General features: G+C 39.7%; 1 protein-coding gene and 1 long non-coding RNA gene across 2 annotated transcripts in view; both read right to left on the bottom strand.

Moving 5' to 3' along the window:
• Window positions 1-11413: 11413 nt before the first annotated feature.
• Window positions 11414-34222, bottom strand: LOC134807441 (uncharacterized). The gene is made up of 3 exons (XR_010147911.1): window positions 34088-34222; window positions 11754-11809; window positions 11414-11654 (listed from the first exon to the last, which is right to left on the bottom strand). It is a non-coding gene; the product is annotated as an uncharacterized LOC134807441 (long non-coding RNA).
• Window positions 34223-44748: 10526 nt separating this feature from the next.
• Window positions 44749-60948, bottom strand: part of LOC104001743 (uncharacterized) — a 26684-nt gene continuing 10484 nt past the window's right edge. Inside the window, exons 3-10 of the mRNA XM_054664111.2 lie at window positions 58100-58297; window positions 53440-53547; window positions 50278-50553; window positions 49542-49720; window positions 47161-47511; window positions 46380-46533; window positions 45430-45584; window positions 44749-44790 (exon numbers count right to left, since the gene is read on the bottom strand). Of these exons, the coding sequence (XP_054520086.2) occupies window positions 50515-50553; window positions 53440-53547; window positions 58100-58297 (345 nt within the window). The 3' untranslated portion in view covers window positions 44749-44790; window positions 45430-45584; window positions 46380-46533; ... (1 more) ...; window positions 49542-49720; window positions 50278-50514. The remainder of the gene's footprint in view (window positions 44791-45429; window positions 45585-46379; window positions 46534-47160; window positions 47512-49541; window positions 49721-50277; window positions 50554-53439; window positions 53548-58099; window positions 58298-60948) is intronic.

The following is a 60948-nucleotide window of genomic DNA, read 5'->3' as shown; positions in this document are numbered from 1 at the left end:
ATATAAGCAGTTACACACTTGTAGATTACACACTTACATGCCCTTTTCTTGGGGAAATAACAGAGTTATTATGCCTCAAAGATGGCTGCTTTGGGATTTGAGATGAGTTTGATAAAAAAACTAGACGTGTGCTAACCACTATTTGCCTCCTTCTGCCCAGCCTTCCCTTCCTGGCTCTTTAATCTTCACCTGCTTCTATATTTGGTTTTCTCCATGTTAACTTTGTGGTTTTGAGGAATGAATTAATGGTGCTTTATCTTTGTAATTCCAGAAACACATGCATGATACCTGCACGTCATAAGTATTCGATAAATATTTGAGGAGTAAATAACACTAGTGTTTCATACCACTTTAATATGTAGATGTTTGTCACAGGGTACAAAGTTTCAGTAAGAATGAATAGTGAGGAAATCAGCATTTTTGGTTTTAAACATTCTGGGTATGGTCCTTCGGTAAAAATTCTCACTCTTATTTTATAGTGAGATGGAATATACCACACCTGGGGAGAGATGTTTGGGCACTCTTGGCTAGTATCAGTGCAAAGGCTTGAATAGTTAATTACTTCTTTTGCACTCACTATTTTTCCAAAAAAAAATGCATGTTTAACTTAAATAACCCCTGTTATCCTTCATTTTGCCATCCACCATTGCTAAATGTGTCTTGAGCATCTTGAATGATTTCAATGGACATATAGAAGAAAGGAAAATTACTACTTTCAGAGCCAAACCGTGTGTGTGTCTGTGTGTGTCTGTGTGTGTCTGTGTGTGTCTGTGTGTGTGTGTGTGTAAGAAATATATCCAGTTTTATAGACAAATTATCAGTCTGAGTATTGGCATTTTTATCTTTCCAGATGTCTGATCAATACATTGCTCACCAAATAACTCTACACTAGTTAAGGCATCCCCAATAATGGTTTCTTTACAAGAAAATAATGAATATTGCAAACCATTTGTTCTGACAAATAAGTTCTTCCGTGCGTCATATTTGATTGCCAATTTTATGCAAATATGTATTTATATGGTCAGTCTACAGCACTTCACATTACTGAGAAGCATGCAACAATTATTTATGATATAATAATTTTCATTTTTCAAGAACTGAATGATACATGAAAGAGAATGCACAATTACATTGAATGTTGTTTGCCATTAATACACTCTGAAATCCTTCAGTAGAGAATGATACTCAAATTTAAGCAAGGCAGCTCATACACACTACAAAGCTATTTTCAGAAAGATTAAAAAGATTTGCACTTCCATCAACAAAGAAAGATATAAAACAAGATAAGTGCATATTGAAGGATTCTTCTAATATTCTCCCATGAAAAAACACGAGAATATCAGAAGAATCATAAATAGCCAATTTCATTAACTTATTCATTTCAGACATTAAAAACGTTTTTAAAAGAATGGGGTTTATAAGTGGTATAACTAAGTAGCTATAAACATTTTTTCTTTTCACACAGACTTCCAGAATGTGCCTGCAGGCAATCAGATTTTTAGCAGGTAATTGATGATAGTCAGTTATATTCAGATTCTGTCCAAATTGATATTCTTGAAAAAAAACAAAATGTACAAATATTACAACGGAAAGAAATCATCACAAGCTGCAAGATTTCATAGGATGAAAGTTTAGGCATTGATTATGGAATTGGGTGCAATTTTATGTTATGTAAGGAGCAAGTACTTTTTGTCTTTGAGCATTTATGATAGTAACAGTTTCCATTTATTAAATAGATGTGATATATTAAGAACACTACTCAGATATTTTACACCTAATGTATAATCTTTGCAACAAGTGTATGAGATAACTTTATTCCTATTATAATAATGTGGAAACTGAGCTTCAAAGAGACTGCCACTTGCCCCTGGTTATGCAGGAGGCCCTTAAAAGACCTGAATTTTGGCAGGGCACGGTGGCTCACGCCTGTAATCCCAGCACTTCGGGAGGCCGAGGAGGGCAGATCACGAGGTCAGGAGATCGAGACCATCCTGGCTAACACGGTGAAACCCCGTCTGTACTAAAACACACACACACACACACACACACACACACACACAAATTAGCTGGGTGTGGTGGCGGGCGCCTGTAGTCTGAGCTACTCGGGAGGCCGAGGCAGGAGAATGGCATCAACTGGGGAGGCAGAGCTTGCAGTGAGCTGAAATTGCACCACTGCACTCCAGCCGAGGCGACAGAGCGACACTCCGTCTCAAAAAAAGGGAAAAAAAAGACCTGAATTTTTACTTGGGTCTCATTTAATCTGAAACAATTTTCCTCTTAATATGTCCATCTGGCTAGCTGTCTTCAGGTCCCTGTTGAACTATCACTTTATTAAAGAAGACATTTAATAAAAAAACATGTTAAGGAATTTGCGACTGTTTCCAGCCCCTTGACACATACCTTATCTGACCCAGGGGGTATGTATGGATCTTTATGTTTGCTGTCTGTGTCATGCACTTAATTATCAGCTCCACAGGGTGTGAGGCTTTGTTTTGTTCACTTCTCAGTCCCCAGCATGCAGAAGAGAACATGGACTATGCTTTCTAATCATGCATGAGCAATGAAAAGATGAGTGAATGAAGGCATTCAAGATATTGTGCTCTTAAATCCTTTGCGAAATTGTCTGCAGGTCTCCGCAAGTTCTCTAACTATTAGCTGAAAAACTGTACAATGGGTCACGATGACCCTCGTCAAAAAACCTCCCCCCACCTCAGTTTCCTTATGTGTAAAATAAAGATCTACCTTATAAAAGTTGTTATAGGGCTTAAAGATAATTTAGTAGATGTCAGCAATTTGTTAAATATAAAGCATCATGGAAATTCTAGTGAGTTTACTATTCTTGTTCACTTTTCAAATAAGATGATCATTCCTGGTTCTGATTCAAAACCAAACAAAAATGGTAAATCACTGTCACAGACAAGTATATACTGGCCAGTTCTTAACAAGAGTAATGAGGCTGTCCTGCAGTATTTGTTTTATTTATCCTCATTGATTGCATGCAAGGTACAGCTGAACTTCCGGTAATTGTCCTCTTTGCTAGATACCTTCTGTTTGCTTCCCTCTTCTACTCTCCATCCTGCCCTGTTCTTTAGAATACAACAAGGAAGCTGACCTCTTTGGACGCTGAGCTTCCTTGTTTGAGGCCTTTTAGTTGTGTTCAGCCAATGGGAGAATTTTGGAGCTCAGAAGCAAGAGAAGTCAAAGTATTTTATTCTCTCCACTTCCTCCCTGCCAGGTCACAGCTTGGAGGTGTCTGCCTTCCTCTGCCAAGGCCACAGCCCCCAGTGAGGTTCTTATTGTGTTCTGGGAACACAATAAAGCTTCTTCCTCTTGCCCTTTCAGTTTTGAGCAGTAACTCCTTCCCTCGCTTGGTAGTTCTTGCGTGTTTCATCATATCTTGTTGCTTCCCCTGATTCTGCCAATGCCTGTTTAAGGAGTTCTTGCACATTAAAAATTCTGCTTCCCCACTTGAGTGTGACCCACAGTCCCTTTCAAGATCCTTACAGATACATTGTATGTATGACAATTAAGCTGGCACTTGCATATTGCTTACTTCATACCACAGAGGTGTAGATGTTTAGGTACTTTGGAAAAGTTATGGATTTTGTAGATGAGGACACTAAGGCCCATGGATGATAGTTTGTCTAAAGTCACACAGCACATAGGTAGCATATCTGGGATATGACCTGAGACAATCTGGCTTCAATAGTAGCAGTTTGCTACTTTTAAAATCTTAAATGAGGGCCGCTCAGGCTAGTGACTTTTCCAATTACAAAGCCAGTGGTGTTTATTACATGATTTACTGTTCATTAATCACCATTCACTGTGAGAAGTGCTTATTTGAAGTCATTAACTGAGCTCTCCAGTCACCCAGTGATCCTTAATTCAACAGAAAAATTTGTTTTTTTGTGCCCCAGCTAATTTGTGTTTGTTAATATATAATTAGTGTGCAGTATCTTACTCTATTATAGAAACAATGCAAAACCAGGAAGAAGCAGGGATAATTTACACATAATCAAAGACGATTACACATCTTTTTTTCAAATTAATGGTGTAATAAGTTTTCACAGCCATTTTTACACCTAAGTTTTCTTACATTTCAACATAAAGGCAGCAGAAATAAAGGTTAGTCAGTGTGGTATACTGAAAGCCAACTCATATCAGCTTATCAGAGTCAGTTAACAAGAATTTTATGAGCGTGCTGTTAAGTACAACCTCTATTTAAAAATGTAAAACCAAATAATGCTCCAATTCCTGCAACCGTTCCCCAAAAAAGTGCTCTTACAATGAACAGTGCTGAAGTTGAAAAGAGTTTCAGTGTAATGAATACAAGTTATATGAATGTTAAAAATAGTGTAAAAGTACATCACTTATCCTATTTAATGACAATAAATGTAATGGGAAGAATGAACTTGAGATAAAATCCCATTAGAAAAGAAACCCTTTTTGGGGGATGGGAAGAGGGAGAGAATCAGGAAAAATAACTAATAGGTACTAGGTTTAATACCTGAGTGATGACGAATCCATGGTTCCTTATTTTGGTCGTCACTGGTGCAGTTTACTCAGGGAAAGCCCGTTCTGTTTGGCTATAAGTTTTGGTGTGGTGCCATATGTCTGGGCTACATTTGCTGGTTTCAGCCGTATCAGGGTAAAAACCCAAATACTAAACATTAGGGATATGGTGTTGTTGAGTCACTTGTCCGTCAGCTTAGTGAGGCACTTACAGAGGCACATCCTGGACAATACCATTTTGTATTCGATAACTTTTTCACCAGTATTGTACTTCTTGATAAGCTCAGTTCAATGGGAAATCGGGCAACAGGTACAGTGAGAAAGGATCACATTGAGAAAGCTCCACTGAAATTAGATGTAGCTCTAAAGAAAAAAGAAAGGCACATTCCATTATCGAATTGATGGCAAAGGCAGTCTTGTCTGCAGATGGAATGATAACAGTGTTGTCACTGTTGCCTCTTCTGGTGCTGGAATCCATCCCCCGTGTCTTGTCCATCGTTATTCCCAGAATAACGAATAACTGAAAAAGAAGACCCAAGTTCAGCAGCCAAACATGATCAAAGTGTATAACCAGTGCATAGGGAGCATAGACAGCACTGATGAAAACATTGATAAGTATCGGGCATCTATCCGTGGAAAGGAATGGCATTCAAGCCCTCTTCTGTTCTGTTTTGAATTGGTCTTACAAAATGCTTGGCAATTGTATAAAACATATGATGAGAAGCCAGTGGATTTTCTGGAGTTTGGTTGATGCCATTATCTGGAGACCCATGGTCACCCTCCAGAACCTGGCCGAAAACAAATTCATACATCTCTCATTGCGTTTGCTTATGAGAGGTTGCAACTTGGAAAACTTGTCCATTGGATCCAAATTTGCATTGTCAGCAACATGCAACTTAGAAAATATAGTGTCAAAGTGGTCACATCTCATGGCAGCACAAACCAGTATATTATGTGCATCTGTTCTTTTTTCCCAAAACGTATGCCTTCTATGAACTGAGATGTAATCATTCAGAAAAATAATTCCTAGGAAACATTTGAATTCAGAGCTAGTTAAGCCACGCTGTACACCCTTACTTCGAGCATGTAAATTGGAGTACCTGACAATGAGTTCAACGACCTTGTCATCAAGAAAACGTTCAAGAATTTCTGTGGGAGTTTCATTTCGGTGAAGAAATCATTTGGTGGTTCTGTAACTCTAGCTGCTATGAGTTGCGCAGTTAGGTCAGCTTTTTTTTCCATTTGCAAACAATTTTTGTCACTTTCCTCCTCCTTGATGGTGGAGGTTGCTGCACAGTAGAGGTAGATGCAACTTCATCGGGAGAGTCATCTTTAGGTGTGTATGAGGGATCATCTGAGTCAGGCTCAGCATCAGAGCCATCTTGAATAAGATATGCAACTGTGTGCAACAAAGAACCTGGCAGATTATTTATCATTCCCCCTTCTTCATCTCCTGAGTCCTCAACAGAAACAGGTGCTGCAGCAGTTTCAGGTTGTTGTATCACTACAGCACTTGAGTCTATGCTGTCATCTGTCTCTAAAAGGTTAGTTATTTCATGCAAACTTAGAGTTCAAGGCATCTTGGGACTAACACAGAAAAAAAAGTTATTATTAGTCCTAGTGGCAGTGGTTTTGCCTAGTGTTCTAAAAATGGAACATGAAAAATGCCAAACCCATAACTAATGCAACTATAATAATTTCTGTATTTTCTTTTTAAAGCATAATAGTATAACTAGTAGAGAAGTAATAGAATAAATTACTAGTATAGGATGTAATTCAGTGAAGTTATATGTACCTGTCTTTGCATACTTCCTCAAAAATGTTTCCCAAACTAACTTCACTTTTTGACAAGCTCCCAGCACACCAGTATCTGCAGCAGTGACTAAGGCTGTGCACCGTGTGATAACATGTACCCTCAGGAGGCAGACGTGTGAAAAATAAAACCTTGGTGATGACCTTGAGGAGTAGGATATAAATAACTCCCACATGCTTAGCGCTCCAATAATGGAACAACAGGTATAAATTAAGTAAGGTACAATTCAAAAGTCAGCAATTTTCCCAATATTTTTCTATGGTAACTCATTGAAAAAGTGGTCCTTTTGCATGGCTCTGCAGTTTTGGTTTTGTCATAAATAAAGTAACTGCTGGCTGATTTAGCCCTCTCTGTACCTCCCTGTCCTTCCACCTTATTAATTTTATACAAAAGTAACTTTGTTATTTGTGGCCTTTCACAAAAGTTTTAGGATCAGCTTGTCATTTGATCCTTTGCCAAGAATTTAGAATCATCATTTTGTCAATTTCCAACATACACAGTCACACACAACCTTTCACATCTTTATTAGAATAGAACTGAATCTATATATCACATGGGAAGAACTGACATTTTTATGATGTTGAGCCATCCAATTTATAAGCATGATATACTTTCTGTTTATTTAGGTCTTCTATTGTTTCTCTAATAAAGTCGTGGTAAAGCTTTCTGTGTAGACCTGTCCCAAAGCTTTACTTCAAAGATTTATTCCTAAGTATTTGATGCATTTTCATCTTTGTTTTCTTTAATTTTCCAAGTGTTTGTTGTTAAAATATAGAAATTTAATTCCTTTTTCATATATGAATATTAACCAAAAGTCTTGCATATGGTTTTTTGTGTTATTTTTATTATTATTACCTTTTTTTTTGAGACAGAGTCTCGCTCTGTTGCCCAGGCTGGAGTGTAGTAGCACCATCTCGGCTCACTGCAACCTCCACCTCCTAGGCTGGAGCACTTCTCCTGCCTCAGCCACCTGAGTAGCTGAGACTACACGTGGGCACCACCAAGACTGGCTAATTTTTATATTTTTAGTAGAGACAGGGTTTCACCATGTTGGGCAGGCAGGTCTCGAACTCCTGGCCTCAAATGATCTGCCTGCCTCGGCCTCCCAAAGTGCTGGGATTCCAGGCCTGAGCCACTGTGCCCCGTCTTGCCTATGTTTTTAATATTTTATCTGTATATACGTCTGCTAATAATGACAATATAATGTTTAAATTTTCATTTCTGATAACTTTTATTTGGTTGGTGAGTGTTTCCAATATTTAAATGAAGCAGTAATAAATATCACACTTGTAATAGCTCCAACCTTAAAAGAATAATTTTCTACATTTCATTATTCAAAGTGTGATGCTTGGTTAGGCTTTTTTAAAAACATTTTCTCTAATAAATACATTTTTCTAATTATCAGAATATCTTATGAGTGTATTTTTAAGTGTCAAATCATTTCTTTGAATTTTTTTTTCTAATATTTTGGGTTCAAGGCCTTTTCTTGTGGTCCTCAGGGAAAAAAGTAGTGACTATACTCTAGAATTAACTAGCATTATATTCCTGAAAGTACTGTCTCTTATGATTTTTTTTTTTTTTTGAGATGGAGTCTCACTCTGTTGCCCAGGCTGGAGTACAGTCGCATGATTTTGGCTCACTGTAACCTCCGCCTCCTGGGCTCAAATGATTCTCCTGCCTCAGCCTCCCAAATAGCTGGGATTGCAGGTGCCCACCACCACGCCTGGCTAGTTTTTGTATTTTTAGTAGAGACGGGGTTTCACTATGTTGCCCAGGCTGGTCTTGAACTCCTGACCTCAAGTGATCCACCTGCCTCAGTCTTTCAAAGTTCTGAGATTACAGGTGTGAGCCACCACGCCCAGCTTATGATCTTTTATTTTGCATTTCTTGGTTAAAAATTGCCTTAATTAATGTTTTTTTCTTCATAAAATGTTTACATTTTGTGTAGAGCACCAACTAAAATTTAGTTAATAGGACTTCTCAGATGGCAACATGAGGAGTTCCATGGAGGAAGAAAGAGCACTACAGGTGAAAACTATTTACAAAGCAGCTGTGGAGAGTCTCTGGCAATTGTCTCAACAGCGTACAGCAAAGGAAGAAACATTTGTTGTAGAAAGCCTACCAAATACCAAGAGTCTGAGGCACTCAAGACATAATCCACCTCCTTTCCCTGAGTTCAGCAGATGGAACCTCAACTCCAGAGATATGCAGGAAAAAAGACAGAGCTCTCCCTTTCCTCAGCTCCCAACCGAGGAATATTATCTCACTGGGAGGTACAGGCCACCAATATTTCATGTCTCCTCTCATTTCAAGTTGAGTCTAAATTGCTAGTAAGTACAATTGAGAGGTCAGAGGATCACTTCCTCAGCCTGGCCTTCCCTCTTAAGATAAAAGCTTTACCCCAGGCATTTCAGGCTGTCTTGAAGGGCATGCCCTAGACGACCTGAAGGATTCTGGCTGGGAGAGACAAGTCTAGAAAACCATAGGCTGTACCCAGTACTTGTAGTGGTAGCTCAGAGACTGTGCCAAGGGAGAATGGAAGTGTGTAAGAACAGAGAGCCCTGACTCTTTCCCAAAAAGAACTGAGTGTATTTGAAAAAGAGTGTGGGGAAGTTCAGATCTAAGGGCTTGAAAACAATGGAAATGTTGGTGGTATACAAATAATAAACTGGTAATTCCTCATAACTAAGAAGAACATGCTAAAACATAAACTAATTAGTTTACTTATGAGAACCAGATAATGTGACTGCTATGAATAATCCATATGTTTGAGGTCAAAGAAAACCTCAAACAATGGCCTCAGAAACCACAGTTTGCCCAGATGTAATTGCATCAGACTGTGGGGCAATATATAATCCAGGACATTCTAGAAAACAACAGCATAATCAGCCAGCAATTAGTGGAGCCTAATAATTAGATGTGAACCAAATGAGGCAGGCAGGTTAACAGAGAGATCAAGGAAAGAAACATTCAAAGAAAACCTTGTTTAAACAACAGTAATCCAATGCTTACCCTGTCCATGTCCAAGGCTGTGCCCTCTGAGGAATGAGCACAAAAGCCTTCACTGTGGGAAGTAGACTTTACAAAATAGGTTAGGCAATACTTAAATAGGCAAACAATTAGCAAAACAAATCCCGGAGAGGGGAGAGGAAAATCTGTATCAAGATTGACTACATATATTCTTTAAAGTGTCCAATTTTTTACAACTAAGACAAATGATGTGACATCTGCAACAAGAAAGTGTGATTCATACATAGGGGGAAAGGTAGGCAACAAAAACTTCCTGTGAAAGGATCCAGATGTCAAATTTAACAGACAGATTTAAATATATTCAAACCATTAGGGGTTTGTCCTAATGCATGCAGGACTTAAAACCTAGATGACGGGTCGATAGGTGCAGCAAACCACCATGGCACATGTATACCTATGTAACAAACCTGCACGTTCAGCACATGTATCCCAGAACTTAAAAAAAAAATTAAAAAGGAAAATGAAAATAAAACCAAAAGCAAACACACACAAACAAATAAACAATGATAACAATGCCACATGATTTCAAAAAAAGATAAAAGTTATAAAAAAGAACCAAATGAAAATTCTGGATTTGAAAAGAATAATCATTAAAATGAAAAATTCACTAGAGAGGCTCAACAGTAGATATGAACTGGAAGAAGAAAGAATCTGTGAACTTGATAATAGATCAACCAAAGTTATATAACCTGAATAACAAAAGAAAAAAGAATGAATAAAAATAACTAGAATCTAAAAGACATGCGAGATGCTATTGGACACCAGCATATGCGCAATGGGTGTGCTAGAAACAGAGAGTGATAAAGAAAAACAAACAAATATGTACTTGAAGAAATAATGGTGGAAAATCTCCCCAATTTGCTGAAAAACATTAGTCTACCCACCAAAGGAGCTCAACAAACAAAAAATAAATACAGAGATATCTACAGCTAGCAACATCATGGCAAAAACACTAAAAGCTTAAGACAATAAGACAATCTTGAAGGTAAAATGAGAACAAGTTGTTGCATACAGGTAACCCCAATAAGATTAGTGAATGATGTCTCACAAAAAGCAATGGAAGCTAGAAGGTAATGACGTATTTTAAATGTAAAAACAAACGAACAAACACTGTTGACAAAAAAAACTTATATCCAACAGAACTATTTTTCAAAAATCAAACAAGGTAAAGGTATTACAAAACAACTGAAAAACTCAGATAATTTATTGCTGGCTACAGAAAGTAATCCATTTTCCCATGAACAAACTAACAGCACTGGTTAAGATGATTATGTCATTATAAAAGATAGCATGAAAGGATATTTATTCTCCTTTTGTCTCTTAACTAATTTAAAGGATAATTGTATACAAAATAAATTGTATACAACACTGTGTGTGTATATCCATTCATCCATCATGTAATCTAGCTATTCATCTATCTAATCTCTTTTATCTATTGATCTATCTAACCATCTATTCGTCTATCTTTTCACTTATCTCTCATCCATCCTCCATCTATTTAATCTATCTACTTATCTATTAATCTATCTACCATCCATACATCTATTGTTACATATAGTTAGGCCAATAATATATACAATATCTGGAAAAGGAATACATTTGCAAATGTCAGCACAAAGGTGTTGGGTGACCAAACTCACACTTTCCATTTACAAACTTACTGCAAAGCTGAAGTAGTCAAAGCAGTGTGATCTTGACACAAAAATAGACATATAGACCAAGAGGACAGAACTGAGATGTGAGAAATAAACACATGCATATATAGCCGATTGAGCTTTGAGCAGCAAATAGACAACCACAGTGACTTTTAAACTAAATTAATTGTCAACATTTAAGGCCAAGGTGCGCGGATCACCTGAGGTCAGGAGTTCAAGATCAGCCTGGCCAACATGGTGAAACCCCATCTCTACTAAAAACACAAAAATTGGTCTGGCGTGGTGGTGCACGCCTGTAATCCCAGCTACTCAGGAGGCTGAGACAGGAGAATCGCTTGAACCCAGGAGGCGGAGGTTGCAGTGAGCCAAGGTCATGGCACTTCACTCCAGCCTGGGTGACAGAGCAAGACTCTGTCATTAATAAATTAATTAATTAAAAAATAAAATTTGTCTGGTTTCCCTAAAAATTTGGAAAATTCATAAACACCAGGCCACATTCCTGCATACAAAGACTTGGCTGGGGGTGAATGATGGTTCTATCCACTGAAATTGGGCCACCCTCACTCAGTTCACCACAGTCCCCAACTGACCTGCTACATTTGCATCTTCTCTGTGGTTCGTTTTGGTGTTTTTGGTGATGGCCCCTGGAAAAAATAATTGCACCAATGATTATTTAACTACACGTGTTATGAGTCCTTAAATAGGAATTCTGAGAGCAGTTTATTGTAACCGGAATCTCTTACCTAGTTTCAGGACTCCATTCCCGGGGAATTCCTCTAAGCGTTTTTGTCTGAGTTAACTGACAGAAAGAGACAGTTAACACTTACTCTTTCTTAGCATGCTTTAAAATTGAAATAATATTCAATAACAATTCACTTTTGCCTCATGATGTGTATGTTATGAGTAATATGTCAAAAGAATTGTGGAAAAAGGAGCTGTGCAAGTTGTCACTATTTTGGGAGTTAAAAAGCTGTTGAAAAGTATATCTATGGCTAACAAGGATGTAAATTCTGGTATCCTGACTTTAAGCAAGATACTGACACATAATATTCAGTTACTAAAATGCTGTAAGGCAAATGTTTCCAGGCCACATATATTCATCCACTTGGCATTCAGAAAATCATGTTGTGTGTTTGGAAGAATGGCATGTGTTTGAAAGAGCCAGAAATTATATCTACCAGCCTGCACACTGGCTGGCCCTGGGAACCTTTTGTAATGCAACAAGGTGGACACATTTAAATGTCTTAAAAACAGAAAATACACACAGTTCTCAGGATATTAGGAGAAGTACTTTAAGGCCAGAAAAGTCCACATATGGAAGAGTATGTCTTTTTTTTTTTTTTTTCACTTTTAGTAGATGAAATTAGGCCATCACCAAAATTACTTCAATTTCCTTATTGTAATCCCACCCAAGCAACTTCAACATACCTGGCTTTGTATTGTCTACTTTGCACGTATTACGTTATTTTCTTTTCCATATTATAGGTAAAAAAAAAAACAGCAAGCATCTACTGCATACTTACCACATGCCATGCTAAGCCATTAGTAGTCTACCTAAAATACTTAATTTAACCCTAACAATGGCCTTATGCAGTGGTTATTATTACATTCCAGTTTTATGGATGGAGAAACAAAGGCTATAAGCAGTTAATATGGCCTGAATCAAAGAGCTAATAAATGCATAATAGTAAGTGTGGATCAAGGTATAAATCTGTCTCTCTGGTACCATAGTTGTTTTATCTGTAATGAAAACCCAGACTTTTCCCTAATGCACATTTCCATGCCATATACATGTGTGTTTGCATTTTACTCTTGCCTCACATTGGACGTGTCTGCAAATGGTCATCATGCTAGTAATATATATATATTACAAACTTGATATAAAATGATAAGCTTAGTAAAAAACAAAAAGGTTTGTTAAAATTGTTAAAATACACTGTCTATTTGCAACTATATAAACATATAGATACATAATAAGTATTGGTAATAATATAAAAGGCAAGATTCCTTTGAAAACAAGCCAGTACTGTCTTCTCTAAGTCTTTTAGCTTTCTGAAGTGGTTATTACCGTACCTCCTCATTTCTTATGATCTTGTTACTAGGATGAAATAAAGAGACAAACTCAGTTTACTAAGGTTGTAGAAGAGCCTTAGGTCCAATTTTTGTCTTCCCCTTGTGAGTGTACTGATAACTTGATTTAATTGCTCAGCCCCTGTGAGGAAGCTTCCAGTAGAATTTCTCACTCTCTGCAAGTCAGGCATTGCAAACAACATTGAGACTGATACAACTGTACTTGCATCTCTGCGTTTCCCTTCTTTCCTGAATCTTGGCCTTTCATGTTCTAATTACCTTAGTAACCCTGCATTCCACTTTTATTTTTTCAGCCTCCTGGGACTATCTAAAACCCTGTCTACTGCATGTTTTCTGTGACGATTTCTGTTTGACTTCTCAACCTGTTATTCCATGCTGCTTATAACCAGCAAATTCTTGAAGGAAAAAAGGGAAAATGTCAGTTTCACCCTGATAAGTTTCTGATCCCTCTGGCATCCTGCTCCTCATATACTGGATGTCTCAGTAGCTCCCCAATGCCATCAGGTTTTTAAAAAAATGTTTCCAATTTTCTTAGTTTTTCCCAGTGGTAGATTTGCTCTGCACCAAACGAACCCATCAAACCCCAAAGTGGAATGTCTCTCATCTACTCTCCTTTTATTCCACCCTCTCTGAATTTTACGTCCTTCTACACTTTTTGGCTTAGTTAGAAACTTGAATCCCTCTTATAGCCTCTCAAAAGTTATTTCTGGGGCAGAGAGCTCAATACGTCTCAGGCAGCACAACTAAAAAGGAAGACTTTTTCTCCCATTCACCTGAATCCAGCCATGAAAAGAGCCTTAAATGGAACAAAGCAATAATCTCTGCCCTGGTCTTTCCCTAATCTATACTAAATTAGCATCAGTTTAGTGTTTGAGGCAGAGAAATACACATAACTTTATATTAGGTCGTAAATAATATTTTTAGTAATACCGTCAAGAGCCATCTAATTGGCATCCACTTTAGCCTTTAACTTAGAAAATCTTGGAGAATAGTGAAGGAAAAATCTACAGTAATTAGATTTCTCAGAGAACAATAAATACCCCCGGGACTAATGCCACTTTATTTACCAAGGATTTGCTTCTGTAACATGGCGTAAGAGCAGCAAGAAACAAAATCAAATAACCTCATTTGCTTTTTACGTGGGAGGCAAGGGCCGTTTCGTTGAATGTCTGCACACGAGTCTACTTTTTAACAGAGATGATGATGTATGTGTTTCTCTAAAGAGAGAGTGCTTCCCTGTGAGAGTTGCTGCTGAAAAGACAGAGCCCTTGGTGTGTGCCAATTGCACCAGACACTGGCTTTTCCTGCTCCATGTCACTGTTTGCAAACCGGAGTTTCACATTTAAGTCTATTCAGAATGTTTCAGATGTATGGCTTGAATTGGGTGCTTATTTATCTGTGTCTCCTAAAACGATACAGCTAGTATACTCTCTTTTTTCTTTTTCTTTTTTTTTCTTTTTTGAGACGGAGTCTGGCTCTGTCGCCCAGGCTGGAGTGCAGTGGTGCGATCTCGGCTCACTGCAAGCTCCGCCTCCCGGGTTCACGCCATTCTCCTGCCTCAGCCTCCCGAGTAGCTGGGACTACAGGCGGCCGCCACCACGCCCGGCTAATTTTTTTGTATTTTTTTTTAGTAGAGACGAGGTTTCACCGTGTCAGCCAGGATGGTCTCCATCTGCTGACCTCGTGATCCGCCCACCTCGGCCTCCCAAAGTGCTGGGATTACAGGAGTGAGCCACTGCGCCCGGCCTGATTCTATTTTTTTAAAAACTATTATAACAAGATTCTTGAACTGGGTCTGAACTGAGATTCAGTCTCAGAAAACATTGCTCTCCACTTTAGGGATTTCTAGAATGTAAAAGTCGAGGTAAAATTTGAGGTCGTGCCAGATGGCGCATGGTGGTTGTAAGCACAGGGTCTATAAACATCCCCAAACATAGCCATACCACAAACGCATGGGACTGCAGGAGACTGCAGGCTACCCCTCTATACCTCTTCAGGGATGCTGGGACATCTATGAAAAGAAAACCAGAACATATTTTCTTTCTTTCTCATTAAGTGCATCGTGTCTCCAAGCATTAAGATTTGGCTTTCTTTGTAGGTGTGGCACATTTGCTTACCAGCTAGAAAAGCCCAAAATATGCATGAGATGACATGCTGATTTGGCTCTCAGTTTGAATGTTGTTGATGTATAGAAATGCTACTCGTTTTTGGACCTGGATTTTGTGTCCTTTACTGAAGCTGTTTATCAGTTCTATGAGCTTTTTGAAAGAGTCTTCAGAATTTCTAGGTTTTATATCCTCAGTGAAGAGACATAATCTGACTTCTTTTTCCCCTATCTGGATGGCTTTGTTTATTTCTTAGCATGGACTTCCAGTACCATGTTGAATTGGGGTGGTAAGAGTGGGCATCCTTGTCGTCTTGTTCCAGGTCTCAAGGGGAATGATTTCAGCTTTTGGTTTCCCAGTATGATGTTGGCTGTGCATTTGTCATCGCTTTCTCATAGTATTCTGAGGTATGTTCCTCTGATGCCTATCAACAGTGGATTGGATTTTAAAAATGTGATTCAAATACCCCGTACAATACTACACAGTCATGAAAAAACAAAATCATGTCCATGGCAGCAACACGGAGGCAACTGGAGGCCATTATCCTAAGCAAATTAACACAGAAACAGACAACGAAATATTGCATGTTCTCTCTTATAAATGGGAGCTAAACATTGAGTACACATTGACATAAAGATGGGAACAATAGACCCTGTGGACTATTAGAAAGGGGAGAGAGGAAGGGGTTGAAGGTTGAAAAACTACCTATTGGGTACTGTGCTGACTACCTGGGTGACAGGATCATCCATACCCCAAACCTTAGCATATTCCCATGTAACAAGCCTGCACATGTACGCCCAAACCTAAAACAAAAGTTGAAATTTAAAAAGAAAGAAAGAAAATTCTGTGAAACATCACTGAAAATATATTTTTGACCCCTTCATTAATATTAGAAATATTTAATTCATATAAAACACAAATTGATTACTTAAAGAAACCAGCCTGCACATGTACCCCAAACCTAAAAGTTGAAATTTAAAAAGAAAGAAAATTCTGTGAAACATTACTGAAAATATATTTTTGACCCCTTCATTAATATTAGAAATATTTAATTCATATAAAACCAAAATTGATTATTTAAAGAAAAAGTATATTCACTTACATAACTTAAAAATCTTGGAATATCTGGCACCAGGCATGGGTGGATCCAGATACCCAATTAATATTTTCAGACTCTCTCTTGCATTATGTTTATTATTTTGTTTTGTTTATTTTGTTTTATCTTATTTTACTTTTCTGAATCAGGGTCTTACTCTGTCACCTAACGTGGAGTGCAGTGGTGTGATCCTGGCTCACCGTAGCCTCGACCTCCTGGGCTCAAGCTATCCTTATACCTTAGTCTCCTGAGTAGCTGAGACCACAGGCATGTGCCACCATGCCTGGGTAATACTTTGCAGTTTTTGGTTTTGGGGTTTTTTTTTTTTTTTTGTATTTTTTGTAGAGACGGTTTCATCATGTTGCCCAGGCTGATCTGGATCTCCTGGTCTCAAGCTATCTGCCTGCCTTGGCCTCCCAAAGTGTTGGGATTACAGATGTGCGCCACTGTGCCTGGCCTCTCTTGCATCATCGTTTAATTCCAACAATATTGATTGAACAGTCACTGTGCACATGATACATTTCTGAATATAGAAATAGGGCAGTGACCAAAGTAGATGCAGTTGCTGTTGCTGCAGAGCTGACATGCTGGGGGGCTTGGGGTGTGTCTTACACGCTGGTCACATGTTCTCACTTCTCGAATGTCCCTTGAGGTGTTTTAAACTTTAGCAGGGCTGTTTGCAATGGTTGGAACTCAGCTGTTTAGCTTTGATATCTCTCCAGTAAAATGTACAGTAAAACTAAACTAAACAAACAAGAAAAATCTTGTATTTTTCATGACACTCTGCAAATGATTTTAGACTTCAGTGACACAGAGTAATATTCAGTTATATTCTTATGCCCGAACCAACCAGGGGAACTGCAGAAATGAAATGTGCTATTGTCACCGGATGCGGTGACTCATGCCTGTAATCCTAGCATTGTGGGAGGCCGAGGCCGGTGGATCAACTGAGGTTGGGAGTTCGAGACCAGCCTGACCAACGTGGAGAAACCCCGTCTCTACTAAAAATACAAAATTAGCCAGGTGTGGTGGCGCATGCCTGTAATCCCAGCTACTCGGGAGGCTTAGGCAGGAGAATCACTTGAATCCGGGAGGGAGAGGTTGCAGTGAGTCGTGATCGTGCCGTTGCACTCCAGTCTGGGCAACAAGAGCAAAACTCCGTCTCAACAACAACAAAGAAAGGAAATGTGTTGATTGTCGTAGGCCTGGAACCCAGGTGAACTGGGACTTGGGTCAACCCTACTAAACACATAGACTGAGAGTGAGAAAGGGTCCCCAAAGGAGATTTGGGGTCTCAGTATCAGAAGAAGAGGATGTTTCCTAAAAAGGAAAATATAACCAGCACCTACATCTTCAACAATATTTTCTCGGGATATATGCTCCAAAGTGAAACTGTAGATTCAACAGATAAATTTGAAGTGTGTTGATACATTTTGTTAAGTGTCTTTCAAAAGACTGTCAATTTATTGTAATTCCAACCTTGCATAACTTCTTTACATAGCGAATAAATTTGTTAAAACAATACAAACTGTGATTGAAATGTAAAATGCCTTTATATATTCTGGGATAATTTTCCAATGATTAAAGGCTCTCCAATATGTGTATTAATCTGGAACTTTCCATTAGTTCGAGTTTCAATGATTTCTAAAATGATACCTTATCATGGTTGTTACAATGCAGAAAAAAAGCAAGACAAACATATCTTCTTTGGAGAAAATGTAACTTTTTCATGCTGCCTTCTCAGATAGATAATTTTTCAATTACCTTACTTTGGAATTTTGAAAGTAGAATAATTTCTTCCTAAAAATGACCACAGTTCTCCTTTTCACTGGCAGAAGATCAGCATACTTTTTTTTTTTAAAGTGCTTTCCCAAGAACATTAAGTCAAGTAGAAGGAAACAAAATAGAAAGCGGAAAATTCTAAACTTATAGATTTAATATAAAGTTTCCCCAAATAGAAATGACATAAGTGTTCTGTTACCAGATGATTAAACTCTCCAGATCTGCCTGCATTTTCTCACTGCCAGAGCTACTGTGCTTTGAAATATCCCTGTTTATTGAGAGTGTGGTTGGTTGTGGTGTACTGAAGGCAGCTCTTTCACTTTTGTGCCCATTTTGAATGAATAAGAAGAGAGTAGTATCTTCCAAGCCTTCACCCCGAGAATCCACTTTGCAGTCAGAAAGTCAGAAATGTCTGCTGCACTTGAGAAGCCTCTTGCTTCACCTTCTTTCAATACAATAAGAAAAATACCCGACGTCAACATAGCTCTGCTTGCCCAGTGTAGTCTGCACTGGGCTCATCTGCTGTTTGCCCCATGTTTCTTCTTGACCTTGACTCTGTGCAATTACCCATTGGCAGGTGGACATCACCTGGTTACTACGGCAACCAGTCCAGACCATCACAGCAAGAACAAGTGATGGAGACACTGCATGGCCTCTTAGAGAATTGATTGCTTCCTTTCTTTCTTAGAGAAAGAATCATACAGAAGTCTTGTCTGGTGGCCACAGAGAAACTAGTCCAGCAGTTGAGGGTCCAGCCCACACTCTCTCCAGACCTAGGAGTAACTACGAAGTGTTACACAATTCTTTTTATGAATTGAGGCAGTAGATACATGATTGATAAGTAATGTCTGTATTGTACAATATTGATGTAAGTATTGTAAAAGGATTAATGAACACTGAAATGCACAAAGTAGGAAAAAAGATGCTGTCCATCTCCACTGCTAGTCTACTCCCCTGAGTTAGTTTGCTCGTAATCTATCCTTCTAGGCTAAATGCAAATCCAAGACGCTAAACACTTGGATAGTCCGTCTCAGCATTTCCTTAAGGAATTCAAGCACATGGCCTCTGCCGATAGATGCACTCACATCCACTGTTGGTTTAGATTTCTTCTACATATTTTCTGTTGTGTTGTTTTTCTTTTTTGAGACAGTCTTGGTCTGTCACCCAGGCTGGAGTGCAGTGGCACCATCTTGGCTCACTGCAGCCTCCACCTCCCGGGTTCCAGCTATTCTCCTGCCTCAGTCTCCCGGGTAGCTGGGATGACAGGCATGTGCCACCAAGCCTGGCTAATTTTTGTATTTTTAGTAGAGATGGTGTTTCACCATGTAGGCCAGGCTGATTTTGAACTCCTGACCTCAGGTGATCCACCTGCCACGGTCTCCCAAAGTGCTGGGATTACAGGTGTGAGCCACTAGGCCCGGCCTCTTCTAGATATTTTTCTCTTCATGACAGAGGTCTTTGATAATACCCTAGAGAAAATGACAGCCCCCAGTGTAGTGTCGTCTCTGTTTTCACCCTGCTTCATTTCCCTCCAGACCATCCACCAATACATCTGTATTGGCATTATTTATTTCACTGTCTTTCTTTCTTCATTTGACTATAAGCTCCATGAGTACAGCAACTTCATGCCTTTTGACCAATGGTATAAGCCATGCTCAGAAAACCGCCAGCCACAAAGTGGGCCTTCAATGCAAATTTGTTGAAGGAATGGGTGATGTAATGAAGAAATGGATGCAAATACATAATATAGGTATGTCCACATTCTTAATTTATGCCTGTGCCTGTCATTGTTAATCACTCACAGCCCTTTTTTCCCACTCAATCTGCATCTCAGAGATTGCCTTTACATTATTGACGGTAAACAGAGCTTTATTCAGTGTGAAAACTGTTTTCTATCTCTCCTCTATGAGATAAAGTCTATTATCTTGAAAACTACAGAATTTTGGAATCAGATGATCTTATTCTAGTAAAATTAATAATTCCTTTTCCTAAAAGTTACTTCACATTTATTCTTTAGAAGTAATGAAACTTACTCAGGGACAGGGACTGGATTGTTTTAAAGAGGACAGATGCTCTCCCTGCATTTGAATCCTGGCCAACATGCTAGCTGCTGGATTTGGGGAAAGATATTTTCCACTCTGTGTTTCAGGTGTCTTATCGGCAAAATTAAAAAATATACATACCTACCTTACAGAGTTATTACTATGTAAAAATAAAATATGTAAAATACTTCAAACATGGCCCAGAAAACATAATTTTAATTTCTAAATAAATGTATGATGAAATGTATTTCACTATAAATGTTTACTGCATAAAATATAACACTGTTGTTGTTTAATTATCATTTTCATGATGATCACTAAAAAGCTGTGCCCTTTCCGAATCAACACCAAAAATAAATGGCTTTCCTCTGATTTCAGTGTCAACTAGGTATTTCAAGGTATGGGCTAGAGGAATAGAAGTTTTTTTTTTTTAATCACAGCCCATATTTGTATGGGGTGTGTAAAAAAATACACAGTCTATGCACACACACACATACACAGATAATGGAAACACAATTTTACAAATCTATGCTTTTTTGTTAAGTGCAATGAACTTAAATACTTTCTTCTCTTTTCTGTTCTGTTCCATTTTGCATTGTCCTGTCACAGTCTGCTCTACCTCATCTGAAAATGTTGCTTCGACTCATTTATTTGATGCTAGTAATCACTGTAACATAAATGAGAGTCATGAAGGAGTTATGTCCAACAAATAGGTACAAAAACTCAGACTTTCATTTAAAAAATACACATAGAATATAATAATATTTTTAATGAGCTGCCAAGCTATGAAAAGACATAGAGAAACCTTAACACAGCTTGCTAAGGGAAAGAAGCCAATCTGAAAAGGCCACATACTGTAACATTTCCACTATATGGCGTAATGGAAAACAAGCTATAAAGACAATAAAAGGATCTGAGATTGCCAAGGGCAGGGGATGGGGGAATGGATGGTTGGAGCACGGGGCATTTTTAGGGCAACGAAAGCATTTTTCTAGGATACTATAATGGTGGATATGGGACAGTATGCATCTGTCGAATTCTATCCTTCTAGAGTAAATGCAAATCCAAGACTCTAAACGCTTGGATAGTCTGTGTCAGCTTTTCCTTAAGGAATTCAAGCACATGGCTTCTGCCGATAGATATGCTCACACCCTCTGTTGGTTTAGGTTTCTTCTAGATATTTTGTTTTTGTTTTGGTTTTTGTTTTTTGAGACAGTCTTGCTCTGTTGCCCAGGCTGGAGGGCAGTGGCACAATCATGCCACTGCACTCCGGGTTAGGTGACAGAGTAAGACCCTGACTCAAATAAAATAAACAATAAAATAAAATAAAATAATAAACATAATGCAAGAGAGAGTCTGAATATATTAATTGGGTATCTGGAGTTAGCATATCTATGCATATATACATCTGAGTGGTATAAATGCACAATACAGACAGTGATCCCTAACATAAACTAGAAAATTTAGTTGGTAATAATGTATCACTATTGGCTCATCAATTGTAATAAATGTGCCATTCTAATGCAAAATGTTAGTAAGAGAAGGATCTGTATGTGGGGTTGGGGTTGGGAGAGGATCCATGAGAATTCTATACTTTATGCACAATTTTTCTGTAAACCTAAAACTGTTTTTTAAAAAATAGTGCTTATTAAAAAAATGTAGACTCAAATGGAGAGTAAATGTAGCATTTCCTGTGACATTTATGAAAACACAAACACTGTGTGCAGGAGAGGAAAAGCCCATCTTTCCTATTGGTGGCATTTTAATATGCTTCTTTCCCAGCCCTCACTGTGCCAAGAGGCTGACTGTTTTATCTTGACCAGGATGCCATGCTAGGCATAGTTTCATGTGACATTTTTATGCACTGCACAGAGAGATTAAAAAATCATTAATGGCTCTAAACTCATTCTCCAATTTTCGGTGTGTCTATGTTTCTTTCTGATCCTTTATCTGCTCGTGCCTCGATGCCTTGTTTGGGACAAAATTAAGAACATGAGGTGAATTAGTCTAAGATAGACTCACATTCATCCTCTCAGCTCCTCCTAACTTGCTGACTGAGAAACCAATTTAGATTGCCAGGGTTTCATTGCCTCTTCCAACAGCACGGGTCTGTTAGACAGATTGGTAAACAAGAGTGAGCAGCAAAGTGCCGTGTGTTTCTATGAGGAGCAAGAGTCCGGGTAGAACAGGGGTTAAAGAGGGCAGAGAGAGCAGACAGTGCAAAGCAGGCAGGGTGATAGGAAAATGCCCTGAAGGAGAAAGCTGTGCTGAGTCTTTGGTAGAAAACAACAAAAACTGATTTGGGTCATCAAAATGTGGGGACATACTTAACGAAGGATGTGAGGTTTGTCACTGGTATCAGAATTAAATAGAAAAAGTAAGCCTTGGAAAAAACAGAAACCGAAACAACAGTTCCAGGGATATGACACACAGGAAAAACTTGGTCAATACCCACCCCTGCTCCACCCTGTGTTTCTGGAAACTCAAGATTCTTGTTCCTGATTGGCCCAGGTTGGTTCAGACTCTCTCCCCTACGCCCTCCCGCTCTACCTTGACTATGGGAAGGTTGAGAGTCACGATGGACAGCCACTCCCTGCTAATTCTATCACATAGGAGTAGGAATGTTCCCCCAGAGCAATCAAGAGGCCAACAGCAGAAGATGGGGGTAGGGAGAGATGCTGAATCATACATCAGTAGAATATCCTGCAAAGTAATGAAGATAATCACTTACTCAAAGAAGACAGGGGACAAGAAACCTAGACAGAAGGAACGGTGTATTCAAAGGAATGCATATAAATTACTAACGGGAGAGCTGGAAAATGGAACTCAAGCAATGTGAATGAATGGGTTGTGAAGTACACTTGATTCTCACGATTCAAGGTAGTTATATTCTATGAAATCACCTGCAACACTGAGCAATTAGCAAATACTGAATACTGCTTCTAAGGTAAATATGGAGCTAAATTCCTGTGAATGTTGGGTTATGTTTTGGCAACAAATCAATACATAACCTTGTTTTGTGTGTTTCTTATTTAATACATATGGTTTCATTAACATTGAGCTCATGGTCAATAGCACAATAGTTCATGATATTTCCCTGGAAAATCAGGGGAAAAAATCTAGAAGAGAATGTTTTCTCAGTTAAGAACTGGTAGTCCGGCTAGGCACAGTGGCTCACGCCTGTAATCTCAGCACTTTGGGAGGCCGAGGCAGGTGGATCACGAGGTCAGGAGTTCAAGACCATCCTGGCCAAGATGGTGAAACCTCGTCTCTACTAAAAATACAAAAAAAAAATAGCCAGGCGTGGGAGCAGACACCTGTAATCCCAGCTACTAGGGAGACTGAGGCAGAGAATTGCTTGAACCCAGGTGGTGGGGGTTGCAGTGAGCCAAGATCATGCCACTGCACTCTAGCCTGGGAGACTGAGGGAGACTCTGTCTCCAAAAAAAAAAAAACAAAAACAAAAACAAAAACTGGTAGTCCATAATCACAAAAATAATGGGTTTTAAGAAAACTAATGTTTCAAAATAAATCAGGTATATTTTAAAATAAAAATGAGTATACATATACAGAAAGTTGATTGTACAAATTGCCTCATTGCCATACTCAACTCAATCATTGTAGTAGGCAGGGGGAAAAGCGTTCTGGGTTCATAGCATTGGCGCCAGCAGTTAAATTTTCCACAAGTCCAGCGGCCGAGACTGCCTATTGTGACTTGAAACCAGTTTTATCTAACAGCTACTGAAACAAACTGCTGCGACTCTTAAGACTAGTTTTACCCTAGACCATCACCTACCAGTCAGAGACTGCCAGCTTTCCAAAACTTTACAGTGTCAGTGAACTTTCCTTCAATACAATACATAAAGGTTTTCCTTCTATAAGACCTCCGACCGTCTCTTTGTTCCTCAGAGACACCAGAGACCACCCAGTTTGTGTTGTAGCCCCAAATTTCAATTCTTTCTTCCAAAATAAAATCTTTTAAATGAGATTTATCTCTATGTTTTATATGACTTGGAATATATATATATATATATATATATGTATATATAGAGAGAGAGAGAGAGTCAGTTTTTGCAATCAAAATAATTGCAATTACTTTTAATTGCAAAAACCACAATTACTTTTGCACCAACCTAATCTGTGTGTGTGTGTGTGTGTGTTTATGCACACAATGGACAATGGCATGAGCATTTTCCCTTTTCTTTTAGGAAAAAAGAAGGTCAATCCTGCTCTAATTCCTGCCAGCCCAGCCTTGTTGCAGGCTGGCCAACGTCTTTTCTCAGCAAGATGGCCAGAGAGAAGAGAGAGAAATCACAGGGTCAGGGAAACCCTAAGTATTTCTGTTGCTGTATAGTTCCTCATATGAGCAAGATGTTAATCATCTCTAACTAACTGATAAAAGGCTATGAAGTTTTAACTTACAAATAACTTGATATTCACAAATTATCTAACACAAATGTTTTTTCCAGGGAGTACCCAAGCAACATGCATTCCAGGAGCCCTCAACCAGGGCCACTTGGACTTGTGTTCCAATTTTCTCTAAAGCTTCAATTTCTAGGTAATCAATTAATCTTTTTAACTACCATGAGGAGCTTTGCGCAAAAGGCAGTTTTTTAGCTGGGCATGGTGGCTCACACCTGTGATCCCATCAATTTTAGAGGCTGAGGCAGGGGGATGATTTGAGCCCAGGGTTTTGAGACCAGCCTGAGAAACACAGTGAGACTGTCTCTCTCAAAAAAAGAAAACAAATTAATTGGGCATGGTGGCACATGCCGGTAGTCCCAGCTTGGGAAGCTGAGGTGGGAGAGTCATTTGAGCCTGGGAGGTTGAGGCTACAATAAGCAGTGATCACACCACTGCATTCCAGCCTGGATGACAGAGTGAAACTCTGTCTCAAAAAACCAAAAAGGCAGTTTCTTTGTTTGTTTTGTTGTTGTTGTTTGTTTGACTCTTTTTTTTAATTTTTTTTTTTTTTTTTTTTTTTTACATTGAGTCTCGCTCTGCCACCCAGACTGGAGTGCAGTGGCACAACCTTGGCTCACTTGCAACCTCCGCCTCCCAGGTTCAAGTGATTCCCCTGCCTCAGCCTCCCAGGTAGCTGGAACTACAGGGCACATGCCACCACGCCTGACTAATTTTTGTATTTTTTTTAGTATAGACAAGGTTTCACCATGTTGGCCAGGCTGGTCTCAAACTCCTGACCTCAGGTGATCCACCCGCCTCCACCTCAGCCTCCCAAAGTGCTGGAATTACAGGCTTGCGTGAGCCACTGCACTCAGCCAGAAGAGGCAGTTTCTTATATAAAGGTATTTCTTAAACTCTGCTAAGGTTTGGACAGCTTCAATCGAACAGCAGGAGAAGCGGTTCTTCTGCAGGACACACCAGGCTTGTCTCACCAGGTAAAACAAATGTAATTAGTGAAGCAGGAAATATAAGAAAAATAAGTAAACAGAAAAACAGGTTTTCCTATACTTGGCTGACTCACTCCAAGGCCAGCAATAGGCAGGGCCCTAGCGGGCCTTGATAGCACTATCTGAAAAGCCAGAGCCCAAAGGAATGAGCTCCAGAGACTCTCCCAACACACCCGCCCCCTAGAACAAGGATAAGAAAAGCAAGTTCTTCTTATGAGTTGCCCCCTTTGAAATTCTTTCCCTATACCATTATCCTGTGATCTGCTCTCACAACTACTTTTGTAACTATTTCTGCAAATTTGCAAGGATTTTGTAAGTTCCTGCTTCCAGCTGTGCAGTATGGCGAAGGTCACAAGACATGCCTGAGTTGTAAAACCTGTCACTGTTTGATAAACTGTCTTTGTTCTACCTGCTTTCACGCCACTGCGTTTGGCACCACAGATGCACGTATAAAAGTCAAAGCCCTGTCCAGGGCTCAGCTTTTTGGATGCGAATCTGCTGAGCCAGTGCACCTAAATAAAAATCCTCCTGTCTCACCCACTGGTCTCTCCAGTCTCCTGATTCTCACAACATTAGCACCGTCCATCCATCCTCATAAGAGCTCTACTGGGTAGGTATGAGCATCATCATCTTTTTAAAGTCAAATTTGTGCTATGACATAATTGTAGATTCACATTCAGTGCTAAGTAATAGTATGGAAGGATTTTACCCACTCTTAACTCAGGTTGTCCCAGCGGTAACAGCTTCCAAAACTACAGTGAACAATCATCACCAGGAAATTGACACAGAAATGATCTGATCTTATTCGGAGTTCCCATGTTTATAGCTGTATGTCTATGTGTGTGCGTTTAGTTCTATGTAACATCATTACATGTGTGGTTTGTCTCTCCACTGCCACAGTCCCGACACAGCTCAGCTCCATCATCACAAGAATCCCTTGGGCTGCCCCTTTATGAACACACATCCCTCCTGACACCGCTACTCCCAGCCCTGGCAACCGCTAATCCATTCTCCCTCTCTATCATTTTGTCTTTTAAAGAATGATTTATAAATAGAATTGGATAGTATATTATCTTTTTACAGACAAATAAATAAGACATAAGCAAGTTAGTTATATAACTGGAAGTTCCAGTGGAAGCCACAGGATAGCTGAGGATTTTACCACTGCAAATCTTTGCTCCCAATCCCTACAGCACACCCTCTCAGACTTGTTCTGAAATGTGCTTTATTTTAATCATTTTCAAAATTTCACTTTCATCTTTGTGGACAAGAACAGAAACTTTAACTCAATATGATTTCACTGATTTTGAAACATTCTGTTTAAGATAAAAGAGAAAAGCCTTTTAATGTAAAAGGAGGGAAAAAATGCAGCCCTCTTTTCTCTCCAGACCCCATGTTACCAACCCACATTCATTCAGGCAAATGCAGTCTGGAAGCATGTGCTGTTGGACATGCATCATATTAAACACATTCCTTTCATCATTTTCTGCCATGTAGAATTCCGGTGATGTAACATAGTATCCATCTTTCTGCATTTTATTAAAACATTGGATGTTTTGGAAACACTGGCCCTATCTTTCCATTTGAACAGCAGGTGATCACAAGCCTTTGGTGGGTGTGAGTCCCAGCTGGCTGTGGTCTTCACCTGGTCTGACATTGGGAAAGACGTGCTGGGATTTGGCAGCCCCTGATTCAGCAGCTGCTTCTTCTGCTTCTTACTGTGCCAGAAGTGTTGAAGCTGCTTCCAGCCAGCCAGCTGTCCAGTTAGGGGATGGTCCACTCCCTGGGCCATGCAACAAGAGGCCTGCAACACTGCCCTCCATGGGGTGGTGAAAACTCTCTGAACAGTATGCATGAAATCTTTCATATAGACCTACCCTCGCTGTTAGAGCAGCACTTGAGAAACCTCATTACAATGCAGTTTCCCCAAACAATATATGTCGTGGATGGAACAACTTGTGTGCGGGTACTGTAATAAGCAATGTTTTAAAATTATTTCATTTCTTCCTTACAACACTACACTTTGAAATAGGTGCTATTATATATTTAAACATATAAGGGAAAAGATAGCTCATAGCACAGGAAAAAACAAAACTTCAAGTTAATAGATGTAATTTTTTTTACACAGTCATGCACTGTATAGCTACATTTTGGTAAATGACAAACCACATATATAATGGTGGTCCCACAGGATGATCATACTGTTTCTATTGTACTTTCTCTATGTTCAGATATGCTTAGATACATAAATACCCTTATGTTACAATTGCCTGCAATATTTAGGATAGTAACATGCTATCCAGGTTTGTAGGCTAGAAGCAATGGGCTGTCCTCTAGCCTAGGTGTGTAGCAGGCTATGCCAGCTAGCATGGAGTGTGTGAGTACACTCAGTGATGTTCGCACAATGACAAAATCGCCTAATGATGCATTTCTCAGACAGTGTCCCCATCATTAAGTGACACATGACTGTGTATTATTTCTTAAATGTTGTCCACATCAGAATTCAGTGTTTATTGGTTTCCACCTTAACAGAGAACACTAACTTGGATGTAGTTTGCTAATATAATTTCATTTTTCTGCATAGAGAACTGTGGTTTTTTGAAGCTCTTCCACTTGAACAGGTTTTGTGATCCAATGATGGAATTTGGTTAACATTTTTCTTAAAAATGACCATGCGGAAAAATAAACACTAGGAAATGGAGCCCATACCTTTGACTAGATGGTGAGAGGAAAACAAATTCTCCCTGGTCATAGGAATCCCATGATTCACTTCATATGAAAGTGGGCTCTGAGAGTATCACACTGGAAACAAAGGAGCTCCTCTTTCATGGTTTCTATTCTAGACAGTGTGGCATGAGGTGATGTAATGAATTCACCACAGAATATCAACCAAGCTTGTGTATGTCAGGCGCAGAGGGAGACACCTGGTAGCCCAGCATGTGGGAAGGTGTGCAGCATGCAGGGAAGAAGAGTTTAACACAATAGACTTGAAAGACTTCTCTGAATGTAGCCCCTAATCCCTCATGAGCCCTCAGGCAGTCTCTTAGATCAAGAAGACATGGCCTCCCATCATTTTCCCAAGGCGATGTTTAATGTAGAAGTAAAAGAGTCTATCTAATTTCTTTTTAAAAACTGACTCTTGTTCCCCAAGGACTCCCTCTGTGCCAGGCAGTGCACTCAGCAGTTAATGAGTTTAGTAATTCTCCCAGTAGGCTCATGAAGAAGGGAGTAGTAGTATGGCAGGAAAATAAAAAGCCTGCCCTTCTGCATGTGAAAGCACGCTATCTACTTTCTATATGTTATCTTCTGTGACCGTATTATAGCTCTTGCATTTAGGCAGTGCAAATATTCTAATCCCATGTTTATCTACCATCTCCACATTTTCAGAGGCAGGAAATCAGGCTGAGGGCAGATACATGCCCTGCCACTGATCCTCCAAGACGTTTGCTCCCATTTACGTGTCCTTTCCACCCTCTATCCCAGCACATGGTACCTCAGCCATGGTCTTGGTGATGGCAGGAGTTTCCCATCATGCACCAGTACTGCTCCAGGTGAGATGATGCTTTCTTATCCTCTTACCCAGGCCTGGAAACATGTGCTAGGCTTCATCCTTCACAGACACTTCCTCTGGGAGAGATTGTTAGTTAGCCCTGATATTCATTCCTCTTCAGTAATGGAACTTCCGATTTTTACTTGATAACTATGTATTAACTATAGTAACATTAAAAAGCATATTATCCAACCTCCATTACAACTACATTTTTCCTGGTGACCAGGTTTCAGACAGTGGAATATAAGCAGTAGAGTCACATGGCAGCTTCCAAGACAAAGCAGCACATGTCACTGACCCACGTGTGTGCCTTGTCTCTTCCTCCTTCTTGTATTCTGTGCTTCAAGATGATTGATGGAGCTGGTACCACCACCTGTGAGGAAGCCTTGGAAATGAGGGCCCCACACAGCTGAGTACAAGCTGAAAAGGACCTGGATTCCTGAGGACTTCAGCCCTAGGCTTCTCACCTTTGGACTTTGACATGGGAGAAAAATAAAATTATCTCTTGTTTAAGCAAAATTACATTGAGTCCTTTACTTGTGATTTGAATAAAAAGATGACCAAGTCAGGGTCATTGCACTCCAGCAAGACACAATACCTCAATGAGGGTACATGGTTTGATGATGCTTTTAAATCCTCTTGTCAATCCTTGTTACGATACTAATGTTTATTGGAAAGCGATGACTAACTTCACTGGTTAGTGTTTGAAACCAATTGAATGTTTTTAAAAAATAAGGTTAAATACTTATCAAAAATATTAACTTCATAGCTGCTAATGCTAGGTTGGTTGTATCAGAGATAAAATTGGTTTCTTAATAGAGTTGACCCTTGAACAATATAGGTTGGAACTGCTAAAGTCTACTTATGTGCAGATTTTTTTTCAGCCAAGCATGGATAGAAAACACAGTATTTGTGGGATCTGAAATCCATGTACATGGAGAGCTGATTTTTCACATATGCATGTTCTGCAGGGCCAACTGCGGGCCTTGAGTATGCACGGATTTTGGTTTACATGGGGGTCCTGGAACCAATCCCTCTGCATATACTGAGGGATGACTGGACTTCGTACTGCAAGTCGAGACCCGTGGACTCATGCATGCAGAGGACAAAGGCTGCCTGCTCCCAGCCAGGCGCAGAGAGCTCAGGAGACTCAATGGTGAGTTTTCCTCTGACAAACCAGTTCTCATATATATATATATATATATATATATATATATATATATATATATATTTTTTTTTTTTTTTTTTTTTTTTTTGAGACAGAGTCTCTTTCTGTGGCCCAGTCTGGAGGGCAATGGTGCTATCTCAGCTCATTGCAACCTCTGCCTCCCGGGGTCAAGCGATTCTCCCTGCCTCAGCCTCTAGAGTAGCTGGGATTACAGGCGCCTGCCGCCACGCCCAGCTAATTTTAATTTTTTTTTCTTTTTTGTTTTTCTGGAGACGTAGTCTCTCTCTGTCGCCGAGACTGGAGTGCAACGGCGCAATCTTGGCTCATTGCAACCTCCGCCTCCTGGGTTCAAGCGATTCTCCTGCCTCAGCCTCCTGAGTAGCTGGGATTACAGGCACCCACCACTACACCTGGCTAATTTTTGTATTTTTAGTAGAGATGGGGTTTCACCATGTTAGTCAGGCTGGTCTTGAACTCCTGAGGTGATCCGCCCGCCTCAGCCTCCCAAAGGCATTTCACATATTAACTGCACTCAATAGAGAGGTGACCAAAAGGATATCAGCATCCTGCCATCTCCCTAATGGGACACACCCTTTGCCCTTCCACAAGGATGTACAAGTATCTGTGCATGTGTGTGGTGCGGGGCGTCCTAACATTCCTGAGGGCTGGAAGCTTCTATTTCATGGTCCAGCAGGAAAACGTGGAGAGACAAAGAAAAGTTCCCCCTGTCCTTTGGGAGATGCTGCTTAAGACAAAATAGAGACCAGAGGTAATTTTGTTGGTAAAAATGAGCCACATGAGGGATATATGAATTGAATTTGGCACAACAGAGCAAAAAACCTGGTGATTCCAAGTGCCTGTAAGTTATTTCTTGGACAGAACTCTCCTCACACCATATTTCTGTAAAGGATATGACACATGATTGCCTATTCCTTACATTTTCACATTTTGTTGTTTTGGTTTTGGTTGGGGAAACTTTAATTTATTTATTATAAGGATGGCTGCCATCCAAACAATGAATCCAATGCAGATTTTACCCTCATGGTCTTAGCTTCCTGCCTCTCTTTGTACGTGGTGTAAAAACCCCCTTGTGGTATAATTGTGTGTGTGGACCTTGTCATCAGGACTATTCCAAGCCCAGTTCTCTTCCTTGGTCTACTCCCTCAAGCATCTTTCTTTTGATAAGGCTGCCTCTGACTCAAAGACAGAGTTCTCTTTTATCAGAGAAACAAATGAGCCTGGCTAATGACGGGGATGAAAATTGGACCTATAATGAGCTGCTCTATCATAAGTGCGTGTAAATTACATATTCGGTGCTAGTTAAAGTTTTAACATGACACAATACCTTGTAATTACATAGATTTAATTAGTACATGCAGACAATTTTTCATTAAGAATGCCTCACTAGGGCCAAAAATTCCTTCAAAAATCTCTCTTATGCATGGGGGTTTGAACTAGCCATGAAGGGGTTCCCAGCTGCACATTCAAAAGCAACGCTGAAAACGAAATGTTGGCACGCTCCTGAGGAAGAGACATTAAAAGGTTTAAAGACTACACACACTTCCTGTATAGTTGTGACACCAATAAATTGGGCGCCAAATATAATCATTGTCAGGTCACTGTTCTTATCTGAAGGGAAAATAAATTCTTGGAAACAAAATTTGGCCTGAAGATTTTTGCAAGATTGGAAAATCCTTTCTAATTTGTTTGTGGTTGTCCATATGACCCACAGATATTTAATGGGTATCTCTCTTAAAAAAGTATTTTTTAGAAACCAAAATATTACTTTACAGATATAGTAATAATAATACTACATCAACTATGCAGTAAGCATTCAAATTCTCCAGTGATGGAAGCCTGTTTTATTTTATTTTATTTATTTTATTTTATTTTATTTTATTTTTGAGATGGAGTCGGCCTCTGTCACCCAGGCTGGAGCACAGTGGCACTATCTCAGCTTATTGCAACCTCCGCCTTTCAGGTTCAAGTGATTCTTGTGCCTCAGCCTCCCGAGTAGCTGGGACTACAGATGCGCACCACCATACCTAGCTAATTTTTTCTTTTTTTTTTTTTTTTCTTTTTTTTGTATTTTTAATAGAGACAGGGTTTCACCACGTTGGCTGGTCTCAAACTCCTGACTTCAAGTGATCCGCCCACCTCCGCCTCCCAAAGTTCTGGGATTACAGGCTTGAGCCACCGCGCCTGTCGGGAAGCCTGTTTCAAAGCCATTAACATATCGTGTGCGGATTTAATTTTTCTTATAAATTAGCACGCCAGCATTTCATTCTTTGTTCTCGCTGTACTCAGCAAATGCTAGTACTAGGTACATCTTTGCCTGAGTTTCTGCAGCTGCCTTTTCTGGCAGAGCTTGTTTTGTTGCAAGACACATGTTATACAGTTCAATTGTCCAGATAAAAACCAGGCTTAGCTTGGTTTAAAAGGCAAACATATTAGCAGCTTGGTGGAAAAATAGAGGCATTTGACTGGAAGAAATGAAATCAGCTTTTGAAAGAATGAAAATATGCATGAACAGTAAAAAAGGTGAGAACCACCATCACTAGGGAAAGAACAAGGGTATTAATATCGTCTTAATTTATAGAATTGCTTGGATAATGCTGGGGTTGATTTTCATCTGATTATCGCAGATACAAATAGGAAAAAGAAAAACAGGCTTATAAGTGACTCATACCTATCATGAGTGACTAATTCCAGTTCTGTTCTGTTCTGACTAACAAAGCAAATAGTTTGTGTGTAGGTTGTTTTTGGAAGGAAAATGATTTGAAACAAGGGTCTAAGCTGTTTCAGCAAAGTATATTAAGCCATCGGTAGTTTAGAATAATATTTCTATATTCCTATGAAAATAACGATAAGGCTTGTTAGAGAAGAAATATAAGCAAACTGATATATCCCTATTATCTGAGCATATGCTTTGGTTTTTCTCAATATTATCAATAAATAGCTTTTTGATAATTGGCCAGGTAGTAAGTAATCATTACGGTCAAGCTATTGACACTATTGAAGCCTGTCTTTCATTTTTGAATCAGTCCATGCCCATCCCATCTTAGGACCTTTGAACTTGCTGCTGCTTCTGCCTGAACCCTCTGCATATGGCTGGGTTCTTTTTTTATCCTTTTCCTTTAGAAGAAGGATCCCTTATGTCACCTCCTAGGAAAAGCCTTCTCTGTTCACCCTAATAAGATAGCCCAACCACCCCCATTCTAGTCTCTCTCCATCAGATTGGCTTCTTTTCACCCTTCCATCCCAGCATTATCACAGTCTAACAATAGTCTGTTTCCTTGTTTTATTGACTGAATCCCTGCATTAGGCTGTAAGCTGCATGAGACCAGGATCCTAAGCTGTCACTTTCAACACTCTTTCCCCAGGCACTAGGAAGGGGCGCAGCTCACAGTAGGCATCATGAGGAATGAAGGAAGGAAGGAAGGAAGGAAGGGAGGGAGGGAGGGAGGGAGAGGGGAAGGAGGGAGGGAGGAAGTGGGGGAGGAGGGAGGAAGTGGGGAAGGAGGGAGGGAGGAGGGAGGGAGGGAGGAAGGAAGGACCCACAGATAGAGCTCAAGGGCAATTCACCTCTTACTGAATTCCTCTCTGGAAAACCCAGCATCATAAGGCAGTTGTGGCTTAATTATCTTTAAAAAAACAATTTGGGGAGGGAAATAATAGGAGAAAAAGGCTAGGGAAACTTTTATTTGTTGATTTCCAAATAAGGCACTTAAAACATAGCAGAAGTTTTCAAAGTAAGCCAGAGAAAGTTTAATATCTTGTTGACAGAAGGACCGAGTTTTGTGAAATGTGAAGACATGCAGTCTGCTCTTACCTTCAAATTGCTGTCGGTCACTTGTGCCCTCTGCTTTGACAGTAAGAATACAAAGACACAAAATACCTCCTTGTACCTCATCAAAATTCTCTCTCACCACAGCAAGAGGAATGCAGACCCTGAATCTTGGTAATGTGTCACTATAATTTAAATATAGATCATGACAAAGACACCATACATTATGTCTAGTTTAAGTAGCTCAAGTGGAAGGAGGAGTGTGAGCGTGGGAGGGTGTGCTTGTTGAGGAGTGAGTAAATATAAGGAGAATATGGTACAAAGCATCACCTTTATAAAAAGAATAGCCCACAGCCCTACACTTTCTATGTGGCTGTGCCTTGTCTTCCCAGCCAAGGCTGCAAACTTTTCGAACGGTAGCAAGTATCTTTTTATTTTTTCTCGGAAACCAACACACTAACCTAGACTTGGGTGCACAGTGGATGCCGTATAGTCTATGCTACGTTCACCTGCCTGTGTCACCATGGATGCCTCAGGCACTTGAGCTGCAACTAAAGGTCACTCCACCACAGTGCTGGTGTAAATAGAGTCCACGTGTATATTCTGTGCTTCTGCCGACCCACCGTCACATAGTATTAATTCTTTAACTTCATGTCCAGGCCCAGTGAAACTTCGCTTGCTTTGCCTTTCTTCACAAGGGTGCTGTGGGGTTAATTCATTCCTGGGCACTGGGTTGAGGGCACTGGGAGCTGGACAATTTCTTACATATCCGCAGGGGCTCTTTGCATTTTTTGGCTGGTGGCAAAGCTGTACCAGAAAATATGCCTTTCCATATATAATTCCATGCTTTCCTCTAATAATAATAATACTCCATTTATAATAACCATGGGCCAGGCGCGGTGGCTCATGCCTGTAATCCCAGCACTTTGGGAGGCCGAGGCAGGCAGATCAGGAGGTCAGGAGATCGAGACCATCCTGGCTAACAGGGCGAAACCCCGTCTCTACTAAAAATATTAAAAAATTAGCCTGGCGTGGTGGTGGGCGCCTGTAGTCCCAGCTACTGGGGAGGCTGATGCAGGAGAATGGCGTGAACCCGGGAGGCGGAGCTTGCAGTGAGCCGAGATCGTGCCACTGCACTCCAGCCTGGGAGACAGAGCAAGACTTGGTCTCAAAAAAAAAAAAAAACCATGATTTCTATATAGGAAAGCTGCTATATAGTCACTTTAATAACTGATTAAAAGGTAAGAATGACAGCCTAGAAACTACAGACCCAAGATCCAAGCCTGGAATCATGCCGTACATCTCGAAAAGGGGAAATGCAATTTAAAATCCCGCAGCAGGCAGTTCAGCCATGGAGGAAGGAACACATTGTGGTCTTGAAATTTGCTTTCAGCTTCCCCAGCACTTATAATCCGATTTTCGCCAGCGGAGATGAATAATGACCCTCCTCAGCCTATTTAAGGCGGATGGAGAAGAATGATGATCACACATATTGATATTCCTCCCCCTCTTTCTTGTTGCAAGAGACATGAGGAAAGATGATCTCCTTTATCTTGAGCCCTGCTGTGCTGGGGATGAGGTGAATAAGCATTTCCAAGGAAAAAGAGGAGGGGCCCCTAAGGTCCCAAATCAATGAATGCGTTTGTGGGAGGGTTTCCAGCTCTGGGTCGCTGGGGAAGCTTAAGAATTTTCAACAAACAAAATGATGTTTAAAAGAAACGTCTCATACATGTTCTGAAAACTGGATAAAACGCATAGAAAATATGTTTTGTGTGGCCTGGAGCTTGTTTAATCTACTATTAGACAAGAAAAGATCCTCTATGTGTTTTCTCCACGGCTTGTTTTTAGTCAACTTTAGTGAGTGTAATTATACAATGAAAGGCACCCACGTTACGTGCGCAGGTGGGAGAGTTCTGACCGGAGCCTGGGATTGTCTGTTGCCACCTCCTCTGTGCAGGCTTTTGTCTCTCCAGGGTGCCCCTCCTGGGTCACAGAGCCCCCCACGCCTCTGGAACCCTTTTCTCCTCCCCTTCTCCTCTTCCTCATCTCACTGTGGATTGCAAACTGCCACACTTCTGAGCCCCTCTTCTGAAGGTCGTCATGCAGAGAAGGGGGTTGGGGGGCCGGCTGCCATTTTCCCAATTTCTCAGCCCAGGGCCTCACCTGAGTTGATACCTGGCAAATATCTGTGGGATCAATGTGTGGCCAAAAGACTGTGGCTTCCAGGGAGGGGCAGGGAGGGCAATTTAAGAGGAAGGGGGTCGGTTGAGGTGGCTCATATCTGTAATCCCAGCACTTTTGGGGGCCAAGATAGGAGGATTGCTTGTGACCAGGAGTTCGAGACCAGACTGGGCAACATAGCAAGATCTCATCTCTACCAAAATATATATTTATAGTTGGATGTGGTGACATGGGCCTGTGGTCCTAGCTACTCAGAAGACTGAGGCAGGAGGATCGCTTGAGCCCAGCAGATTGGGGCTGCAGTGAGCTATGATTGCGCCACTGCACTCCAGCCTGGGCAACAGACGGAGACCCTGTCTCAAAAATAAATAAGTAAATAAATAAGAGGAAAGGGTCCTAGGTAAGATCCTTGCTGGGAGAATTGCAATTCCCACTTCAAGTGTCAGAGCTCCAGGGTGTAGATGCCAAGGTTTGATGTTTCTCACTATCTTGTACAGAGATCTCACTTACAGTGAGTAAGGAACCAGCAGGTGCGGGAGGAGGGAGAGCCTAAGGGGCTGGAGTGGAGTCTGTCCTGTGTGCGGAGATGCTAGGCCACTGGAACAGATTTCTGCTGGACTGAGGGATCATGGCTTGAGCCCCACCACACTTCAGAACCCAGGGAAGGGGCAGGACAGAGCCACAACCCCTTTCTGTTCCTTAACACACACATCTTGTCCTTCTCCCTCCTTCATCCTACCGCACCACATCCCCAGCAAGCTGAGCCCTGCCTGGCTGCCAGGTCTTTGGGCAGAGCTTAGAGGCCCCTGTGTGTCTGGGAGGCCAGAAACCTTCCCTGGCCAGGAAAGAAGCTGGGGTGGCCTGAAGGTCCGACTACTCTGCCACTGCGGAAAGGGAGGTCACCCTGAGTCTCCAAGTCCAGGGCAATTCTATGCTAATATGTGCATTTATTGCTATAATTTTCCTTTCAAATATGGCTTAATATGGCTTTAGTTGCCTTTTTTTTTTTTTTTTTTTTTTGAGATGGAGTGTCTCGCTGTCACCCAAGCTGGAGTGCAGTGGCACAATCTTGGCTCACTGCAACCTCAGCCTCCTCGGTTCAAGTGATTCTCCAGCCTCAGCCTCCCTAGTAGCTGGGATTACAGGTGTGCGCCACTATTCCCAGCTAATTTTTGTATTTTTAGTAGGGACAGTGTTTCACCATGTTGACCAGGCTGGTCTCAAACTCCTGACCTCAAGTGATCTGCCCGCCTAAGCCTCCCAAAGTGCTGGGATTACAAGTGTAAGCCACCGTGCCTGGCCTAGCTGTCTTTGATATATAGTATTTTCATAATTACTCAGATGAAAGTATTTCATAATTTACAGCATGACTCTTTGACATGCTCTATTTAGAAGACGATTTCTTTAAGTCTGTCCATTTAGGGGTGATGCAGTTGCCATCATCATCATCCTAGTTTTATTCCACAGCGAGAAGAGAAGATACGCTACGATTTCAATTATTTGAATGGCTTACAATTGGCTGGGTGGTAAAGCTTGTGGACAATTTGGGGACATATTCCATGTTCTGTGATTGTTAGCTTCTGCGTTCTAATACGCCATTTGGATCAAGCCTGTATTTCTGCAGTGCAAAACTCCTATATTCCTAAACATTTTATGCCAGAGCTCTATCAGTTAAGAGAGGTTTGTGAAAATCTCCCACTGTGATTGTCTATTTCTTATATTTCTTCCTTTGGTTCTGTCAAATTTTTGCTTTCCACTTGTATGTGCTGTTTAGACTTGCTTTCTCGTCACATCATCGTATACTTTGAAGCACGTTTTGCCATAAAATCTGTTAAAAGAACACCAGCCTACTTTTGTTTCTTGTCTGAATAATGCTTCCCTGGGCTTTTACTTTTATTCTTCCATATTTTAAATATGAAGAAATGTCTTCATATTTAAGATCCCTATAGTGTAAGCATTATGTGGCTGAGTTGTACATTTTATCTTGTTTGACAAAGCTTAAATTTTTATTGGATGTTGGTTAATTTACGTGTGATGATTTTAGTGATATGTTTGTGTTCAGATTTGGTTCCGTTTGCTGCATTCATTTCTCCCTCCTGTTGAATCCTTGCACTAACAGATTATTTTTATTTAGCATCCTCCATTAGCATGTTATTATTCAGTTCCCCTGGAGACTATGATGTTCATCTTTGATTCATAATTCATAATAATTAAATATAAATTAATGCTTTCATCATAACCTTAAAAATGTTAACAATTTAAGACATTTTAATTCAATCCATTTCTTCTGTCTTTTGATTTGTTGGATTCACGTTTTTAAATTCTACATACATTTTGAAACTCACAAGGTATTATTGTTATTATGATTGATTTATGCAGTTTAGATTTATCACAGATTTTTTAAAAATTTGTATTCATTATACCTTTCATTTCTATTTATCTGTCTGAAATGATTTTCCTATCCCTGAAACTAACTGACATGGTTTGGATACTTGTCCCTTTAAGTCTCATGTTGAAATGTAATCCCCAGTGTTGGAGGTGGGCCTAGTGGGCGGGGTTGGGATCATGGGAATGAATCCCTCATGAGTGGCCTAGCACCATCTCCTTGGTGATGAGTGAAGCAGTTGTTTAGAAGTGTGTGGTGCCTCCCCCCTTTTCTCTTTGTCCTGCTCTTGCCATGTGATGTGCTGGCTCCCTGTTGCCTTCTGCCACGATTGGAAGCTCCCTGAGGCCTCACCAGAAGCAGATGTCAGCACCATGCTTCCTGTAAAGTCTGCAGAACCATAAGCCAATTAAACCTCTTTTCTTTATAAATGACCCCAACCTTAGATATTTCTTTATAGCAATGCAAGAACAACCTAACACACTAACAAATTGTATGGTTTTTAGTGTACATTTGGTGGCACTGAATTCTCTCAGTCTTTCTTTTATGTAAATTTTCATTTCCTTCATTTTAAACTTTTTTGGTATGTTATTTCTAGATAGAGAATTCAAAGATGACAGGCGTTTTCTTTCAGCTATCTCTTTTACTTAATTTGTATAAATTTAAGGGTACAAATGCTATTTTTTATTAAATGGTTGTTTTGCCTAGTGGTGAAGTCTGGGCTTTTAGTGTGTCCATCATCTGAATAATGCACATTGTACCCATTAAATAATTTCTCATCATCCACCCCCCTCTCCCCACTCCCTGACCCTTCCAAGTCTCCAATGTGTATCATTCCACTCTCTATGTAATTTGATTTGGTTGTCTTCAGACTTAATTTTGGTTTTGTGGTGTGTGTGTGTGTGTGTGTGTGTGTGTGTGTGTGTGTGTGTGTTGTTTTTGACAGGGTCTTGCTGTGTCTCTCAGGCTGGAGAGCTGTGGTGCAATCACTGCTTACTACAGCCTCTACCTCCCAGGCTCAAGTGATCCTCACACCTTAGCCTTCTGAGTAGCTGGGACTACAGGCATGTGCTCCACACCCAGCTAATGTTTGTTTAATTCTTTTGTAGAGACAGGGTCTTACAATGTTGCCCAGGCTGACCTAGAACTCATGGTCTTAAGAGATCCTCCTGTCTCAGCCTCCCAAAGTGCTGGCATTATAGGTATGAGCCATCCACTGTGCCTGGCCAATTTTGTATGCTGAGAAATTAGCTAAAATTCTTATTATTGCCTCTTTGAATAGAATGTGTGTTTTTCCCTTTGTTTTTGCTTTTCACTGGTTTGCACTGGTGTGTCTAAGTGTTTTATTTTCCTTGTATTCCTCTTGCATTGGGTTAGTAGAAATTCTTAAATCTATGCCTACATTTCCATGATCAAGTTTAGATATTTCTTATCCGCGATTTTTTTCAAATATTTTTTCTACCCTATTCTCTCTTCCTCTAAGAGTCTAGATACAAATTTGATAGGCTTTTTAAAAAAGAAATAAAACAAAGTAGTTTTAGATCTATAAAATTATAAATTTATATAATAGGGAGAGTTCCCACATACCCCACACTGAGTTTCATTTTGTGTTAACATCTTACATTAATACGAAACATTTGTCACAACTAATGAATCAACATTAATACATTATAATTGATATGGTTTAACTGTGTCCCCATCTAAATTTCATCTTGAATTGTAGGTCTCATAATGCCCATGTGTCATGGGAGGGACTAGGTGGAGATAATTGAATCATGGGGGCGGTTTTCTCCATCCTGTTCTCATGATAGTGAGTGATTTCTCTTGAGATCTGATGATTTTAATAAGGGGCTTCACACTGCACTTCTCCTTCCTGCTGCCATGTGAAGAAGGACATGTTTACTTCCCCTTCTACCGTGACTGTAAGTTTCCTGAGGCCTCTGCAGCCATGCTGAACTATGAGTCAATTTAACCTCTTTCCTGTATAAATTACCCAGTCTTGGGTGTGTCTTTATTAGCAGAATGAGAATGGACTAATACAATCATTAATTAAAATCCATACTTATTTCAGGTTAATTTTGGTTTCTTAGTTTTTCTTTAATGTCCTTTTTCTATTTCAGGATCTCATTCAGAATACCTTATTCCATCTAGTAGCCATATCTTCTTAGGCTTCTTTATGCTATGACAGTTCCTCAAAATGTCCTTGTTTTTTCATGACTCATACAACATGTAGCCATTTCAGATTGGTCATTTTCAGTAGCAATATACATTTAAGATTCATTCACATTTTCATGTTTCTGAACAGCTCAGTCCTTTACATTGGCGTACAATATACCATTGTATGGATGTACCAGGTTTGTTTAATCATTTATAAAACTATATCTCCATTACTTCCAGTGTCTGTTGAATATAAATAAATCTATTAAAATATTCATATGTGAATTTGGTGTGAACATACTTTTTTTTTTGAGACAGGGTCTTGCTCTTTGCTCAGGCTGGAGTGCAGTGGCATGATCTCAGCTCACTGCAAACTCAGCCTCTAAAGCACAAGCAATTCTCCCACTTCGGCCTCCCAAGTAGCTAGGACTACAGGCGTGCACCACCGTGTCCAGTTAATTTTTGTATTTTTTGTAGAGATGGGGTTTTGCCATGCTGCCCAGGTTGGTCTTGAATTCCTGAACTCAGGCGATCCACCTGCCTCAGCCTCCCAAAGTGCTGAGTCATGAGCCATGGAGTCTGGCCAAAAATACATTTTTAAGTCAGTTGGTTAAATACTTAGGAACATGGTAGCTAGATTGTAATGATAAGACTATGTTACACTTTGTTGAGAATCGGCCAAATTTTCCTCAAAATTGGCAGTACCATTTTGTCATCCCACCAGCAATACAATACCATACTAATAGTTGTACAATTGCATTGCGTCATTATTTTCATTTTCATTTCCTTAATGGTGAATGATGTTGAACATCTTTTCATATACTATTTGCCACCAAAACACTGTATTTTCTTTGGTAAAGTGTCTCTTCAGGGCTTTTGCCATTGTTTGATTGGGCAGTTTGGGGATTATATATTTTTTTCTTACTTTGGAGTTGCATTGTTTTTAATAATTTTAACTTCCATTTTAGATTTGGGGTTACATGTATACATTTGTTACATGGGCATATTGTGTGACACTTAGACTTGGTTTATGAATGATCTTGTCACCCAGCTAGTGAGCATAGTGCCCAGCAGGTAGTTTTTCACCCCTTTCTCTCATTCCCCTTTCCACTTCTAGTAGTCCCCAGTTTCTATTGTCGCCATCTTTATGTCCATGATTACCTAATATTTAGCTCCCAGTTATAAGTGAGAACATGTAGTATTTGGTTTTCTCTCACCGCACTAATTCACTTAGGATGATGGCTTCAAGTTGCACCCATGTTACTGCAAAGGACATGATTTTTTCTTTTTTTATGGCTGGGTAGTATTCCATGGTGTGTCTATACCACTTTATTTTTTAATCCAATCTACCACTGATGTGCACCTACGTTGATTCCATATCCTTGCTATTGTGAACAGTGCTGTGATGAACATATATTCATGCTGCTAATGCCACAGAATTTTGTAGAATTATTTATTTTCCCTTGAGTATATACCCAATAATGAGATTGCTGGGTCAAATGGTAGTTCTGTTTTTAATTCTTTAAGAAATCTCCAAATTGCCTTCCACAGTGACTGGACTAATTTACATTCCAACAAACAGTGTACAGCCTCACCAGCGTCTATTTTTTTTTGTCTTTTTAATAATCACCATTCTGACTGGTATGAGATGGTATCTCATTGTGGTTTTGATTTGCATTTTGCTGATGATTAGCAATATTGAGCAATAGGTTTTGTGACCACTTATATGTCTTCTTTTGAGAAGTGTCTGTTCATGTCCTTTGCTCACTTTTTAATGGGGTTATTTGTTTTTTGCTTGTTGACTTAAGTTTCTTATAGATTCTGGATATTAGACTTTCACTGGATTAATAGTTTGTGAATATTTTCTTTCATTCTGTGGATTGTCTGTTTACTCTATTGATAGTTTCTTTTGCTGCACAGAAACTCTTTAGTTTAATTAGGTCCCACTTATCAATTTTTGTTTCTATTGCAATTGCTTTTGAGGACTTAGTCATAAATTCTTTGTCAGTGCTGATGTCCAGAATGGTATTTCCTAGGTTTTCTTCCGGGATTTTTAAAGTTTGAGGTCTTACATTTAAGTTTTTAATACATCTTGAATTATTTTTGTACATGGTGAGAAGTAGGGGTCCAGTGTTACTCTTTGGCATATGAGTAGCCAGTTATCACAGCACTATTTAATAAACAGGGAGTCCTGTCTCCATTGTTTATTTTTGTCATCTTTGTCAAAGATCAGATGGTTGTAGGCATATGGCTTTATTTCTGGGTTCTGTATTTTGTTCTACTGGTCTATGTGTGTTTTTGTACCTGTACCATGCTGTTTTGTTTATTGTAGACTTGTGGTATAGTTTGAAGTTGGGTAATGTAATGCCTCTGACTTTCTTCTCAAGTTTATATTTTTTGTGGCTTCTACTCCACATAAAAAGATCTCACTTGTGCTGTCTTTCTGGATTTGCTTGTCCCTTTAGATTTGGGGATGTCAGTTTGGTCTGTGATCTCAATTATCTGATGAGTCCAAGAGAAGTTATGGACTTTCTGTATATTCCATTTATTTATTTATTTATTTATTTATTTATTTATTTATTTGTAAGGCTATGAATAATGACTTCTGAACTCTTTATAGGTAGAATCTGAAACTGGAAATCCTTGATGGACTTTTTTTTCCATGTCAATGGTGGATAAAAATGCCTGCACATTCTCTGTTACTCCTTTCCTTGAAATGTGAAGTTTATTTGATCCTCCCTTGAATTATAGTTAACATTATTAAGGCTCCGATGATAGAATATAGCAGAAATCATGTTCTGATAGCCCCTAAAAGATACTGCAAGGACACTGTCATCTTCTAATACTTCTTTGTTGAAATACATACTCTTGAAATGCTCCTATTTGGAGTTGAGTCACTGAAAAATTCCACAGAAGAATTATCTGCTGGAGAGAGAGCTCATTTGGAGGAACACAAGGCATCAGACATATAAAATACTCAACCTTTGATATTTCTGCATCTAGTAGTTTGTGTCATCCTAGATGACACCCCAGACATCATGGAGCTTCAGTGAGTTGGCTCTACAGTGCCTTTGTCCAAATTACTCATTCATGATAACTATTTAATAATAATATGGTTTTATTATATCACTAAGTTTGGGAGACGTTTGTGACATAGACATAACCACAACACACCCCTACATGCCTCTTCAGCTTCTGTGTGTCTTCCCTTCTTTTTATTTTTTATTCTTAAATCTGAATATTTACTACCAATGTATTTTTGAAATCACCAGAACTCTCTTTACCTGTGTCTAACGTGCTCTTAAATATAATCACTATGTTTTTAATTCAATTATATTTTTCAGTTCTAGAATTTTTTTATATATACTTTAAGTCCTAGGATGCATGTGCAGAACATGCAGGTTTGTTACATAGGTATATATGTGACATGGTAGTTTGCTTCACCCATCAATCTGTCATCTACATTAGGTGTTTCTCCTAATGCTATCCTTCCCCTAGCCCACCACCCACCGACAGGCCCTGGGGTGTGATGTTCCCCTTGCTGTGTCCATGTTTTCTTATTGTTCAACTCCCACTTATGAGTGAGAACATGCGGTGTTTGGCTTTCTGTCCTGTGTTAGTCTGCTGAGAATAATGGTTTCCAGCTTCCTCCATGTCCTTGCAAAGGGCATGAACTCATATATAGACCAATGGAACAGAACAGAGCCTCAGAAATAATGCCACACATCTACAACCATCTGATCTTTGACAAACCTGACAAAAACGAGCAATGGGGAAAGGATTCCATATTTAATAAAAGGTGTTGAGAAAACTGGCTAGCCATATGCAGAAAACTGAAACTTATACCTTATACAAAAATTAACTCAAGGTGGATTAAAGACTTAAACATAAGACCTAAAACCATAAAAACCCAGTTCTAGAATTTTTATCTGAACTTTTATAAGTGAAATTTACTTGTGGACATTCTCCTTCTTCTCATCTTTTTCGCTGAACTGCCTCCACTTCTGTATCCTGTTCCTTTTTGTGTCTGGTGTTGGAATAATAAAATAAAAATTATAGCATCTGGATAAATCTGAATAGAAGATACTTTATATTAATAGAAGATAGTTTGTGTAGGAGATTATCAATTTTATCTAATCTGGAATATGGATGGATGTGAGGCTGGGTTTCAGTCTTTATACATCTGAGATATTGCTAGCTTTCTCATCCCTATAGGGTAAAGTCCTTCAGAGTTCCCAATCTAACTCTGAGTTGCTCAATAGGATCCTTCTTTTAGGTGAATCCTACACTTCAGTTTCGCACCCCAGCACTGTAAGACTTGTGAAAACTCTAAAATTTAAGTTTTTAGCTACTGCTTTGTGCTTAGTTTTGCTGCCCTCACATATGACCTTGGTGACACATCAGTAAATTTGTTGAGAGGAAAATTAGCTCCAAACATTGGGCTTATTTACCCGATCTCCCTTCTCCATGTTATGCTGGCCCCTCAATTCATTCCTACCATGGCAACCATAACCTCAATTTTTTTTCGCCATCACTGTGAGATGACTAAAATCTCTGCTCACCTACTCTACATTTTACACTTTCTATTCAGCCTCTCTGGCCTGCACCACTTAAAAATCTAATAAATATCTTAGAACGAAAAAACAACATAAAATTCTAGGCTCACCTTAATGAAGTTGCATTCTCTCCTTCTTGATCTTTCCAACTCTGGAAGCCTTGAGAGTTCCTTGAAGTCTTTTAAAATGTCACTCTTTGGTGTTTTTGGTCAGATATTTTTGCTGTTCTCAATAGTACAGATAGTTTGGTGTGAACTGGTGCATTCTAGACAGAAATGGAAGAGCCTGAATGTCACTGTTTTTAAAAGCTTTTAAAAGAACAGGTAGTGTTTTTGCTTGTTAATATAAATTGGCCTGAAGCCATCTCCCTCGTTTTGTTTTCCTAGTGTTCATTTTTTCCTTTAATTTATTTAACCAATTTAATATCAAAATCTAACTTAAAACAAAATTATGCAGGACAAGAGATGAAATAATGAAGAAAGACTGTCACTCTCAGAATATTTTTATTCTGGCTTAGGATATAAAGCTATATCACATAAAACACACATCAGCTAATTTAAAACAATTGTATTTAATTAGGAGACAGTTACACTAAGTGTAGGAAAATGTGTGTAAAATAGTAAGTACCACATAGACCTTATCACTCTATGGCACTTGTCTTAACATTGTAATTCAGTATTTTAAAGTTTGTCTTTTTACAAATTCTGTAGATTTAGCATGGTTGGCTCCTGGTATGGTCTCTTTGACCCAGTATTACAATCCAGATTACCGTCTTTCACAATCTTTTAAGCAAATTCTGACATTATTGGAAACGGTTTTCAAGGCTGCAATTGGAAAAAAATTCCAAGATAAACAAGGAAAGAAAAAACACCAGTCTTTGTAGGATGAAGATAGTTCTTTATAATGACTGAGCATCCAAATTAACTCTGAAGAACTTTAAAAAACAACTCATTCCTATGGAATTCTGATGTAGTGGGTTGAAATTGCAGGTATCTAATAAGATCACTGATGTGTGGGAGTCATAGGATGGACGATAATGACATCATTGGCCAGCACTTACCCTGTTATTGAACATCGGAATGGTTGCTTCATTCACAAAGATTTGACCAAGGGTCTTCTCTGTAAAACTACCAGGTCCTTGACCCATCGCCATAGCTGACTGAGTTAGCGGTGAAGGCATTTTGTCCAAGCAAGGTCCATCAAGTTCTCTTCTCCTGACAATTGAAGAAGATTATATTGAAGACATCTAGGGGATTGAGGCCAAGCCCCACAGTGGATGTGCTTGGAGAAAAAGTGCATGAAATCCAGACATTGGGGTATCCCAGTTCTTCCCTTCCTGAATCTTGTTCAACATTCACTTCTCTCAATTATCTGAGCCAAAGCCTTCTAAGATGTCTCATTTTAGTGTTAATTATCCAGAACTGTAACCAAAGAACCTAACTAAAAACTCACTGCTGAAAATTACTTTCAGAGATGCAAATACCTGATAGTCAGTCAACCCCAGACACTGAGGATTCAACAACCAAGACTGAAATAGGGTTATCAACTCACATATGGGCACCCCTGAGCTGACAGAAACCTAGACCCTAATGAGTAGCAGATGGTGCTTCTGAATAAAATGGTCAATTAGCTGTTTTGAAAACAGTTAGCATTCTAATGATAATAACCCCTTTTGAGAATAGGGATTCCTCACATGATAAGGACATTATTTCCCACTAACTCAGCAACCTAAATCTAAATGATACCAATAGTTGTAAGAATTAACATTTATCAAGCACTTACTTAAATGTGTGCCAAGCTTTCATGCCCGTAGCTTTAGACATATAATTACATTTACTCACCACTGCCATCTTATGGAAAATATCTTCTCATTTTCTGGTTTTGGAAGTGAAAAATAGACAACAAACAAAAACCCTGAGACCTAAAAAGTCCACAGTCCATGGTCTCTTGGGTAGCAAGCAGCAGAGCTGGGATCTGAATCCATATCTATCTGACTTCGGAATCCACATGGGCAACCTCTACTCTTCACTGCTCCCCTGTGGAAAGAGGGCCTTTCGGGCTATAACAACGTGTAGTATCATCTTCTTAGCATGTGGGGTTGTCCTTTCCAAAGGAATAAAGTTGTTTTTATTCATGTCTCAGCATCCCATAAAGTTTCTTTTAGAAATCTGTGCTGATTACTCAGAGTCAATCTGTAAATGTGATACTAAAATCAATATGTATTATAGATTATGAAATGCAAACATTGTCTCAGTAAATATTTATGACATAATGCCCTAAATTGCATTCAATATTATATTTTGATTATCATTTTTAAAATTATAAATCATATAACAAAAGTCTAAACAGGCAACTAATCAATAGCACTTGAAAAAAGTAGGATTCTACCTTAGAAGCTTGGGGGTAAATAAGATATGCATGGGTTGCAGAAGGGGTGCACTGAAACTCCTTACAAAAGAGTCACTTACGAAACCCAGTTTGCAACACTGGATAAAATCAAATCAGGAATAATTTTTCAGGGACCAGATATTTGTATTCAAAATTTGCTCTAAAAAAAAACCCAGCAACAACAACACATACACCCATTTAATTAATATTCCAAAATAAATTGTTACTCATTATAGTCAACCTGAATGAATGCAGCCTTTCTCTGGCATCTTTGTGGGATTGGACACACTGTGAGTTCCCTCACGAAATACTTCATAGGATGGTAAAATTCAACAGAAAATCTTGTCTAGACACAATCCCTGCTTGGTCACCCTGGAATGCATCACAGAGCCACACGCTACTCTAGTGGGTAGAGGTCGAGATGCTGTCAATAATTCTACAGTGTACAGGATGGCCTCCCAGGATGATGAGTCATCTGATGCAAAATGTCAATCATATCAAGGTGGATGGTCTGGTTTGGCTTTGTGTCCCCACCTAAATCTCACCTTGAATTGTAATAATCCCCACTTGTCAATGGCGGGACCAGGTGGAGATAATTGGATAATTGGGGTGCTTTTCCCACGATAGTGAGTGAGTCTCAGGAGATCTGATAGTTTTATAAGCATCTGGCATTTCCTCTGCTTGCACTCATTCTCTCTCCGGACACCCTATAAATAGGTGCTTTACGCCATAATTGTAAGTTTCCTGAGGCCTCCCTAGCCATGCAGAACTGTGAGTCAATTAAACCTCTTTTCTTTATAAATTACTCAATCTCAGGGAGTTCTTCATAGCGGTGTGGGAACAGACTAATACAGTGGAGAAAGCCTGTTTTGAAGGTCCACTTCCCTACCTAATATATTTATTATTAATTATTTAAAAAAATATTAAACACAGAACTGTAGTCCAGGCTGTTCTCAGAACTAAGGCTTCAGCAATGACAAGGCAGAGTCCCTGCCCTGAGATTACCTCCTAACTAGTAACGTGACCTTTGGCAAGATAAGTAAACTCCTGAAGGTTGGTCCCTTACCTGTAGAATAGGAGTACATAATAATATCTAAAGTGCACATTTTTATTAAGGATTAAAGAAGTTTATAGACAAGTTCTCTTTTGTACCTGTCCTCAAATCCCATGTCCCCTTCCCACCACCCCTTGGGAATGATTTGTAACATCTTATCTAAGGGACTCCTTTGGTTTTAGATACCTTCAATCATCAGTAGGTTCTTGATCATGTTTGATGAAAACATACATTTTAATGTTAGTCCCATCTTGTAATATTCCTTATTTTTTGCTTTTTCACATTTGCCATGGGAGTTGCTGGTGCAAACAACAGGTGGAAAAGTTCAAGGGCAAAAGGAACACTTGCTAAATATAAGTTTCTCTGCCATCAAAAGCCATCTGTTGGTCAACAACACTGGCAGAGTGGCCATAGTATAGCAGACACTGAAGCAGCCTCTGGGAAGTGCATGACCATTATATAGACAGATGAGACAGATGGCCCCATGGAGATAGAAATCCACAGCAACTCTGAAGCCATGTACAACTCTCAACCTAAGTTCCAAAAAATCTTCCACGGTGTTTCAATTTGCAAAAGAGAAGTATAAGCAGATCCATAGAAATTAAAAACAAATAATCTCCAAATCTCTAAACTTTGTTCAGTGATGTAAAAGGATCTCTAAACTTTGTTCAGTGAAATAAAAGTACTTAATCTGCTATAAGGTCTAGGCAAGTCCAGAAAACTTGCCCCTTGGTATGGCAGTGGGACAGCATCAAATCCTCCCAGCTGTTCAGTGCTTACAGTAAGCCTGGTGGCATGTCTCAATCCTTACAAGAGCCAAGAGAGGTGGATGCTGTAGAGATGAGAATGGTGTGGCTCAGCAAGGCTGAGGAGTGGGTGCAGCCTCTGTGGTGTAGACCTCCTTAGACCTTCTTCAGCACCAAGCATAGTGCCTTCAATTATTCAATCTGTAATGTTTTCTAAAAACAAAGATATGCATAAAGACCTATTTTCACAGAGTCAGGAGTCAAGAGAGATAGTCTATTACTTTAGGTGTGTCCATTTTTAGATTACTTCATCTATTGCTTACAAAAAGACCGCTGCATTTCTAACATAAATGTGGTCTAGGCATATGTGTCCCCATTTCCCTGATGGATTTTTCCTGAGCCAATGTACAAGCTTCTCAGACTGAAAGAAATAACAGTTTTGCTGACCCTGTGTTGAGAGTAATTACTCAACATTTGATAAGAAGGCATAATAGGTTGCCCCAATTCAGGTAACAAAAGAGGTCAGGGTATCAGAAGGGGTTCAGAGACCTGTTTGTGGGTGCACAGTTTTCTATCCCTCGTATCTCTGTGTAAGAATATCAAAGTGTAAAAATGTGATTCTGTCTTGAACTTCTTCTACTCACATGGGTGAGATGAAATTTTAAATATTAATGGTTAAAGCAGCCGAGAAATGATCAACTAACTATATATAATATGAAAAGACAGTTCACTTGAAATCTGAGAAGAGAATGTAAAAATGCAGTACTTACGTTTGAGGTGTTTTTCTTACTTTCAGATTCTAAAGGTTGAGAACGTTGGGTGTGATGTGACAATTCATTTTGCACCAGCCCTGCTGTCAAGGCCTTCACCCAGATGTCTGTGTTGAGGTCCCAGACTTCAGAAAAATGAGAGAACACGTCGACCAGGATGACAGAGAGAAATCCCAAAGCCATATGTGAAAGTTGATTTCTCCACTGGCCAGGCAGCAGGAGTCTGAGAGCCTCGATTTAACAGCTTGAATTCGAATTGAATAAAGCCTCAACCAGCTGCAACAAAAAGTGAAAGATTTCTGAAAAGTAACACTGATAATTGCGGATAAATTCATTGTACTAATTAATCTTACTCTAACAGTAAAGTAATTCGATTCAAGTATCTTCCACTGAATAGGCCAACATAATGGACAGTGAAATATACACCTTCCATTGGTAAAGATTATAAATTAAAATTTTGATTTGTGTTTCCTTTGCTTTCAACTTTTAGTATAACCCATGGAGATTAAATTGGTCATTAGAAGGCATACTACATACAGTTTGGTACCTGAATACAACGACAAACAGACATACATTATTTTTAAAAATTTTTCAGTATTCCACTGCCTAATTTCTTTTTCTCTGCAAGAAAATTGTAGTTTTCAAAGCATTTGATTTTGCAATGACTTATAACTAAATAATACGCCAATCTTAGAATGTGTCTTTTAGTGAACGTATGTTCTCATTCATGTTGGCAAATATGTAAGGATGAAATGTTGGTTGTCAGGTATACATATATTCAGCTTTAGTAGGTACTGCCTAATAATTTTCCAAAGTATTTTAACAATGTTAATTAATATCTTGTAATGTTAATGTTATAAAGAATGTTTTCTCCTTTTCTGCTGATTATTTGGGCTAACATATTGCCTTCTATGTTATTTTTTCTTGGAAATGTGGCCTCTGTGAAATGAATGTAGATGCTTTTATCCTACTGATCATTGAACTCTGTTCCTAAAGGGAGTTGATACCCTCTGTGGCACTCTCATCTGGCGACAGACATCCTGAGTTTTATCTATTTCCTTCTCTTATGAGTAAGATAGTTAAACTCTCTGTGTTTCAGTTTTGTCACCTGCAAAATTGGGATAATAACAGTTCCGACCTGATGGTGATGTAGTGTGAAATAAATAACATTATATATAAAGTGCTTAGAAAAGTACTAGACACAATGTAAGGGCCTGAATTATGGGTTAACGCAATAATTATAACTGCAATAAACTGATCAGTGGAATACCATTTTATTTGCCATTTTTCTCTTGGCTGTCTTGCCAAAAAGTAATAAAATAAGGTGTGCTAGCTACTTCTGGGAAATAGTTGTCTCTCTTTAAAAAGAGAGAGATGGCTGGTCATGGGGGCTCCTGTCTGTAATCTCAGCGCTTCAGGAGGCTGAGCGGAAGGATCGCTTGAGATCAGGAGTTCAATACTATTCTGGGCAACATAGCAAGACCCCTGACTCGACAGAAAAAATACCAAAATAGTTAAGTTGGCATGGTGGTGCATGCCTGTAGTCCCAGCTATTTGGGAAATTAAGGCAGGAAGTCTCCTTGAGCCCTGGAGTTTGTGTAATGATGCAATCATAGCCATGAGCTATGATTGCATCATTACACACTCCATCCTGGGTAGGAGAGCGAGATCCTGTCCAGAAAAAAAAAAAAAAATAGAGAGAGAGCGAGAGAGCTGCATAAGGAAAATATTTTTGCTCTGCTCTCACTACAGATTGGAAGTTGTCAGGTGTGGGAATGATATCTGGAATTTCAGCAGCCACGTTTGACCATGAAGAGACAAGAGTGAATAGAAAGCCAGAATCCCAAAATACCCCTATTGGAAAGGAAAGTCCGGTTTCCTGAAGACACCAGAGATCTGTGGACACAACTTGCATTGACCTGCCTTTGCATTTACTGTTAAGTACCCAGTAACCGTAACTATCATTAACCTGTTTGTTAGGTGCGCCATGTCTTGCAGGCAATGTATCCTAAGTGATATAATTCAAAAGCCAGAAGGGGTAAAGACATCCCAAGGTATGTAGGAAAGAGTTTTCAGATGTGCCATCACTCCCCCTCCTCACTCCTGAAGAGAGGCCTCAGGAGCAAGCCAATCGTAGCATTCAATACAAATGTACAAGATTGCAGTCAACATCTCCTTCATTCTTCCTTCCCTCTTTCTTCCTTTGCTGGCCTCTTTTCTGCTCCTCAAGCACACCAAGCATCCTCCTTCCTTAGGACCTTTTCACTTGCTATTCGCTCTGCAGAAAGTTATTTTCCCCAGATGACCCACGCCTTTCTCACTCATGTTCTTCAGGTGTTCAAACATCACCTGCGGGACAGGCACCTTATGTGTGTAAACTAAATCAAGTGCAAGCACTTCCCCTCACTCTCTATTGTCCTTGCCTTGTTTTATATACATCGGCACACTCATCACAACCTGATAATCCATTAATCGTTTATAGCCCCTTCCATCATATTATCAACTCTCAGGAACTTTGTTGTTTATTTTTTGCTGTATCTCCAACATGGATAAGAGTGCCTAGTACATAGAGGGTGAACAAGAAAAATTTGTTGAATAAACTTCTTCAACAGACATGTATTAAACACCTACTACATACCAGACACATAAAATAATTAATTAGATCTGATGAGCTATCAGTTTGATAGTTAATTTGAAAAGTAAAGATATCTTAAGGGAAGCTTAAAAGTCATATTCTAGACATAGAATAAAATGCATTATACAACTTTAAAATGCATTTGCCCTTTGAAATAAAAATATAAATAGCAAAGAATTCGTGTTGATTAATGACAGTTGGTGATTTATAAGAGCTCCCTATCACTGCAAATTCAATGCTTCAACAGCTTCTGAATTCTCAGACAGATATAAATTAATTTCTATTGACAGAAATAGCAAAGTCTTTATTCCTGGGTCTGAAAAAGGAGTTTATTTTAGACTAAGATGTTTCTGCATATGATTCATTTCCTAAAGCCCTGAATATTAAGACATTCTATGGTGTGCTCATAAAAACTCTGCTTTGGAATCTCACTTTGGCATTGTCTGATATCTGTTTTCAGGGCCTGTACCTTTCTGGGCTTTTGACCCCAAACCTGACTATAAGATGCTGAAGAGCTGACACTATACCTTTGCATTTCTTGCAGGCCCACAATGCAGCCTCAAAGTGAACACGTGCAGAAAGTCGGCACCAGGGATGTGCTGAATCGGGAGGAGGCACTGCTCAGCGGATGAGACCTAGGCATGGAAATCAAACAACTCAAGGCGAGATTTCTTATCTGCCTCTTACTATCTGTGTGACTTTAAGCAAGCCTTGTCTCTTTAAGCCTCAAGGTCTAAATGGACAGAACGCATGTAAAAAAATCAATATTGTTCTCCTTAATTCAATCAAATTAATAGAAAAAATAAATAGATAAATATTGTCTAAAACAAATAATACCAGTCTCTAATTCCGATTTTCTCCAAATGACTATTTCATCTTCAGTTACACCCTCTGACTTCCAGAGCATGGATTTTTGTTCCAGAAAAATTTCCCTTTAAAGCCTGCCTCATATCACTTCTAATAGCATTCTTCTGTTTTGCGTTTTCTGAGTATTCTCTTAATCTAAGGTTCTCTATCAAGTTTTGTCTTCTAATTTCTACTCTTTAGAACATTCTGCACTCATCCAGTGGACATCCCTATAAGGACAATTTAGAGAACTGGCTATCCATGAATTTTTTTTTCCAGGAAGCCACAGATCTATACTGAGGAAGTATGATAGTGCCTCAAAAATACACAATTCTGCACACATTCTCATCAAGCCTTGACATTTGGGTATCTGTTAGAAATACATATGTTTTCTACTAATACTTTTTAAACTATCCAAGTAGATAACAACACACCCAGAACACATACAGCAAAATGTTTGCAAGAGAATTCATGTGAAATGCCAGGAACACTTATGCATATCTTTTTTGGTTTGCAGGCTTCTCTCTGAAAAAGAGTCTAAATGGCTCACGTGCCAAGGAGAAGAAATCTCTACAAGTTGCAGCATGAATTAATGTGACATGGACCTTCCTATAGAGAAGTCAATTCTTAAAATTAGAAATCAGTTTCTGACCCAGGAAAATGAGTTGGAACCAGGTAGTAACCAAATATCTCTATGGAATATTCTTTCTAAGACAGGTGGGTGAGGTTTGTAAATCTTTCAGGCTAATTTAACCAGCTAATTTAATGCAAAACACAGCTTTTTGTTTTAAGATTTGTTTTTCCATTGAGAATCTTTTAGCAGTTGGTGATTGTCTCTGAGATTTTAACATCTTTCTACTTTTATCTGCTTTATTTACAATACTTATATACTCCCTAATATTGCTCTTTTGGGGGCAGATAAAGGGGCAGGTGAATGGCGGGGCTCGTAAGCACAAAAATGACATCCATTCTATATCTACATTTATGTCTCTTCTATACATTCACATCTCTATATCTATCTATCTATCTATCTATCATCTATCTACCTATCTATCATCTATCATCTATCAATTTACCTGCCTATCTATCCTGTGTCTGTCTTCTACATCTACATGCATACCTTTTCTGTATTTATACCTTCATTCATATTTGTGTTTGTGTATTCTACAGCTATATCTACTTTATATATTCTACATCTGTATCTAAATCTATATTTCTCCATCTATGTAAGTTTTGTGGTTCTCCACTTCATAAATCCTGTTACGGCCCCAGTGGTGGACAGAGCCAAAAAAGGATTTTGGAGCCAAAAACACATCCTTTCAAATGTGGTTTGGTTGTAAATATAGAAATAGTGCAGTTTCACCACTTCAAAAATTACCTGCTGGCCATTTTTTTCACCTCTGAGGATGGAGTTTAACTGGCAGTGAAATTGACGGCTAAAGAATTTAAAATGTTTCTCATAATTCTTCTTGAGTAGAGATCTCACCTTAAATCCTGCTGAGCTGATCAGTGCATTTACATCATCGGGATATTAGAGTTGAAAGTCACATCGATTGCAGCAGCTCCCTGTCATGAACTTCCTCAGAAGGGAAGTAGAAGCTGAGCTTAAAAAGAAATTCCATCACCTTGAAGTAAGGCCACATTCAAGGTGTCTTTCAATGCTACTGATGCATGAAGCCACTTGTCTATTTTACCTCTAGCTAGAGAAAGACAGATAGGTATCTATATTCACAAATCTATCTATATCTATCCCTCCATCCCTCCATCCATCTGTCCATCCTTCTGTGCATCCATCTACCTAACTGCCTACCTATAGACATCTATCTATCTATCTATCTATCTATCATCTATCTATCTATCTCTATATGTATCTATATATCTATATATCTGTCTATACATCTATCTACTTACCTACCTATACATCTCTCTCTCTTTCTACCTGCCTACCTATACCTATACACCTCTCTATGTATCTATGTATCTATCTATCTACCTTCCTACGTATTCATCTCTCTATCTACCTATCTACCTACATATACATCTATCTGTCTGCCTGTCTTTCTGTCTGTCTGTCTGTCTGTCTGTCTACCTACCAACCTACCCATCTATACATCTATATATCTATCGACTATGTAGTTGAGAAACTGGGCAGGCAAAGTGGCTCATTTAAAGCATAAATTCAGTCATGTTGTTCTTGTGCTTAGAAGCAAAATGACTTCCCATTTGGCTTAGAATGAAATGCAAACTCTCCACCACGATGGGCCAGGCCTGTGTGACAGCTCCTGCTTCTGCTGTCCACTTTGTGTCCTTCTCCTTCACCCATCCTTACAGCCACAATAGGCTTCTCTCTGCACACCCAGTAACAGAGAACTTTTAGTCGGCATCAGACCTCTTTGACAAGGTGACAGTTTAGTCAAAGGAATCCTGCAAGAAGAGAATCTGGCCCTGCAGCAACAGGGCAAAGGTTATTTAGCCTTCGAAAGCAGCCAGTGGAAAGGTCCTGAGGGGTAAGGAGCCCAGCAGGCATTGCAATGCCCGTTGCAAACTCAGATCATTCTGCTTAGTGTTCTCCAAACACTCATCGCTATCTGAAATCGTCTGGATCATTTGTTTGTTGTCCATCCCACTCATGTAAGTTCCATGGAGGAGGAGACTCTGTTTGTCTTATCTGTATCATTGCCCAGGACCCTAAACCTAAAAGCCTGCATATGACACACTAAGTGCTCAGTGAATGTCTGGGGAATAAGGGAGCTGCATGATTCTTTCTTTCTTTCTTTCTTTCTTTCTTTCTTTCTTTCTTTCTTTCTTTCTTTCTTCCTTCCTTCCTTCCTTCCTTCCTTCCTTCCTTTCTTCCTTCCTTCCTTCCTTCCTTCCTTCTATCTTCTTTCTTTTTCCTTCCTTCCTTCTTTCCTTCCCTACCTCCCTCCCTCTCTCCCTTCTTTCTTTCCCTTTTTCTCCCGAGACTGGGTCTCACTCTGTTGCTCAGGCTAGAGTACAGTGGCATAATCATGGCTCACTGCAACCTCCACCTCCTGGGCTCAAGCAATTCTTCCACCTCACCCTCCCAAGTAGCTGGGACCACAGGTGCATGCCACCTTGCCCAGCTAATTTTTGTAGTTTTTGTAGATATGGGGTCTCACCATGTTGCCCAGGCTGGTCTCAAACTCCTGGGCTCAAGTGATCCGCCTGCCTCGGCCTCCCAAAGTGCTGCAATTACAGGTGTGAGCCACCATGCCCAGTGGGACCTGCATCTTTCTATGCACAGACTTTCCAAATTCAACCTAGGTAAACTCGTGGCTGCTCTCCATCCCTGTGTTCCCAACCTATTGCTGGTTTCTTTGCAGAGTCCCTTCTCTTGTTGCCTCTTGTCTCTACCCTGGAGAACCAGGTTCACGTCTTAGCTATTACACAGCCTCACCTCACTTCCAGAAGTAACTATAACCCTTTGAACACCTGGTTGGCATCTCTATTAGCCGCATTTGCTTATACAACTTACTTGTCTGGGTTAGAATTCTTGTTTTTTCACTTTCTGCATAACTTTGGGCAAGGTGCTCACCTTTCTGTAGTACAGTTTTCTCACCTGCACAAATAGAGAGCATAATAGTACTTACCCCATAATGTTCTTAGGAGGATTACATGAGCTAATACATAGTCTAACCACAGAACTGCAGGCGGATGTCATGGTGGCCCACGAGCAGGTCCAAAAAGGACCCCTGAAGCTTAAAAGCATTGCAGAGCTCAGCATAACCAAGCAGAATAAGAAAAAGAAAGACCAAGACAAGGTGAAACTCAAGGAAGTGATGGAATGAGCAAAAAGATTAAGGAGCAGAAGCAGTGTGGCCAGGACAAGTGGACCCCAGCCCAGGTGGCCTTCAAGAATCTCCAGGAGAACAAATGGAGAGGATCCTGAAGAAAGCATCCAAAACTTACAGGCAGAGTGTGGAGGACTTCAGCAGACACCTGCTGCACACAATCAAGGAGCATGATGAGGTTCTCGCAGCCAGCTGGACGATGTGGCCTCCGCCCTGAAGATGGAGCAGCAGTGCAGGGAAGCGGGAGTCCACACTGGAGTTGTGTCTGTTTCCTTTGGCATTTTCTAGAAACATTGCTTTGCATGCACCCTCGAATCTCCTGTTGCGACAGTGCTTTTCAGAGCTGTGCCCCCTCATTGGGGAACTTGATTAAAGTGAAACACCTTTTACTCACTTTAGGTTTCTTGGTGGCACATAGAAAGTACACCTTTACGTGTAAATGGGAAGTTTTAAAAGCTTATCCAGAGGTAAAGGCCACTTTTGTGTCCATGCCCTGTAAAAATGTTTTTACCCTCGAGTTGCGTCTCACCCTCTGAGGCCAGCCAGCTATCTTCACCTGGATGAGATGAACTCCAGAGGATGAGGGGCTAACGCCAGTGTGACCTGCAGGTGCAGACTCCTGTGAGACCTGGGGTGGGTGCCCATCCAAGTGTCCTCCACCTGTTCCCTGCAGGCCACAAGAAAGCCACTTGCAGCTTTGTGGTCCTCCGACGGCCTCCTCGGCCACCTGGCGGGTGAGACAGTGCAGCCCGATAGCAAAGCAGCCATCTAAGGCAGCGATGGACTATTTGCCTCATCCCTTTCTAGGTTTGTCGCCCCAGATCCCCTTTCCAAAAACTCCTAATGGACATTGCCCATTGATTGCCACTTTTCTTTGTAATGAAGCCCAGACATGGGCTGCCTTGGCCCTCAGCTCAGAAACCCAAGGAGCCTCTTGAGTTTACCCAGAGTTGACAAGATCACATGGGGCTCTTTGGCATCCCTATGCTCTAAGGACACCTCAGGGGTGACAGGACCAGGACAGAGCCCTAGCACAGACAGACACGGGTGCAATCAAATGGTAGAGCCCAGGTACCAGTGCTGGAGGGCCAAGAGGGCCTGTGTGTGCCAGGTTAGGGTCCACCTGCATGCGCTATTGGGAAACATCATCTCTTTGGGTAGAAATGGTCTCTGTTAATGTAGATATTTAAAGAATAACAAAGGCAGAAGAGAAAACCCAAGTGTGGAGTTTGGAGTTGTCTGCAAACTGTAGAATAAAGCAAAAACAAGTTATTAAAAAGTGAGCTCATATAGACAAATAGGGTTAGAAAATTGATGTATTATCATAGCTTGATAGATATTTGCTTTTAAAATTTTAATTGTAATAATTATAGTGCTTTGAATCATCAGTCCTTTGTAAAATCTTCACTCTCCTCAGACTAAAATACATTTTAGTACAAATGAAGGGATGGCATTTCATTTGTTTTAGAATATTTTCACAGATTTCATACATCTGGCAAAATGTAATTATATGTTAAATACATATCTCATTTCCACATTTAGCGTATAAGAGGAAAATTATTTGAGGTCAAAATTCCTTTGGAAATTCCTTTAAATCAACTGTAAATTACAGCGTATGCATGTATTTGTGTATATAATCCTTTTAAGTAATAACTATGCCTCTCAAAGTGTTGAAAGTCACTGAGTTAGACCAAAAATTGAATGAAAGAGAAAACAACACACAGATAGGTAAGAAGCTGTCCAGTCCTCATCATGAATCGGGCATATTGGAGAAGCCACAAGTGTCCCTTCTTGCCTGCAGGGTTGACTCCATTAGGTTCCACTGCTAACCTTGGCAGACAATCCTAAATTATCTTCCTGTGAAGATTAAGGAGATCGTAGACAACATCTTGCTAAAGATTGAGTTTTAATGCTGGTGCTTTAATTATCCTTTCGTGCTACAAAACCATGTGAGGCAAGGTATTAACATTTAAGTTTTTTTTAAAAGCATCAAGAATTCCAAAATCAGGTACAAAATCAAAAGGCAGATTTTCAAACAGAAACTTTGAAAAGTGGTTCTTTAATGCTTAAAGGATCTCACCCTTTTCCACAACAGAGAAGTGTCAAGAGAAGTGAGCAAGAAAAAATTTCTTTGGACAGAGCTTGGTGAAGAGACATCTTTGTGTTTAAAGGCAATCTTGAAACTCATGGGCACTGTGGTCTGGGATCTGAGTCCTGCTTAGGATGTGTGAGGCTCAGAAAGGTCTGGTTTCCTGTAGGACATCAGAGCTGGGAAGTGCTTCTAATCCTAGAAGGGACCTGGGCTCTCAGAAGGTACTGGAGGAAGGAGGCTTCATGTCCTGTGCACCAGAAATGGGTAAGTCCTGGGCTGACTGTGATATTTGGCATTTATTGTCCAAAGGGAGATGTGTTTGAATATGAGCATGTTTGCTATTGATAATTATGCATAAAAAATAGACAAGGCTGGGAGATAAGCCAGGCAATCAGAACCCTGTGGTCACTCTAGCCATGCAGAGAACCAGCCTGGCAATGGGGCCTGGGCAGAGTCTGAGTGGGGTGGATGAACAAATAAAAGCAGTTGTGAAGGTTCAGGAGGGGTCGGCAGAAGTACACTATGCATTGCTCAGGGGGATCGCCGTCTGTGTGCCCGACAGGGTACCTCCCAGGAGCCCATGAAGGTCTACAGAGAATGAATCAGACTGAAACTTCCACCAGACCAGAGACCTCAAGCCAGCTGAAGACAGTATGTTACAATCTCTCCTGTCTCTTTTGTGTCCTTTCTTCCCTTTCCTCTCCCTTCCTCTCACCAACCCTGGAAAGATTAGAAACCCTGGAAAGAAGAGAGGGGAGAGAGAAGAGAAAATTTTCCCATCGTTTCCCATCAAAGTCTTCCAGCCTGAGCTGGGAAAGGAAATAATTTAATGTAGAATTGTATTTGAAGTTTTCTGTAATATTTTGAATTGATTGTTCTAATTTAGACTGTTTGCAGCTTTTAGGGGAACACAGGATTATTATTGACCCTAAGAGAGGTGGTGGAAAGTCCTGGGCTAGCTGAAATTTTCATCCATTTACAGGAAGGATTAACTTATTGGAGAAAATTTAAGGGCTCAGGGAGACTGAATAATTGCATTTTAATATTATCCCATAAATTGTATATTCAGTGTACCTATTACTAGTGATTTTCTTGTGTTTCCATTCCTCCTATTAACAAATACTTACAAAATATTGTGTGAATCACTTTAAGAAATATAATTATGATATGACTTCAGCTTACTTAACACATGTTGTTTAAAGTTCAAAGCATTTGTATAAATGCTTTCATTAATCTAATTCTTCTTTACAATAAAAACGTAATCCCTCTGGCTTAATACAAAGAAA

This window comes from Pan troglodytes, chromosome 10 (genome assembly GCF_028858775.2).
Source record: "Pan troglodytes isolate AG18354 chromosome 10, NHGRI_mPanTro3-v2.0_pri, whole genome shotgun sequence".
Taxonomy (NCBI): domain Eukaryota; kingdom Metazoa; phylum Chordata; class Mammalia; order Primates; family Hominidae; genus Pan; species Pan troglodytes.
Note: the sequence above shows the minus strand (reverse complement) of the source record. Positions and strands in the feature narration are given on the sequence as shown.